Source organism: Capra hircus, chromosome 29 (genome assembly GCF_001704415.2).
Source record: "Capra hircus breed San Clemente chromosome 29, ASM170441v1, whole genome shotgun sequence".
Lineage (NCBI taxonomy): Eukaryota > Metazoa > Chordata > Mammalia > Artiodactyla > Bovidae > Capra > Capra hircus.
In genome coordinates this window covers 43,999,502-44,070,936 of record NC_030836.1, presented here as the reverse complement: position 1 = coordinate 44,070,936, position 71,435 = coordinate 43,999,502, and the positions used below count along the sequence as shown (strand labels likewise).

The following is a 71,435-nucleotide window of genomic DNA, read 5'->3' as shown; positions in this document are numbered from 1 at the left end:
TTTTCTCAGCAAGTGACAGGCGCCGCGCACACGCTTGGGTCCCCCGTCTAAGGGAGGTCTGAAAGTGAGGCTGAGAGTGGAGCTGGTGGTAGAGGCTCGCAGAGAAGGCAGTCGGGAGAGTGTGCTGCTCTGTAGCTGGGTGTAGGGCTGGCTCCAGCGTTCACCAAGGGGAGAAGAGGGGCTTGAGGGAGGGCAGTGCAGGTGCAAAGACACCAGGTTTCCCAGTCTCTAAGGCCCAGGCAGAGACCCTGGGCAGAGAAGGGGCCTGGGCTCCTCCCACCCCACCCAGCCTCGGGATCTCTGGGCGGGGAGAGACACACAGTCTGCAGGTAGGCCAGGCCCGGACCCCACCAGATCCTCCCGTGACTGTCCCAGTAAACATCCACTGGACGGCTTCTGGGAGTCCCTGGTGGTGGTGGTGGTGGTTTAGTCGCTAAATCGTGTCTGACTCTTTGCGATCCCTTGGACTGTAGCCTTCCAAGCTCCTGTCCCTGGGATTTCCCAGGCAAGAATATTGGAGTGGGTTGCCAGGGGATCTTCTCCAGGAGATCTTTCCCAGGGATGGAACCCACAGACCCACATCTCCTGCACTGCAGGCGGATTCTTTACCTCTGAGCCTCCAGAAAATCTATTTCATCGTGTCTAACCTGCCTGCATGCAAGCTGGGGCTGAGACAGGCACCAGTGGGGCAGGCCCCCTCTGAACTGCATGGTCCCCTCGCGTCTGTTCCCTGGTCTGCCACTTGCTGGTGGCCCCATGTCTGAAGCCTGGCCAGTGTCTGAGTTGGCTGGGAAGGAGGGACTTATGGGGAGGGAACTCCTGAGTCCTGATGGGCCTGGACCTTTGAGAACCGCTTTTCCTATCGGCTTGGCCCATCTTGGTGTCTGCACAGTGTCGGGCAGGTACTGTGGTCCTTGATCCAAAGGCGCAGTAACGTGATTGGGGCAGGAGCACAGGAGCCAAAGGGTTCTCGAAGAACCCTAGAGCTGGGCCTGGTTCTGGGCGGTGCAGGAAGGCCCCAGGGTGAGGCAGGGCTGCCTTCTGTCAGGCTGGGGCCGCCTGCTTCCTCACTTGAGCCTGACCTGCTGAGTCGGCCTCCTCCACAGTCCCCCTTCCCCATCCCAGGCCAGGGCCTCTCCCTTGTGCTGCACACCTCCTCCCCAGAGCCCCAGGCCATCTGCCTTCAGGAAACTTGATGAACCGGTCTTTGGTCCTGTCCCACCCCAGCCTTTGAGTAAACCTGGCTTCTCTGCGTTGATTCTCCTAGTGTTCCTGACTCACCCAGTTGCCCCCCGCCCCAGTCCTGGTGAATTCTAGTTTGTCCTTGAGTCTCAGCTCCGCCCTGCAGCCTCCTTGAAGACAGGAGTGTGAGTCCTGCTGCAGGGCTCCCTGACCTTAGGCAGAGGGCTGCCTGCTTCCTGCTCTCTCAAGACGGGAGCACCAGTGGCCCCAGAACTAGAGTAGCCTAGAGTGCTGCCACCAGGTGTGGACACTTCACTCTCCACCCAGCGCAGACCAGTAGCTCTGCGAAAACTTGGGATCCACAGAGGTTCGCAGCAACACTCTGCATTTAAGAAAAATGCAGAATTTGAAAAGGCAAAAGGATGACTGTCAGCTCCAACTAGGTGTGAAGCAGACTGCGAAGCTGTAAATCACTCTAGCAGGCAGAGAAGATGACCCCCAAGGTGACAGTGACCCCTGTGGGTCATTAGCCAGTTTGTGTGTAACCCAGCAGTCTTACTCCAGCACTTTCGCTTTTGGTGCCTCTCAATACTTCCGTCTCGCCAATTCTCTTTGAACTAGCTCTTCCACCATATGGGCACCTCCCTTAAGGCGTTTAGTAATCTTTGACACATACTCTATATTGAGAGTCATGCTTTTAACTTTGAAAATTATATACTGTGACTCTTCCAGAAACTGTCTAACCAAGACGTCCAACCGGACTCAGCTGCCAGGGCCAATTAAACTTTGTTGAAGTGTCTCATGGGTTCAGCTGAGACAATGCCTCTCCCACCTCAGGCTTCCTGATTGCATCCTGTGATGTATTTATATTATTATTTATTTAGAAATATCCACCACTTTACTGTTACAGAATTTAAACAGTGCGGTCAAAGCCCCTTGGACCATTGTGTCCCGCTCAACCTGTCATAAAGTTGACAACTGTTTATATATATGATATGTAGATATCATATATAACACAAATATGTCAGTGTGAAGAATATATATATACTCTAGTTTGGGTATATATACAGACATACATATATTAATGTACTATATATATATATATATACACCCACACACATATATATATGTATATATAGCTATAGAAATATATATATACCCTATTTGATACATGTGTATATCACATATGCATATATACAAATGTAATATCATTTTAGTGGCTGGAGATTTTCTTCTATAAAAGGTATTATTCTGAAGAAATTATTTTGCAGCCTGCTTTTTCTCAAAAATAGAATTGAAAATCTCTCTTGGCACATAAGACCTACCTTATTCTTTTTAAGTGCTAACATGGCAACACAAACCATAAAATACCTAGGAATACATTTAAGAAGTATGTGACATTTCATGTAGAATGTTATTAAAGATGTTTTCTAACAAATTAAAACAAAGAGTTGTAATATTTACAACCTTGTAATATTGATAATTTTATAAATGATGAAATGTATGAAGCAAAAAGTAGAAGTACACACACACCCCCTACCCAAGGCAACAACATTGTTTTTTCCCAGGTTTCTTCTCTACCTTCCTAAGCATATTTCTAGAACTTGCTTTTGGGGGTTGAGTGGGTTTCCTTCCAGGGAGCTGAAGACATCTATAAATAGTTGTGATGCGCGTGGGCCTGCCAACGCTGTAACCGAGGCACCCAGCGCACTGGGAACCTGCGTCAGGGAGACAGTCATGGTCACGAGCTTGGAAGAGGCTTCCGAGAGTGGGTGGCGCTTTAATTAGGCCAGGAAGGATGAGCTGGTGGCTAAGTTTGGCAGGGCACTGCAGGCAGGGAACTTGGTTTGGAGGTGGGAAAATCATTTCTAAATAGCAGATCCAAGGCCCATGGAGGCTGGGGGGAGGGGGGGGTGGGCGTGCGGGGAGCCATGGTCAGGACCACCAGGCTGTGGCTCAAGGTCTAGCCCCAAGGAACCAGCAAGGTCCAGTTTGTGAATCTCCCGTGCTCCTCAGAGTGGGGGGCCACGGAGGAGCCCCTCTTTGCTGCACAGAGGGAAAGTCTGAACCCTGAAGGGGCTTCCCAGTGTGCCGGCGCTGGGGACAGGCCGTCACAGAGATGAGTGGGAGCCAGTAGGCAAGGCAGCCTGGCCTCCCCTGCCTCTCCCATCTCATCAGTTGGCAATGGATGTATCTGTTCTGAGTCACGAGTCCGAATTCTGACCCCAAGAGTCCTCTGGGCGAGCGCACACTGCCCTCTGAGGAGCGGGTGGCTGTGGTGCAGCTGGCAACCTGGGCAGGGGGCATCGAGGCCGAGCCTTCACTCCCGCAGCCTCTCCACAGCATTGGGAAACACAGGCCCAGAGACAGCTCAGTGAGGAAGTAGCAGAAGCCAGTCTAGAGTTCACGTTTCCTGCCCCACAGCAGGCCAGGTCTGGGACTGGTCTTTTCTCTCCCCTCAGGACACATGCCCTCTCCCGTTGTTACTTGCCTGACGTCGCACGCCTGAGGCATGTCAGCACTAGTGCACTAGGTCCACGCCAAGGTCTCCCAGACCTCCTTGAGTTTCACCTGAAACTTCCACACCAGCTTAAGAGGCTAAGCAGAAAAGGGTATTTATCGAATTTCCTTATTGAAAAATGCACAGGTGGTCTCCGCCTGGGGCAGAGCTGGCCCCAGGGCTCTCCAAGGCTCCCCACTGTGAGGCCCTGCTGTCCTCCTGGAGACTTCCTTCTCAGACCAGCCTTCTCACATCACTTAGCAATGGTTTGTATTGTACAGAAGGACAGGAAACGCTTGTTTAACTGGCTGAAAAGGATGTTCACTGTGATTTCCTGCTGTGGAATGCTACACCTTGAAGCACGCTAAAGGAGGTGTTTCAAAGTTATCCAAATACTGGATTCATCAGACCCCAGGAGAGTGGAAGGCAGAAGCTGATGTTAGACTTTTTGGTGGTTGAGGGGTTAAGAATCTGCCTGCCAATGCAGAGAACATGGGTTTAATCCCTGGTCCAGGAAGATTCTCCATGCTTCAGGGCAACTAAGGCCGCTCCTGACAACTACTGAGCCTGAGCTCAGAGCGTCTGTGCTTGGCAAGGAGAGAAACCACCACCCCAAGAAGCTCGCACACTGCAACTAGAGAGTAGGCTCTGCTCACCACAACTAGAGAAAGCCCGTGAGTAGCAGCAAAGACCCAGAGCAGTCAGTAAATCGATAAATGAAAAGCTGGTATCAGGGTCAAAGCAAAACAGAGTCAGGCCAGAAGAAATGCAGAAGGGGATCAGAGGACAAGGGGAGAGGCCCCAGGAATCTGGGTGCTGAAGTTCAGTGTGCGTTTAGGAGATGAAGGCTGAAGTGGGAGGAAACAGCAAGCAACCTCTTGGCCTGGCCCAGCCCCCAGCCCTCACTAGAGATGGGGACAGAGTGACCTTGACTCATTTTCCAAGCTCTGTAACTGGAGGGCTGGCAGCACAGACCCAGTGTGTGGATAACAGGGGTCTTTTCAGCAGCTTGCTCTGTTCATTTGCCTCGTGTTTGTATAGTGCGTCTGGTTCTCATGTGTTCATTTTCCTGCTGAGCCCTGCTGAAATATAAATGTAGGGAGTTCCCTGGTGGTCCCGTGACTAACACTCCGTGCTCCTAATGCAGGGGGCCTGGATTTGATGCTTGGTCAGGGAACTAGATCTCACATGCCGTGATTAAGAGTTCCCATGCCACAACAAAAAGACGAAGATCAAAGATCTCGAGTGACAAAACTAAGAGCTGGTACAGCCAAATAAATAAATTAAATAAATATTTTAAAAAGAGAAATTTCTATTGTACCCTGGGGTTCCCTGTGTCCCCTTGCTGTGAATCTACCCACTACCACCCAGCCAGGCAACCACAGGTCTGATTTCTAGAATTTCTATAAATAAGATCATAAAAAGTAGGCAAGTCTTCTGTGTCTGGCTTGTTTTTCAATATTTTTGAGATTCATCTATGTTGTTACATGTGTGAATAGTTCTCTCCTTTTTGTTGCTGAGCAATATTCCATTGTATGGACATATGGAAATTTGTTTCTATATTCATCTGTGATGGATATTTCGGATGTCCATTTGGGGGTTTTTATGAATAAGACCACTCTGAACGTTCTTTGTGTGTAAGTCTTTGTGTGGATATGTGTTTTCATTGCTCAGTCATATGGTAATTGTATGTTTAACTATAAGAAACTGCAAAATCATTCTCAATCATTGTGTTATTTTATAGTCTCACCAGCAGAGCATGAGAATTTTTGTTGCTTCACATGTTTGCCTGTGCTTGGTATCGTTCCAACTTTTTTTTTTTTGGCTGCAAAATGCAGCTTGTGGGGTCTCATTTCCCCATCAGGGATTCTACCTGGGCCAAGGTAGTAAAAGCCTGGAATCTTAACCACTAGGCCCCCAGGGAACTCCTAACTTCTACTGATTCTGTCATTTGTTGCTAGATCCAGCTGAGCCTGAAGATGGAGGTTGCCTTTCGTCTTTTATGAAGACCTAGTTGCTGCCCTTTTCTGGCAGTGTGCTTTTGAAAAGCTAGTTATTTCCTCTGTATTCTTTTTTTTTAATTAATAAAACTATACCAACAATGAGATGGCTCTTTGCATCAGGTAGCCAAAGTATTGGAGCTTCAGCTCCAGTATCAGTCCTTCCAGTGAATATTCAGGGTTGATTTCCTTTAGGATTGACTGATTTGATCCCCTTGCTGTCCAGAGGACTCTCAAGAGCCGACTCATTGGAAAAGACCCTGGTGCTGCAAAGATTAGGGGCAGGAGGAGAAGGGGATGACAGAGGATGAGATGGTTGGATGGCATTATCGACTCAATGGACATGAGTTTGAGCAAGCTCTGGGTGATAGTGAAGGACAGGGAAGCCTGGTGTGCTGCAGTTCATAGGTTTGCAGAGTCAGACACGACTTAGTAACTGAACAACAACAATACCAATAATAGCTACACTAACGGGTTATTTTTTTTGGTGGGGTGAAAGCACAGAAACAAAGCATCAGTACTTGGCACATAGTAGGTGATCAATAAACATTAGGCTCTGTTTTCTCATGTACCTTGTCCAGTGTCTTATTTATGCTGCATAATAGCCCTGTATTTATGCTGCATTTTAACTGTATATATACAGTGAATTTTTTTCTAATTAATAGGCAGGACAAAGGTTAATATTTCTAATCAAAAACTAAAAGACTGAGGACAAGTTCAGTGACTCACTGAACGTCACACAGCGAGACTGTGATAGTAGACAGGCCAGGCCCTCCTGTGGTGGTTTGTGGATTCCCCAGACGTGACCTCATCAGCCTCTGGTGAAGTGTGCCAGGCTGCTTGTCCTACACTAAGTGGCCTCTGCAGTTGTACCTTTGGAATTCTGCTTTTTAATTTCTCCCTGTTTTGAGTCTGGCAGCCCATTGCCCACCTGCAGCAACCCTGCTTCTCGTGGTAATTCGTTGTTTCTTAGTGGCTCTGGCAGGCTTCCTGGTAGCTCTGCTGTTAAAGAATCTGCCTGCGAAATGCAGGAGACTCTGGTTCAGTTCCTGGGTTGGGAAGAACCCCTGGAGAAAGCATGGCAAGCCACTCCAGTATTCTTGCCTGGAGAATCCCCATGGACAGAGGTGCCTGGCAGGCTGCAGTCCATGGGGTCGCAAAAAGTCAGACACGACCGAGTGACTAAGCGCGCGCGCGCACACACACACACACACACACACACACACACACACACACACACAGTGGCTCTGGCTTTGGAGGAAATCAGACCCCACTTGATACAAATATATGTAAAACAGAAATCAGGAAGCTGTGAGGTGGGGATTCCAAGAGCTATGTTCTTGCTTATTTTATTTTTACTTTATTTGGCCACACCATGCAACTTGCAGGATCTTAGTTCCCCGGCCAGAGACTGAACCCAGGCTACAGCAATGAAAGCAGCGAGTCCTAACTTCTGGTTGTTGTTATTCTTCAGTCACTCAGTCATATCCAACTCTTTGCAACCCTATGGACCGCAGCATGCCAGGCTTCCCTGTCCTTCACTATCTGCTGGAGTTTGCTCAAACTCATGTCCATTAAGTCAGTAATGCCATCCAGCAATCTCATCCTTGTCATCCCCTTCTCCTCCTCCCCTCAATCTTTCCCAGCATCAGGGTCTTTTCCAATAAGTGGGCTCTTTGCATCAGGTGGCCAAAGGATTGGAGTTTCAGCATCAGCATCAGTCCTTCCAATGAATATTCAGGGTTGATTTCCTTTAGGATCAACTGGTTTGACCTCCTTGCTCTCCAAGGGACTCTCAAGAGTCTTCTTCAGCACTACAATTCAAAAGCATCAATTCTTTGACGTTCAGCCTTCTTTATGGTCCAACTCTCATATCCTTACGTGACTACTGGAAAAACCATAACTTTGACTATATGGTCCTTTGTTGGCAAAGTCATGTCTGCTTTTTAATATGCTAACTTCTGGACCACCAGGGAATTTCCCTATTAATTTTCACTCCTCAGAGGCCTTCAAGACTCCCTTTTGGGTATGTAGTACCCTACCCGCCTGCCTGATCCAAGCACAATCTTACCAACAGTAGTGGACCAGTCAATGCCTACTGAATAAACAGTCTAAAAGTTCTGAGACAGTGTCAGCTTTGATGTTGCCCCTAATAACACCACCGAAGGGCTCTCTCCAAGGTCACTAGGGATTCTAGTCTCTAAACCCAGTGGACAAGTTTCAATGGCTGTGGGCTATGGAGAAGAAAGGAACCAAGGAGAAGGCCAGGGTCTTTAGTCTGAGCAGTAGGAATACCAGAACCACCTTCAACCGCAGCAGGAGATTTTGAAGAGAAAAATCAGCAGCTCTGTTTTGGAGTTAGGAAAGAGAAGTCTAGCGGGAGGTACAACTTTGGGAGTTAGGAGCACATTAACACCCATTTAAAACCAGGAGACCAAGAGAAATGTGCATCAGGGGAGGGAGTGTAAATGAAAAAGAACAGAGCCTGAGGAGCTATATAACATTTAGAATTTGGGAAGTGACGAAGAATCAGAAAGGAGGCTGAAGAGTTGCCAATGTGGTGAAAGGGAAGCAAAGGACATGTTTTTGGAGGAGGGAGACATCAACTGTGTCAGATTCCATTATTAACCTCCCCAAGACTGCCATGCTGGAGAGCTCATGTATAGCCAACTGGAGCTCCCAGCTTAAACCAGGACCACAGCTGGTTTGCCATCATGAACATCCAGCCCAGCTAAGCCTTCAGACTGACTACAGCCCCAGCAGACAGCTGACTGCAACCACAAGAGACTCCAAGAGAGAGGAGTGTTGGCGAAAGCCTTCACTGCTGTTTCTGCAGGAAGGAATGGGCCAGGCAGAACGGCTGGGTTTAGGATTGGTTACTCTGAATAATTTCATCAGGCTCTGAGTCACAGGGCCTGTCTGACGCCTGGCCTTGAGGTGATTGGATATACGGACAGTGGCCTAGAGTGTGAGAGCCTGATAAAGAAAGTGGTTGTGGGTATAGGCTCTGATTGGTTAGTTTATATACCTTGGGATTGGCTAATCTTGGGAGGAGAATTCCTTTAGGGTCAGCACAGCCCCAGATGTTAGAGCATCAGAACACAGAAAATAAAATACATGATAAATACAGTGACCAACAGAATAAGACAGAAGCGATGGTGTGTCACTTTCAGGTTAAGATCAGGTTATAAAGATACTGTGTCTTTCTTCAGTGTGTTCTCTTTTTCTCTTTCACACCATTTGCTTCAGGAAAGTCAACTACCATGTTGTGAGCAGCCCTACAGATAGGCCCAGGTAGCCAAGGACTGAGGCCTCTTGCCAACAGCCATGTGTGTGTGCCATCTTGGATGCAGATCCTCTCATCCTGCTAAAGCCTTCAGAGAACTGCAGGCCCAGCTGACAATTTGATTGCAAACTCTTAAGACACCCTCAGCTGAAACCACCCTGCTAAACCACTCCCAGATTCCTGACATAGAAATACCAGTATAATATTTGTTGTTTTAAGCCATTTCACATTGATATAACTTGAATGCAGTAACAGAAGATTAATATGTGCAGTAATAGCCTCATTTTATGGATAAAGGTAAAGCTCAGAGGGACAAGGTAACCAGATCAAGGTCAAGGGATGAACAAAAGACAGAACTGACTTGAACTCAGAGTAGGGCCTTGCGTATAGTATATTGCCAACAAATATTTGTTGAATTGGCTCAATCATTTTTTTTTCCTGTTATCAAGTTAGCTTAGGGAATTCTCTGGCAGCCCAATGGTTAGGACTTCATGCTTTCACTGGCATGGCTTGGGTTCATTCCCTAACTGGAGAACTAGGATTCTAAAAGATATGTGGCATAGCCAAAAAAAAAAAAAAAAGCTTAAAGTTGAGGTACAATAGTTATCAGTTAAAACCAACTATTATAAACGTAATTAAAAGTCTGCCTAATTAAGTGTTACGGGTCTCAGGGACATCTGCTTTTCTTTAGGTGACTTGCTGACTCAAGTAAAGGCAAAGACACAGGCAAAGGCCTTTTTGTTGCCCAGAACCCAGTCTTATTTGGGGGGAATCCCAAGACAGATGAGAAAAAATAGGGTCTGAATTTGTCAGGGTACAATGAGGAGAAAGAAAACACACAGTAACTTGAACAGGGACAATTTCATATAAAGAATTAACTACAGTGGGCATAAGAAAAACTCTAAAGAAAGAGCAGGTACAAGAAGCAGCCACTGCCCCCAGGGCTGAAATAGGTGCCCAAGGAAGAAGTTTCCCACTGCAGGGCTAAAATTCACACCTGGTTGGATAGGGTATGGTTCAGGCTTATGGAATAACAGAGAAATAGCTTCTGTCACAGTGAAAGAATTTTCTGGAAATCTGCCCTCTAGGGTACTAGGGAAAGTTGTTCATGAGGAAGTGTCTCAGCAGAAGGATTCAATTATGTAACTGCTGGAAGCAGGGGAAGCTGCTGGTTCCTGGGGGCTGCTGACTGCTGGGCACTGCAGGAGCCTGGTACCTGCCATCCGTCACCCATACTGTATGAAACTGCCAAGTGAGCAGACCAGAAAGGAAAACTCCTTTCTCTGGCAATGTGTGTCCAGTGCCCTCTACCGACAAAGCTTAACATCAGACCAGGTGTCAAAGGAAAGATATTTAAAGGCCCAGATCGGTTTTTGGAGAGCAGACAATGAAGGATAAATTTGGGGCTGAGAGGCAAGAAATTGATAACAGCCACAATTTCATTCAAACAGCCACAGAAATTCTACAGCTCAGGTACATTTTGCTCAGGGTGTGAGACCAGTAGAAAAACACAAAAAATAACTGTGGTAACAATTTTTAAATTAAACACAGTATAAGCACATAACATACAAAATTTATAATACCAGATATTCCAAAGATAAAATTTAGAAATACACATTTAAAAATAAATATCTTTAATTATTAAACATTTCTTTTATTATCTGTTACTCCTTTGATTGGAACCAGAAACCTGACTTTTTTTCTGCACCAAGATATCAATGTCTGGTCTCATATTTTGAAGTTCAGTGTGTAGGACTGAATTCAATCTTGTATCCTTTAACTGGGAGCAAAATTTAGTTTTACTTAATTCCATGACAGAAAATAGCTGTTCACAGACATAGGTGCTTCCAAACATGGACAGAATCTTTGCACAATGGTTTCTATACGTAGGGGAACTCTTGCTAAGGTATCTGTAGAATTCTGGTATCCCAATCTCATCATATTTAGTCTTCAGTACTGTATCACACTGCAGTTCAATAACTTCCATTTGTAATTCTTTGTTAAAGCTCTCAATGTTAATTAAGAAAGGTGAGCTAAACAATGTGAGCTCATTTTTGTAATGTTTGAAATCAAAAGATCTTTTTGGGGATGCAATGTTCAACTCTACAATTTTGGGGATGTAGATTAAAACATAACTTTTATTTCTGTAAACGAATCTCAATGTGAGCCAGATTGTTTACTGCCAAATGAGTATCCCAAGTTTCAGTTTTACTAGGAAAGACCAAACTGTCATACATTTGTGTAACTACTTGGTGAACGTCTTTGCAGAAAAGTATTCAAAATGCTTAGCTGGTCTGTAACGTCACCCAAAAAGCCCAGACCTCTGATCCAATCTTCACTGGTAAGGAAGATTCAGCTGGGAAAGGGATTTGCCCTTGGATGACATGAACAAATCTATCTCCTTTATCAATTCAAAAAATCTCTTCAATACCATGCCAGACTAAGCCACCTTACCTTTGTATAGTAAAGGAGATTATCATATTGTATATCCAATTCCTCAAGCAAAACACTGAATTATCTATGACTGGAGCCATGAGAGTGTATCCGGTTCATTGTGTTAATGAACTACATCCATGACATGTTCTAGTTTTAACTTCTTAGTATAAAACAATTCCTGGGGAATAATGCAGTGAATGGATTTAAGTTCTGCATCCTTGCAAAAACATTTTGACCTTGCATTAAAGTTTTACAGCAAGTCCAGTGTTATCACAGACCATCACAGGGGCACCATTGTGATCACACTTACTAATTTTGACTAGTCAACATCAAATTTTTTGAGACTTTTCTAAACATGCAAAAATAAGTCATCTTCAGATGCTGAGTAAGTCATAAAGTACCATGTCCAAAAGTTCTTCAGTGATGTCAAAATTCTCAGCACTGCAGATAAATATAATTAACTGGCTCATATTATTTATGTATATGCTGTCATTAACTGCAATAGAAAATGTCACAAATGATTTATTTCACTTTTTCTCACAACTTATCCTGTAAGTTCTCAGCCATATCTTTTACTCCCTGAGCAACAGTGTCTCCATGTAGAACTTACCTTTGCAAATGCTTGTTTCTGTTCAGGTCACATGATTTCAGCTGCACTGGATAGACAATCTTTTATAAACTCACCATCTGTGAAAGGTTTTGATGCCTGGGCAATTTTTTCACTTATGTAAGTGTACTTCATAGCAGCATCACTTATTTTATTTGTATTTGATGATAAATGCTGTAGAAAGTTTAGCCTTTTTTTTGAGTTCATGAAGTTTTTCATCATGCATCTTTTCTGCATACCAGTCAAAATTCTTACCATGGTTTGTTTCATAATGGGTGTCTTAAGTTGTATTCTTTTGACACAAGGTTTGGTTGCATATTAAACACACAGGGCTATTCTTTACTTCCAAAAAAAAATAGGCTCCTTCCTACTTTTCTTGAAAGATGCAATACCCTGGATCTTTCATTTTCCCACTTTTGATAGAGATACAAAAAGAGAGTTCACTTTTCTTTTCTCTGAGAGAAGCAGCAGCACAAACCTGCTGGTAAATGGTAACTGACGCCGTTTTAAGGAGTAACAGGGAGGAGGAGGGACTATAGTAAACTGGAGAGCCTTCCAAAGGGAGCAGCCCTTGGTCAGGCAGGGCACACTGTTGGTATTTGATAACACAGGTTATTGTCACCAGATCTTCCCAATTTTTGAAGCCAGATATTGCATTTTATCTGGAGAAGGCAATGGCACCCGACTCCAGTACTCTTGCCTGGAAAATCCCATGGACAGAGGAGCCTGGTAGGCTGCAGTCCATGGGGTCACTAAGAGTAGGACACGACTGAGCGACTTCACTTTCACTTTTCACTTTCATGCATTGGAGAAGGAAATGGGGACCCACTCCAGTGTTCTTGCCTGGAGAATCCCAGGGACGGGGGAGCCTGGTGGGCTGCCATCTATGGGGTTGCACAGGGTCAGACACGACTGAAGGGACTTAGCAGCAGCAGCAGTGCATTTTATCACAAAATGAGCTGGCTCATTTAGCTATTGTAAATTAAAACAAAAAATGTTAGACGCTGTGCAGGGCAAACAAAATAACCCTAAGGGTCACAAACACCCTCTGGGCACCAGTCTGGGGCCTCTGTAGCTCCACTCACCTCCTAGCATGCGGCCCACCACTTCCAGGGTAGTCAGGGCTTCCACCCCACACTGGCCCAGGGCAGCTTCATCCTGAGGGGAAATCTGCCAGAAGCACACCCTTAGCCTCAGGAGTGAGGCCCTCCAGGGAGCTAGCTACATGGGACAAGGAAGGAAAGGCAGAGCCAAGAGTATTCTCTTGGGAAGCCACAGGATTGGCAAAGGGCGGATGGCTCAGTGATACTCTGTTATCTTTGCCTAGATCTGGACAACGGTTTCCAGGCCCGGTCACTTCAAGAGTGTGCAGCTCCCGGCCACAGACAAGCAGCTGCATCTTGGCGACTGGAGGACAGAGAATAATGAGGTCAGGAGCTGGGCGAGGTAGGGGGAGGAGTATGGGAATCCAGGACAGTTCGTGGCTCTTAAGGGTGTTTGTGGACCAGACAGCATCCTAGAGAGTCACAGAATGGGCACGTGCCCGGCAAGCCAGGCCTCCTGGGACCCACGGTAAGGCACTGCTTTCCCGTTCCTCGGAGCCCTGAAGACTTCAGTCTCTCAGGTTTCATGTTTCAGTTCTACCTAGATCTTACCTGGGACACTGTCTCACAAGGCCGCCGTAACCGTGGAAACGGAATCCAATGGCTGCAAAGCCGGAGCACGAATACACCCGCCACTAGGGGCGCATTGCATCACTGCCTCATGCCTTCCACTGAGGCCACACCCCCATCCTCTTCACCACGCCCCCTGCGATCCACGCAGGCGCAGGCATCGTCCTGGGCGCCCACAGCTTTTGGAGGGCGTGCCCAAGATGGCGTCCTCAGTTCTCGGTCCGGCCTTGAGGAGCTGGAAAAGTGGCACCCTGCCGGGCTGTGGAACTGTCGCAGATGATGGGATCTTAACCACTGGACCACCAGGGAAGTCCCCAAGTTAATGTATTTATAAAATATTCAGAACAGTGTTTGGCACAGAATAGATAAATAGCCTCTTGAATTAGACCTGTAATTCAAACGTTTGTCTCAGAATTCTTCAAATGCATCTCCTTACTCGAGTCCCACAGGTCAGAGGAGCAGACACATCAAAGCCCAACCCTTTTTCCAACCTAGTTTGTAGCCCACTAGTCTCTCAGACTCCCGGCAAATTGAACCCAGTGCTTTTCTACCTCCAGGCCCCTGCCGCCTTACTTCCTACTTGGAATGCTCTTCTTTCACCTGTTGAGTTTCTTCCCATCCTTGGAGGCCAGTGGCTGAGAGAAAGGTGGTTGTTTCTTTGCTTCAGACAGACCCAAGGCCTGCCTAATCATGCTGTCGTGGTGTGATCTGTGGTTGAGGGCCAGTTTGTGGCGCTCCTGCTGCCCCCAGCAGCCTCCCACAGCAGCTCTAGATGAGAGGGAGAGACATTCGGCCAGTGGGTGGGTCAGACTTCTTGGTCTCTGCCTTTTCAGGGATAGGGGATTAGGAACCTAGAAGGCTAGACTGCTCTCTAGAGGAGACCCCTGGAGAGGCCTGCCTGACCTTACCCCTGGCCCACAGCAGGACGTGGAGGGCTTCCCCTCAGCCCCGCTGGGTTTGATGCCCATCACCCACATCAGTGAGGTAATGGGGACCATGTTGGCCAAGGGTGGCTCCCTCCTGGCCCCTAGGGAAGGGCTTCTGAAGTTTGGCCAGGCAGCCAGCATGTCCCCTGTATTACAGACAAGCTCAAGGGGCGTCTGAGCTGGGGAGAGATGCTGGAATTGTGACTGAGGGAGCACAGTCACTGGATCCTCGGAACCAGGCTCTGCCCTGAAAGGGGTGGGGGTGGGAACCCACGGAGGGATCAGCAGGGGAAGACAGGCTCCGAGTACCTTCAGGGAGGGGTATTTATAGAGACCCACCAGGAGTAGCCAGGCAGTGTGTGGGAAAGGTGCTGGTGTCCACTTCCTTCCCACTTCACTAGTGGGGCCACTGGCTCTTCTGCTTGGTGGGAGCATGTATCCTAACCCAGCTCCCACAGGAGGCAACTTAAACTCTGGAAGTGGGTGTGGTACTTAAGACGGGGTGGGCTTTCCTCCTAGGCCAACTACCCCTACAGTCTCCTGAAGGAATGGCTGAGCCCCTGCCCTGTGCCCCGCCAGGTGGTGCTGGGCCCTGCAGAGCTGGCCCAGAGATGGGCCTGAAGGACAGTGCCCTTGTAGGGCTCTAGGGTGGTAGGCCAGCTGTGGTGCCCCCACCAGTCTCTTCCACTTCAGAGCCCTCTCTTCACCCAGACGTGGCAGCTTTGGGTTCTCACAGACCTGAGTTCAAATCCCACCATAGTTTCCCTGGTGCCTCAGTGGTAAATGTGCCATTGCAGGAGATGCTGGAGACATGGGTTCGGGAAGATCCCCTGGGTCAGGAAGATCCCCTGGAGAAGAGCATGGCAACCCACTCCAGTATTCTTGCCTGGAGAATTTCCTGGACAAAGGAGCTTGGAGGCCTACAGTCCATAGGGTCACAGAGGGTCGGACATGACTGACCGTGCATGCACACATGCAGATTAAGCAATGTTAGCCCTGATTTTCTCAACAACTCTGCAAAGCAGGTATCACTGACTGCATTTTGGAAATGGGGAAACTGACTCTCACAGGCTCGGTTGGACTCGGAGACCTAGTAGGTTCTTTTTGCCATGTGCTGGCTGCCCTCTGGCGTTAACTCTGGTGCCTCTGTGCCTTTGCTCATGCGTGTGCAGAAGCCTGTCAGCCCCCACCAGGCTGATAGTGTCCAAGCGCAGCAGGTCCCACAGCTGCTTTTTGCCCTTGCGCCTGCCAAGCTTCAGATAGATGGGCACCTTGGTGGACATGGCGATCTCACCACCCAGGCCTGGACAGTCTGCTCATTGAGACCATGGCCTCCTCTGTCTCCTCTCACCACCCTCAAGAAACACCACCTCCAAAGAGGGATTCTGTCACCAGAACTTGCCAAGGGGCTGAGGCACTGCAGGTGATGGCAAAGCAGCCACTGCTCTCATTCAGGAGGCCCAAGCCAAGGCCCCTTATTAAGGAACTCTTAACCAAGGCTGGCTGGCCCACACCCTTCTCTTTCCTAGTTCTGCCCTGCCCATCCCTCCCCCCACCCCACCCCAGCCTTGCAGCCTGTGTCTCCCTCAGGCTTGTCCAGGTATGGGAGCCCGGCTTCCTGGGAGAAACTGTCTCATCATGTGACTGGAGTTTGGGCTGAGAAGACCTACAGGGCCCTGGTGTTCAAACTGGGCTTCGAGAGCCCTGTGTCCCAGGCCAACTTGGCATACCTCCCCTCCTGCTTCCAGCTGTTCTCTATGGGATGCGTGTTGTTAAAGGGAGAGATTATTGCAGTGATGGGCAGGGGCTCCCTCGGGAATCGCCGGGTTTGACTGGAGCCCAGGCAGCCCTGTTCCAAGGTACAGACTGTCAGCATCAGGTCTAGCAAAATGGGTTGTGATCCTCTTGACCTCTTGGAAGGTGGGAATGAGGGAAGCTGGCCAATGTTAGGGGAGGGGCAGAGGGAAACTCTGAGGCTGAGAGATGAGGCACCCAATGTCAGCTTGTGTGGGGGCTTGCCTAGGATCACAGCTGCCCCTGGTGGGTCCTGAGCTGGGGTCTCCTGGGATCCTGCCTCCAGTCTCAGGTGCTGGGAGAGTGCAGGCTCAGGGCCACTCAGGCTCCTCTTGCGTTTTCTGCACTGAGGCCTACTTGTTGGCCTCTCTTTCTGCTGCCTAGGGCCACTCCACGACCTGCCCACTTCGGCCAGGCCTACCTTGTCCACCCAGCCCTTCCTGGCCCTCAGAGGCAGAGAGGAGGGCAGTGGTGAGTTGATCCCGGGAGCCCTGGGTGGATAAGGCCAGGTGGGGAGCACACCCTGGCTGTCCTCTCCTTCCCGTGTCCGCCCACCACACGTGGCCCCAGGGAGGGGGCTGCAACCCGTAGAGCTCTTGAGCTCCAGCCACCTTCCGTGTTTGCTCATCTCAGCCAGGCCCCTTCAGAGGGTGAGGGGCCGAGTGGGGCTGGAGGGCTCCTGGGAGAGGCCCTGGGTGCTCCACCCCAACACCTTTCTCCTTGGGGACCACGATGCCTGATGAGGCGGGAAGGGCCTGGAGTGGGGAGCCGGAAGGAAGCAGGGACGCTGCAGGGACTCGAACCCCAGCCCAGCAGTGCCAGGCGTGCCACCACCAGCGCCTTTTGCTTTTTCCTGCTCATTTTCTCACAGACTTAAAGGTGAAAAGCAAAACCTGGATGCGGCCATGAGCCGCATCCAGGAAAAGAAACACCTGCGGCGGCTCCGTGACCCCCTGACCCCCCAGGCTCACTCCTCCCCGGACACCCGTTTCACAGGCAGAGCCAGGGGACATGTGTCCCCTTGGCTTCACAGAGATGTGTCTCCTGTCGTGCTGCGCTGCACAGCATCCGGGAGCACGTGACATCCGACGGGCAGAACCACCCACGAGTCACAGTCCTGATGTTTCTAGGACAGGGCCAGCGGTGACAGGATGTGTATGGGTACAGAAACCTCCGAGACCCTGAGACACTTGAGAAGTCACCTCTGCGTAGTAAGGCTGGGATGGGTGAGGAGAAAGAATTTTACTTTTGTTTTCTAGCTTTTCCATGGCTTGATTTTTTAACTCTATGCAGATTACTTTTATAATAAAAGACAAAAATCTTAAATTTTTCATCACAACAGGAAATCTAAGAGCCAGGGGAAACTGAGCACTCTGGCCTAGCACCAATGCCAACGGTCCTGCAGGTCTGCTGTGCCCCAGCTGCCTGGGGTCAGAGACATGCCCACCTGCCTTGCCTGCTGTCCTCCGTCTCAGCCATCGTCAGCTGTGGAATCCCTCCTGGGAACTGCCTTGACTGGAAGATGAAGTCGGAAGCACAGGGTCCCCACCAGTCTCTCCTCTCACCGACTCAGCATGGCCTGCAGTCCGGGGCCCAGAGGTACAAGGGGCTCACTGTGGACCCTGGGCAGTACCTCCCCCAGCTCTCCCTCTCAGCCCCTTGCCCGCAGCACCCACTGCTCCCAGGCCAGGCTCTGCCTCCCCTGGGCCCACGACCGGTCCATTGGGTGCACCCCTCCCAGCTCCGTAATCTTCAGCCAGAAGTTCTAACCCGGCCTCTCACAGGGAGAGGGCTCCTGGCCCCCTGCTGTCAGCCCTGAGGAGCTCAGAAGCCCCTTCCTTTGCAAAGTCCAGATGAAAGGCTGAGAGGCTCAAAGAGGACCTAGACCTGCTCAGGGCCACAAACATCAGGCTAAGAGGTGTGAGCAGAGCTGACCCCGTTCACACACACACACCCCAAGGCCTGGGGCCCACCAGGTGAGCTCATAGCCAAACCTGTGGCCCAAGCCTCCATCCCCTCACCCACATTCCTCGTGTCCCTGTGCCTCTCTCTAGCCCATCTCCCCTCACAGCCTTCCTTCAACTCACCCCCCCAAACATGCAACAAAAGGCAGCACTTACTTATTGAAGCAGGAGAGAGAGACGTGCATGGCCATCTAAGTCCCAACCTGATGATGAAGCAACAAAGCTCTGACCTTAAAAGGCCCCAGAAATGGGGGTAGTAACACACTCTGCAAGATGAGCAAAGAGTTAATTTGACACGTTAGTGACAAGGCCCTCACTGTTTGTACTTCGGGAAACCCAGAGGGTGATCTACACAGGGAAACATGCCACCGGCTAAAGACGTGAACATTAAAGTGGCGTCAAGAAACCACCACACACTCATAGTGTGAGCAGATGTAAGCGCGTCACTGGCCACTGAGCCATCTGGGGGGCACAGGGCAGTGAGCAAGGAGGACAAGGCGACTGCTGCTTCCCTTTGGGGTTCCAGGGGGGAATGCAAGGCCATGAGGGATTTGCCCAAAGGCATCTGTGACAGTCATGTGTCATCACAAAATGCTGGACCCCAGCTGCTGTAGCCCACAAGGCAGCAGTGATAGTCTCCCACCTGGAATGCCCAGGGGCCTCAATCAGAACAGGTGCATGGTTTCAGAGGGTAACTGTGCCCACAACATAACCTGAAGTAGAAAGAACAAAATAGCTACCAATTTAACAATGTAAAATGAACACACATACATAGGCAGAAAGACGTAAAAATAGTCTCAAATTTCAGTTGAAAATAACTTTCCACAGGTACTTCAGTCAAGCGCAAATGAGACATGGCTAGGCCGGGGGTGCGGGAGGGTGAAGGTCTGCCCTGCCTACATCAGACAAAGCGAATTCCAAGCAGGCAGCAGTCAAACAGGCGGATCTTGGTCCAGTGCTGCTGCAGCAGAACACAGAGAACAGAGCTGCTGAGCCATCTTGGGGGAAGTGGGGAGAACCAGAAGAGGTGCTGAGAATGCAGCCACACTCCTCACATGCAAAACGACACAGTGGATTTGAACCAGATCAAAAAACACACAAAGGGACTAATCCAGAACGTGGAACGTATCAGAGAATACCTTGAGTGCCGTGGAACATTTATAAAAATAATACTTTAAGCAATGAACAAGGGGAACCATAGATTCAAACTACTTCTCATCAGTTCTTCAAGTAACCATTCGGTAAACCACAGCCTGATTACCATAGGTTAAAAAAAAATGTGTACCATGAAGGCAGGGCCAGTCGTCATGTTTACCTGTGTTCCTGGGGACCAGCTCAGGGTCTAGCCATGGAGATGAGCGTTAGAAGTCAAAAGTTGAAGGAGGCGACAGTGGTTCAGTGCTTCTCTTTGCTGAATTCCCTCTCCATGGGTCTGCCAGGCCCCAGCCACCAACTGGCATTGGTACATCCTCCTGGGTGGCATCAGTAGCCTCTCTCAGACAGGTCCCACACCTCAGTAGTGGAGGGCCCTGTCCATGGTCACAGGGATGACAGAACCGCGGGGCTGGAGCAGGACCTCAGGCCACAGCCACCCCATGCCATTCTCCACCTCTTTCCGTTGTTAAAAGTGTGTGAGTCTGAATATGAGTGAATGAGGTATGGAAGACTCTAGAAAGAGAGTAACAGAACAAAGTCCAAGGAAAGCCGGAGAGAAGAATGAAATAAAAGCAGAAACTTATGAATTACAAAATGAAAGCAGTAGAACTACCTATTTTATCTAAAGCTGCTTCTTTGAAAAGCTCAGTAAAATAGAGTTCTTAAAAGACTATTCAAGAAAAAAAAAAAAAAACAGCAATAAGAACATAGTGAAGGACTTCCCTGGTGGTCCAGTGGTTCGGAGTCCACCTGCAGGGGACACAGGTGTGATCCCTGGTCCAGGAAGATTCCACATGCCACAGGACAACTAAACCCGTGCTCCACAACTACTGAGCTCACCTGCCCTAGAGCTGGTGCTCCACAGCAGGAGAAACCACTGGCAGTGAGAATTCTGCGCGGGGCAACTAGAGACAGCCCTAGCTTACCGCAACTAGAGACAGCCGTGCTCAACAACAGAGACTCAGCACAGTCAACAATAAATGGATTTAAAACAACAAAGCGAAGAAAACTACTAAGGATATTAAAATGTAAATAAAATGAAATGTAAAAGGATACTGCACACTAATACAGATGAACAACATAATTTTCTTAGAAAATAAATCTGAAAAGTGTATGATCAGATAGAAATATTGACTAGTCCAGGACTCAGTTTTCAAAGAACCACTCAACCTCCAGAAAGGAGCAGCAGAACACCCCACACTGTGTGATCTGGGAACTTTCCATCGTTACATGTTTCTGTCATAACGGATGGGAAGGGTGGCGCTGCCACTCACCTCCCAGTGCACCCCTCACTTCAGCTTCACACTGTTGGGAGAGTGATGCATGTTTTTACCCCCATTCTCAGGAAACTGGCTTTAAGAATTTAAGGAATTTGGCCAAAAGCATGTGCCCATAAGCAGCAAAGCAGGGAACAGGGACCAGCTGTCAGAGCTGAGCTCAAACCAATAGCCTGCAGTTATGTCTGCCCTTCCTGAGATCCCCACACCTGCCTGCCTGGCAAGGCCCCAAGTCAAGTCGACCCTATGGTTCATTTCTGTCGACAAAATAGAGCTCCAGGCCTGGAAAAGTTTGTTTCAGAAGTCATAGGAGGGCTTACTATCCCATTAATTCTTTTTTTTTTTAGTTCTACCAGTTTATTGCTACCAACCTGTCACCCTCCACCCTCATGCACACATGCTCAGTCATGTGACCCCATGGACTGCAGCCTGCCAGGCTCCTCTGTCCATGGACTTTTCCAGGCAAGAATACTGGAGTCGGTTGCCATTTCCTTCTCCACCATTAATTCTTAATCATTAGAAAATGAAAGGAGAAAAACCTGATGCTCCATCTCAAAAGATGCAGAAAAGATATTAATAAATCCCTATCTATCACTGATTTAAAAAATAAAATAGAAGCTTCCTCATTATCTACTGCTACTGCCAAGTCACTTCAGTCGTGTCCGACTCTGTGATCCCATAGACGGCAGCCCACCAAGCTCCCCCGTCCCTGGGATTCTCCAGGCAAGAACACTGGAGTGGGTTGCCATTTCCTTCTCCAATGCATGAAAGTGAGAAGTGAAAGTGAAGTCACTCAGTCGTGTCTGACTCTCAGCGACCCCATGGACTGCAGCCTACCAGGCTCCTCCGTCCATGGGATTTTCCAGGCAAGAGTACTGAAGTGGGGTGCCATTGCCTTCTCATTATCTACTAACAAATGATCCCAGTGCATCTAGCAGTGAGCCCGCTGACATCACTATGGAGGGATAACGCTCCTCATTCACTTACTTCTCACTTAAGGTTCACACTTTTTTCCCCAAACACTTGTGGTTTCACAGAAGACACTTTCCCAAACGTTAATTCACACATCTTTCTGCCACATCTGAATACAGCAGTCCTATTCCCCCCCCCCTTAAATCAACTAACTTTTAAAATATAAATTAACTTATTTCAAAAGACAGTATCAAGAAAGTAGAGTTGCAACCCATAGAATGGGAGAAAACATGAGGAAATCATATCAGATAAGGGTATAGTGTCCAGAATATATAAAGAACTCACAGCTCAATGATGAGAAGACAAATACCCAATTAAAAAGATGGCAAAGGATCAGTATAGACACTTCCTTAAAGATACACATGACTAACAAACACGTTAAAAATGTGCTTGACATTATCAGTCATCACAGAAAGGCAAATCAAAATTATGAGATGCCACCATCATTTTCACTCAGATGGCTACAACCAAAAAGGTAAGAACAAGTGTTGGCAAGAATGTGAGAAAACTGGAACCCTCATAAATTACTGATGGGAACATAAAACAGCATAGCTCCACTGAGAAACACTTTGGTTAAAGTTAAACAATAAAATAAAAAATAAATGTTGGAATGATCTACAAAGACACAAAAATAAAAAAATAAATAAATAAAGTTAAACATAGAGTTGTTGTATGAACCAGCAGTTCCATGCCTAGGTATATACCAGAGAACTTAAAACTTGTGTTTTCACAAGAACGTGTACACAAATGTTCACAGAAGCATTACTTCTAATTGCAAAAATAGTGGGACAATTTAAATGTCCAACTGATGAATGGATAAACAAACATGGTATATCCATACCATGAAATATTACTCAGTCACAAAAAGAAATATTGCCTGCCACAACATGGATGAACCTTGAAAACACCATGCTAAATAAGACAGACACAAAAGGACAAACATATGATTCCACTTATACAAGGTATCAAGAAAAGGCAAATTCACAGAGCCAGAGAGTATAAAGGAACCAGGGATGGGGAGGGGCAGGGTTGAAGATGGGTAACTGCAGGGGTAGAGAGCTTCTGTTTGAGATAATGAAAAGTTCTGGAAATGGATAATGGAAATGGAACGTTAGTGTATGTGAACTAATGTGAACACACAAAACATTCACAACATACTGAACATACTAAAACCCACTTAATCATACACTTTGAAAGCATGAATTTTATGGTACTGTGAATATTTCAGTTAAAAAAGGAAAAATAAATCTAGCTAAAAGGAAACTTTGTATTACCACAAGTTGAAAACGAGAAATTTCAAAGTACATGTTAAAAAAAAAAAAACATAAATATTGAAATTTGAAATGTATATCAGCAGATTACCCCAACTCATCCTGAGGACCACCAGCAGAACAATCACTCCCTTGGGCAACTTGGTGTGGGCTGCCTGTGCGGCCGCCTCCATTTGCTAATGGGTGGCTCAGAAGGGAACAGGATCACAATGTAATTACAGCCAATGCAAACAAGACAGGAGAGAAGCATGAAAAGGAATAAATCATACGGATGATATGATTAAAGATGACATTAGTTACTTGGAAACCACTTTGAACAGTGCTCACTCCATGGCAGGCCAGCACCAAGCACAAAGCTTACATTGCTCCATTAGTCCTCATCCCACTTCAGATAATACGATTACCCTCCTCTCCCTGTACAGATGGGAAAACCGAGGCAGAGAGATGGTCACACAGAAATGAGGCAGGCCCAGCATGAAAGTAGGGTCACCTGACTCGAAAGTCCACACTTTCAGCCAAGATGCTATACTGCGTCTCAACTGGCTCTAGTAATGAAATTCAATGTGTTTATAAAATACATAAAACCAGTCTTACCATATGCTACCATAGTCAGAAATTTTAATAGAAAAATGTATCCAACCACAATACAGAATGCTTCTAGGAACATACTTCATAAACGTGCTTAATTTGAATGAAGTCTAAAATTCCCAAGAGATGTGAAAATCATCCTATCCTGAATTAACAGGGAGGCTAATTCCTAAACGGGAAGTTTCAGTAACATGTATATAAATGCAATTCAACTCCAATAAAATCCAAATACTTGAAAAAAGAATGGCGGGGGCCTGTATTACTTATATTAAAGCAAATATTATAAAGCCAAATACTTAAAACATTGGGTTGGCACAAGAAAAGACATCAGTGGAGCAGACTGAAGAGTTCATGAACAGATTCAGAGTATTTAGCCCATAATTAACAAATCAGTAGAGAGACCAATTATTTAGTGAAGGTGTGGGAAAATTTGTTAGCCATTTCAAAAGATCTAAATTAGATTCTTACCTCATACTGTACACCAAAACTTCTAGATGGAGTGAAACGTTAAATGTCAAAAATGAAACCACACAAGAACCAGAAAAAGGACTTCCCTGGCAGGTCAGTGGTTACAACCCTGCGTTTCCAAGGTCTGGATTTGAACTAAGATCCCACAGGCTGCGCAGCGACACTGAAGTACATAACCCTAATGATAAAATCAGATTTGGTTACAAAATTTAAAACCAACAGCAAGATCCAAGATGTAAACTTAAAAAGCAAATTACAAACTTGAAAAACATTTTGTAGTTATCTACAGTATGTGTTCTCAACGTGAAAGAGGATTCTCAGGAAGCGATGAAAATAAAGGTGAAGCACAAAGCAGCTGCAGAGATCAACTCACACCCACGGATAGTGTATATTCAGCCCGAGAGTCAAAATGTGCAAATTAACACACCAAAACACTGCTTAAACTGCCGATCAGTTTGGCTTAAACTGCCAAGGGCAGGGCCGGGCTGCAGTGTGCTGGCCTTTCAAGAAGGCACTCAGAAAGGTGAGACCAAAGCCTGCACACTGGCCATGCCCCCTGAGCCAGTAATGTCACCAGTAAGAAATTCCCCGAAGGAAACAATCAGATTTCTGCACAACGACATCTTCCAAGACAAAGAAAAGCATCCTGGTGTATTTCAACAGTAAATGAGAAAAAATCATAATCAGAAAACAGAATTGTGTTTGGTTGAAAAACAAACCCATACACATTACCCCTGAAGAGACGCAGGCCACTGCTGATGCACAGGTCAAACAGTAAAATAACTGAAGGGAAGGCCTGGCTGTCTCACCTCCAGTCACCTGCAGTTCGCCCCTAGTATAGACACCGCGAGTCTGGTACAGGAGGGGTGGGCCAACCCTGAGGAAGGGCTGGGCTGGGGATGGTCAGTGAGGGGACAAACAGGCCACTGAAGCAGACCCCAAATCAACTGCCGTGTGCCAGACAGGACAATGTGGATGTGGATGGTGGCCTTGAGACACTAAAGCAATGGTAGATTCTAGTTTGCACCACTCTGATAAGGCAGGAAAGCATGCAAGACATTTTGTCAACAGTCTGTCAGGCATGGACAGGAGAAAAAGGCAGTTCAGGGTCAGGCACTGCTTTCCAGGACAGGATTCTCCTTAGACATTCTGGGTACACAGATCATCCTAGCTGACAGGAGTCAGCCACACAGGGACAGAGGTTCAGAATGCAAACCCTCCAGCTGAACTCCCTTCCTAGGAGGTCACCTCCTAGAATATGCCCAATTCATTCTTCACGCTGGGTCTGCAGAAAGCTATTGGCATTGTTGGCAATATGTTTTGGAGCATTTCATCTGTAAAGTCCACTGAACAGGACATTGTCAGTTCAATAGTAACAAGTAACCATTAGGCTCAGTAGGAAAACATGAAGTGCTGTGATGGGGGCAGTCCTGAGGGTGGGTGCTGGGGGCTCTCTGGAAGCAGGTTAGGACGCCCAGACACACAGTAAGAAAACGGCTAAAATAGTCATACAAATGTGCGAGAGTAACCATTACAGAGTCATGAAAATATCAGTTACTGACAGATTAAGATGAGTCTAATGGGCCACAGCTTTCCACATCCTATGGACCCAAATCAAAATGACGGGAGTAAACGGGAGGACACGCCTTATCCTTGCACAGGGAGGCAACAGCATGAAGACATCATACGGAAGGAAAAGTAGACATGCACGAACCCCAGGAAAATCTGGGAGTGAAAGGAGGCAGGCCTATCCTCACCACATAGTGGGGCACAGAGCCACAGTGTGGAGAACTGGAGCTGCAACATGCGCAGACAAATGGTGAACAGGCACATAAACCAGTAAGGTGCAGGGATGATAGGCGGATTGCCAGTAACTCATTTTTATGACAAGATTAAGTCCAGATGGAGCTAAGATTCAAATAGAAATAAAACCGTAAAAGAACTGGGTAAAACACAAGGTTTAACAAAAAATAATCTTGAGCTGGATTAGTCTTTCTGAAAGAAAGACAAGAAAGAAAGTGAAGTCACTCAGTTGTGTCCAACTCTTTGCGACCCCATGGACTGTAGCCTACCAGGATCCTCTATCCATGAGATTTTTTCAGGCAAGAGTACTGGAGTGGGTTGCCATTTCCTCTCATAAAATCCAGTAGTCATAAAAGAAAACACTCATAAAAAAGCTTAAATATATTTAAAACTCTTGAACACCAAAAAATCTAGAAGCATAAAATTTAAAGGTAAATGACAAACAGTATTTGCAGCACAAATGACAAAGGGTTATTAACTAATATGTTAAGAGCTCTTCTTTACCAGCTGAGCCACAAGGGGAGCCCTAAGAGCTCTTAAAAATCCCTAAGTGCACACCCCAACAGAAATGCAAATCAAAGCTGCAATGACATAACTGTTTTTACTTTTCACATAGACAAGTAAGTTCAAGAACAGTGTCGGTAAAGGTGTAGGGAATGGTCAACCAGAACAGCCTTCCTGGAGTGTAAGCTGACGGCTCCCTCGTTTTGGAAAGGAACGAACTACGGGCCAGAATTTCCCTCAAAAGAAACGTACGGCGCAGATGCAGCTGCCGTGTACATTGAAACGCACAGAAACGGATACTTGGTATAGATTTACATACAGTAAAAGTTGCTGCAAACCACCTTAGTTGCTCCTCAAAAGGGGAATAGATAATTCAGACATGGACCTGCACAGATACTACACCAAGGCAGACAAGAATACAGGTACACAGTGAGCTCAATGCACCGTTATCTGAACCACCCAGTGTAACATAGGGCCTCACAGCAAAATACATACACGAGCTCTCCAGAAAGCTCCAGCAACTAACTGGCCACAATAGCAGTCTCTACGGGAAGGGAGGCCAGGGGTTAGAGGGAAAAACATCATGGTAACTCTTATGGGTTTGGATTTTAACATGTGCAGGTTTTACTCTGAACATTTTTTACACCTTTACGTTGAATTAGAGGAGTCTTTGCCCTTAGGGTCAGCTCAGGGCAGAGGCAGGGCCTGGATCTGACACCAAGAAGACGGGTCACACAGCTGTCACATTGACAGAAAAGTAACGGGGACACTGCAGCCATCACCCCAGAAGCTGCAGGGAGAGAACAAGGCTGGCGGGAATGACCCTAAGAGGAGAGAGAGAGACAGAGGGATTCACACCCGTGTTCCTGCCACTGGGTGGCCTCTCAGAGGAGAGCGAGCACATACTAAACCAGAAAGCAGCCAAGGCAGTGCTGAGAAGACAGGGGCCAAACTGTGCCTCACCTGCACACACCTCTTTCCCCCGAGGACAGAAATGCTGCAGACAGCCGCCAGTCAGGTTTCAACAGACCAAACCCATAAGGTAATTTTGCAAATGTCACAACTGCTTTTCTAGAAGAGTTTGTTTTTCAACCTGCTTAGGGGAAGAACACTGGAAAAGACTGAGATTTGTTAGGCCTGTCCTTGTTTTGTGCTAAAAAGTCGGACACCATTTTCAGTTAAAATCTGGTTATGAACAAGCAGTTTCAACTGAATTTCACAGCACATTAGGAGAAGACCAGCATTATTCTACTTGGGCAGCAGAAACTCTCAAGCCACCTCACAAGACTGTGAGCCCCAGACCTGGACAGCACCAGGGCAGGAGAGCTGGCTACAGGGCGTGTGGAGCAGGTGTGCCTGGAGCTCACGCTTCCTGCAGGCATCATGAGCTGAGGGCTGGCATAGCACATGCGCAAAGAGCTATCTACAAGATGCTCACTGCAGCACTATCTGTATGGCCAGAAAACCCTGGAAATCACCTTAGAAACTCAACAACAGGAAAACGGTTAAAATGACTATGCCAACACGCGCAAGATTAAATAAACATTATAGAATCATGAAAATAATAAAGATGTTTGCATGTTTGCAACTGAGCAGATAATAACAGGATAAAACTGTTGTATGTCCACGGAGGGGAAATGTCTGAAGGACAATAAATGAAGTTTCTATTAATAACTATTCTTGGGAGAAGAACTGCAGAGAAACATCTATGTTCTATGTTTTTCTACATACTGTTTAAAATTTAAATGCAAAACTAGTGATTTATAGATAATTTATATATAAATTCTGCCACAAACGTACATTCCACAGTCCCATCCATTACCACAGTACACAGTATAGTAACATTAGCCATGAACTTACCTAAATCTTCCAAGTTTTGGTCCCTTCGAGAGTTGCTGCAATGCAGAGACAAGTGCAGAACAAAGCCACAGGGGGACGTGGATGGAGAGTGTTTGGCTGGGTATTCTCAGTAGCCTTATGACATGAATAATTTAAAAAATTGTACCTCAAGAAGATTACAAATGATTATATGCCTTGCATTCTGGCACCTCCATCAGCTTCAAGTCCACAAATGTAAACCCACAGATGGCAAGAGTCCATTGTACCCATTAAAGTCTCAGTGGGTCACTGTGAATCCATGACAGATCAGAGACAGCAACTGGCAGGAATCTTAGAGCTTGCTTTTCAGACTGTCAGAGAGGATATGCACATACACACTCATCCCCTGGCAAGCAAATTTGTACACCCACTCTGGAGAACCGGGCAGAACTGAGTATACAATGTCTGACATTTTGGTACCTACTCCGAGAAACATTCATGTGTATGCACACAGGGTGTGTATGACAACGATCACACAGCATCCAAAGGGACTGGAAATAGTGTAAATATCCACCAGCAGCAGCAGGTCTAAATAACCCATGGAACATCTAAGTAAAGGACTAGTACCCAGCCGCTTAATACAAGGCTGGCAGTTCAACACGTACTCACGGGAATCTCCCTACTGCCAAATGAAAAAGGCAAGTCAGTAATGATATATGGTATAAAACGGTATTTTCCCACTTACATAGATTTTTTAATATTAAATGTGGATTAAAATGTATAGAAAAAGGTCTAGCAGGAAACAGCACTCAAGGTGGGGTTGGTTGGGGTCGGGGGGGTGGTGTGACAACCTAGTCAGTCAAGTTTTAATTCTGTATAAGAGAGCATCCACCTACCACTTATCCAATTACACTGACCAGAATAAAAAACAATGGGAAAAATGGAATCATTAACTATGTCCATACAGTCACATTAGAGACTCCAAAATTACACACAAGGTAAAGGATGAATCTTAATACCATTAAATGAGAAAAATTCCAGAAGCTTATACTTTTTCTATTAAGTTAAAAACTACTAAAATGAAAATTATAGTTCATTTAGGTAAGTTTTTTTTCTTTTTCCAAAGTTATATGAGAAAAGAAGAAGTAAAAGAGAAACTTAGTATTCAGGATCATAACTACTTTGGCTTAGAGGGAGGCAGGAAGGGAAACGAGTAGAACCCCATAGGTGGCCAAAGTCACTGTCTAAATGTCCTAGTTATATACTAGAAGATTCAAAACTGTTTGCCACAGCATTAAAACATCACGGAACCAAATATAAGACAGCCATGTTTTATGTCTTGAACCAAAGATTAACCCAGTTCTGTGTGCTCAAGTTCCAACAAAGAGAAGGAATATTCTTGCCTTAAGGAGTAGCATATCTTCCACTTACTAGATTTTATAATGAACACTTAGTCATTAAAATCCAAAGCATTTGATTAGAAACAGCAAAAACTAAAGACTAAAAATGTGAGAAGTAGATTCAGGCAGATAATTACAAGCAGCTAATACAGACAGACCTGCAACAAAAGCACGATGACAGTATTTGCTTGAAGTCTGAGAATTCAACTTTGTCAGTGTAATCAGTTTAGATACACCAAGCAGGCTGGATACATAACTCCTTAAATGGAGAAGAGTGTTTACTGTAAGGTGGGAGTACACACGTTCAGCTACTAAAGAAAAAGTAATCAGAAGTAAACGTATTAGTTGTTACTATTAGTCTTGTTACATCAATCTTTAAAATGTCTTTGTATAATACTTTCTAAGCACAACAGTAAAAGGAAAAAATGAGAGTAAGTTTGATAATCACTGGCAAAAGCTTCCCTTCCCAACTATACAAGGAATTCATGATCTTTATAAAATATAGAAATTTTATATGGTAAATGGTCAAAGAAAAAATACAAATGGTAAATCAAGTGGTAAAACAGACTAAACAGTAATTACAGAAATACAGGCTGACCACGTAAGTACTTTTTAAATAAAGCAACAATAAATACTTTATAACATTCAATGTGGCAACAGTTTCTTGGACATGACACCAAAAGCAGAGGAAACAAAAGTAAAAACAGATAAATTGAATTACATCAAAATTAGAAACTTCTGTGCATCAAAAGAAACAATCAACAGTGAAAAGGCAACCTATGGAATGGAAAAAATTTGTAAACCATGTATCTGATAAGGGGTAATATCCAGAATATGTAAATAACTTCCATAAATCAACAACAAAAAACAAACCATTTTTTTAACTGGGCAAAGGTGAAAAGACATTTCTCCAAAGATACAGAATTGGGCAGACAGCATATGAAAAGATACAACACCACTATTAGGGAAGTGTAAATCAAAATCACAATGAAATATCACTTCACACCCATTAAGATGGCTACACTAAAAAAACAAGTGTTGGTGAGGCTATGAAACCTTGTAAATTGTCCACAGGAGTATAAAATGGTGCAGCTGCTACAGAAGATAGTATGAAAGTTCTCCCCAAATTTAACATAACGATATCCTATGAGGCAACAATACCCCTTCTGGGTATATATCCAAAAGAATTGAAAGCAGTGTCTCAAAAAGGCATTTGTACACCCATGTTCATAACAGAATTATTCACAACTTAAAAGTAGAAGCAACCCAATGTTCAAGGATGAGATGTTCAATAGATATGTCCAATGGATAAACAAGTTGTGATGTATACATACAATGCAACATTCTTCTAAAAAGGAAAAAAATCTTGACACATGGTACAATATGGATGAACCTAGGGGACATTATGCTACATAAAATAAGCCAGTCACAAAACACAAATATTATATGATTCCACTTCATACGAGGTACCCAGAGTTCTCAAACTCATAGAAACAGAGAAGCAGAATGGTGGTTGCCCAGGGTTAGGGAGAAGAGGATGAGTTTAATGGGTACAGAGTTCCAATTTTGCCAGATGAGAAAATTCTGGAGATTATCTGAACACTACTGAACTGTATAGTAGAATGGTTAAGATGGTGATGCATGTTATGCATATTTTACCACTCGTTTCTTTAGAAAGTAGCAATAAATAAAACAAAAAACCCTGATGCTAGCAGTTATGAAAGGAAATAGATATTCTCACAAAAGGAAGTGTAAGGTATCTGGAAAGTATCTGAGAGTCTGCTCAGTGACCAGGCTGTGCCACCCTAGAGAACAGATATGGATATATATATATATATTTCTACCAATACATATTTACATATTTTCACAAAACTTGAGGTGCTCATACTAGCACAAATGAAAAGTTAAAACACTGTTTACAACTTAAGAAACCGGCTCAACGTCTTATAGCATATGCACAATAGGATAAAGTAACGCAACTGTTCATTCATGGTATTTTCTTGAGGTCATGAACCCCCTTCAGCAAGCTTATGGTTTCCGCGGAAAAACACAGTTTCAGAGCACTCACAGGCTTCTACAAGAGTCCTCCATGGGATTTCTGTGGGAGAATTAATATCCCTGAGAAAAAGCACTTCCAACACATTTGTGGACTCTGCTAATACAAAAAATCTGCATGGAAACAAACTTAAGGTGGAAAACCAGAACAGCCCAGAACATTTACACAGATTACACTACATGAAAGGCCCAGAGAAGCTGAGTGAGTAGTGGGAACCAGAAGGAAGAGGCTGGACCTAGGCTGGCCACGAAGGAGGCGAAGGAATCACCATCACCACTCAATGAGGAGCGGCCACGTGCCAAATACAGACATCCATTCATTCTCCCACCTCACACAGGAGGAAAACCAGCCCCAAGAGGCTCAGAAACTGCTCCCAGTCAGGAGTAGATCTGCACGTCTGTCTGCACCAGAACCGCCCCCAGTTGGGCTCAGTTAACACAACGGCCACCTGCCCGCAAGTCTTCAGTGAACCGTCCAGTTGTGACAAGTCTCCCAGCTGAAAGCACTCTCTGCCACTCCATCATCCAGCCACAGGGAAGGAGCAAGCCCAGGGGCTCTGAGGGGGTACCAGGCCTCCCCTTGTACACACATACAACCCCCAGTCCTGTCTGCTAATAAACTCCAGTTGGAGTGAATGTTTAAATGTAAAAAAATGAAATCATACAATTGTCACAAAATAACAGAGATTAATACTTACATGTTTTGGGATTGGGAGAGATCTAAACTAACACAAGTACAGAAACCACAGGAAAAATGATGGACTCAGAAAAACTGTGACTTTTGTATGACTGAAAAACAAATGAAAAGGCAATCTACAAACTGGAAAAATATTTGCATCAAAGAGAATGAAGCATTAGTAATACATAAGTGCTTTTACAAAATAGAAAAACGAGCCATTTCGAAGTACAAAGTCACACATGGATGCACACACAACACTGCAGATGTCAAAACACACAGATGTTCAGTACACTAGCAGGGCTCACACACACAAAAAGCTGCCTGGACCCAAAAGGGGAGCAAAGGTTTTTAGTGTGAAACTACCTCATTTGAGAAAAAGTAGGGACAAGGTTTACCTTAAGATTGAGGACACTATTTACAAACCCCTCCCAGGAGGGCAATTTAGCAATATGAACTTAGACGTAAGAAGTCTGACAAAGGCAATTCATGTGTTGAAATATATTCATGTATCCCCAAGAAATACTATCAGATATGATAAAGTCTGAGCTAGAAGGAGGGTTATCACAGCATTACTTACTAAGAAAAAGTGGAAAATAACTTACATGTTGTCTAAATGAAGATATTTTAAATTGATTGTCACACAATGAACATTATGTCACCACAAAGATGCCTAGGTGAAAAGAGCTGCACAACAGCATCTACAGTATAATTCCAATTTTGTGTAAAAAGGTATATATCCTATGCATAGGAAAAACAACAAACCTCTAGAAGCAAAGAGGCCAATAACAATTATCAATAAAATTACTGAGGAGTTTGTTTTTATCAATTTTCTTATTTGTAAACTTTACAATAAACCCATTTTACAACATGAGAACTAACAGTTACTTAAAATAAAAGAAAGGGACGTTGGTGCAATGCTGAGGGGCCCTGGAAAGTAGAGCCTTCAGCAGAAGGCGTCCTACTTGGGAGACCAGAGGGTGGGAGTGGCTGCCTTCACCCAGAGGACTGTCAAAGGCCACCCTCCCTAAACACAGCTTTCTTATTTTTGGTTATTTTGCTATCTTTCTCTTGTCATTTCCAGACTGCATCTGTGTATTTTTGCATGTTAAACATTTATATTTTTTTAATTTTTATTTTTACTTTATTTTCTTTAGAATACTGTATTGGTTTTGCCATACATTGACACGAATCCGCCACAGGTGTACATGAGTTCCCAATCCTGAACCCCTCCTCCCACCTCCCATAAACATTTAAAACTTACCACAAATATCCAAAGCATGTCTTGCCATTTCATGTAACATCAGCACTGCACAATAGCAAGTACTGCCCAAGGCCAGAGGTTAACATTTCCTCCAGAAACTTAAGTACACAAAGAGGTTAGCCCTGGCCACAGCCACAACCAGTAAGACAAACCAAGGGCAGCCAACAGAGTGAAGTGGGGGTGAGGAACCCCTTCTGCTAACCCAGGCCATTTACAAAGTTCTCAGGGTGTCCAGTCTGGGTCCACAAAGGAGCCTCAACCAACACTTCCTCTTCGGCTATTTCTTTTTGAAAGAACTTCCAAATTCACCTCTTGCTATTTTTATACCCCATTACATTTAGCTGCACCAGATCTCCACTTTCCACCTAAATGCTACAAGCCCACTCCCTGAATTTCATTGTACCATCCACTGCCTCTCAGAGTTCAGACGGAAGGCTGAATTCAGATCTATGTATGAGGATGCAAACCGATCAGCAGTGATCACCAACACCATCAACGATACCTTTGACCTATCCCACCTGACCTGTGAACAGAGGGTAAAGAACAGGCAGGGCCCTGGGACAAGGCAGAAGCCAGGAGGGCATGGGTACAGCCTCCAGCTGCCTGCTCTGCTCCTGTACCATCAGGCCCACTTCACAGTCACCCCCGTGGAGAAACCCTTCATCAGCCCACCAGTCGCTAGGTAACAGTACCCAGAGACACTCATAGCAGCTACCCTGAGTTTGGTAATCACTGTATAAAAACAAAAGGAAAAATAAGTTCCAAAAAAAGGCAAGGCAGGCAGAAAAGAACTGAGCAAAAACAAGAAGGGCAAGGTAGGAAAGGAAGCCTAGATTGTTCTGGGGAAATCAAGAACAGGGTGCCGAGCAGGGGAAAAATCCTTGAACCTGCACAGCTGTGAGCCTCAGGACAGGCGGGCACCTAATTCCAGTCTCTGCAGGGGCCACACCCAGCTGCTCTCCCAGCCCCTCACTGTGGTCACAGAACAGCCTGTCCCTGTCCCCTTCCCACTCCCTTGGACATAAAAGCCTTCTCAGCAGAGGCGGGTGGTGGTTTCTATTCCAAGTTCATCTCCTGTAAAGCAAAACCTTAGGGCCCCAATGAACACAGAACAGCAGCACAAAAGCGAGCTCCCAGCATCACCGCTGGGCTCTCCCCGCCCAGGACACAGGGGCAGCTTAGACGCAACACACACCCTGGACTCCAAATTGCTTAGCACAGCACTTATGCAATCAGTAAAATGAGAAGTATGTGCTTAAACCCAAATCCTAGACACATTCCAGCCTCCCAAAGACCACAAGTATGTCAAACGTATATTACATGTTCTTTCCATTTGTTAGGCTGCTCTCAGTCATCAAGAGAGATCCCCTTTTTAACAAACCATTTGGAAATATAATTGGATAAAATTCCAAGAAGTTAGGAAATAGTCTCCCCACCCTGACAATGACCTTCGTTGGCTTGTGGTTTGTCACCACATTTTGCACAACCATCACACACTCCCAGTCAGCAGAGTCCATCCCCAACTGCCACTGGGGACGCAGGCCATTCAGGACCTACCAGTTCTGTTGAGGTTACCACACTGAGCTCAACGGCCTCAGTCTGCAGTTACATTAGTCAATCTAAGCCTAAATCTACAGTATGAAGGTACATTTCGCTTCATGATATACAGACAAAATCAGAGTTGAAAAAATATAGCAATACAAGCAATTCTAATGAGTTTAGAACGCAAACCTTTATTCGTGCTGTAAAGGGGAAGAAAAGTGTTAGTAGTTACACACATGATGCAACAAGGACTGGTTCTTACCATACAGAGCAACATAAAAGATTCCTTTCCACCTGTTTTTACAGTTTCAATTTCACAACAGCTTACCGGAACATATTTCCCCATACACGCATGACTAATGCTCTTTAAATTCCAATGACAGTAACTGTTATCACATGCCCAAGTTACAGGTTAAGAACGCAACTATCAACATACTTGTAAACATTAAAAAGAACCCAGAAAAATTCCATGTCCTAAGTATTGAGGGTTTAAAATTCTCAAAACGAAATTCAATGGGAAAAATGGACAGGATAGAGTCACTGGTATTACTTTATCACAAAGGATTGATACTTCCCTAAATTTTTACAAACACCATAATCCAGGAAATTACTCCCCACCCCCAGTTTCACTCTTTATTTCCCTACCTGATTTTGGTTAAGTTTCCCCTCTAGCACTCTTTCACTTAACACAAACATTCAAACTGAAGATGGTGTGAACTATTAACTGGAACCTTAGCAAGGGTACATAGATTGTTTGCTACCAAATATTACAGTAATTAGAAAGTGATCACGATTTAAGTTCTCCTTGTTACAATGAGGATGAAAAGAAAAAGCTAAAAGAAAAGATGTTTATAGAGCAAGAAGTAACATACAAAATTCCTTTAGAAATCATTGTTTTCACTTTGCTCAAACTTTCAACTGCAAAATACCAAGTGAACAAAAATGTTACAAACCCAGAAGAGGGCATCTAAGTGCGTACCAAAATCTCAAAATATTTTAAAAGCCCACAATTTGGCTAAGTATTTTCTGAAACTAGTCCCTGAACATTGCACACCTTCAGATAAACCACTTAAGAAATTTGCAAAGGAGTGAAAGATGTTAATCTGCTGATGCAAGTCCCTGACACCCATCTTTCAAGAGACTGATACCCAGGTTTCAGTTACCTTTTCAGCCTTCCCCTTCTTATAGCAAAGCAAAACAATTTTGCTTTTTGCCTTCCCCACCCTTAGCAGTTTGAAGCACTGTAGAAACTTCAAGTAACAATTTAACTATCATTAACAATGTACTATTAACTAGCATTCTCTTTGCCTTTGAGCTCTATCCCCTAGAGTTCTGCCTACTGATCTTTTCTCCAGAGAATTCCCTTCCACCCACTTTCCCTACCCCTCCCACCCTCCGCCAGCCACACCTAATCACAGCCTTCTCTTCAGCTCACCCTCCCCAGCACCAGGCTGTTTCCCACCCCTCAACCCCTCACCTCAGGGCCCTCCCCTTTGAACACGAAGATTCCTCTGAAATCTAATCAACTAAAATAAGTTAAGAAGCATATAGAGCAAGATGAACAGATTACTATCGGTACCCTGACTATTCCCTTCTGGTAACAAAAGTGACCAAACTAAACCTGCCATTTTTATCACAATCTGGATATGACCATCTCGCGCCCTCCTACCTAGCACAGCACAATGACACCCCACCCCCACCCCCACTTCGCCAGTTGGCTTCATTTAAGTCAAGTTGGCTTCATTTAAGTATTTGCCTAATGCATTTCAATCTGGAACGCTTTCCCACACACATTATATATCACACTAAGAACTCCTCCGACAAAAGCACAGGCAGGCAGGTGGGTGGATGAGGGTCACTGGGATCCATGTGCAAGCTCCATCTACAAGGCATCATCTGAGTTGTGGCATCAGCGTTAAAATGTTCTACAGCTTAAGAGTCTTCTGGAAACAAAGTTCGTGGCACACTAGTATGACAGGAGACTCAATTTAGAAGATGGCAGCATCTGAAACCTCCAACCCAGGAAACGGCCTGCTGACATTCACGTGCCCAGAGATCGTTGCTCCCGGATCAAACACTCAAAGCAACACATCTGCTGATGGCCCCGGATCCATCTGCTTTGGCCTTTTAAAGACTGCCCCTCATAAGCTCATGAAAACCTTAAAGGATGGCCTCCTGAATACAGGGGTTCCTGAGCAAGGCCTGGAAACATGCCACTGGAGAACTTCCTCCTCCTAAGCCTCTGGAAATTCACTCTGCAGACAGCAATTTAGACGGGTTCTTTCCTCCAGGGTCTCCCCTCCTGCACCGCTACGACTCACACTGGCCAGGGGCTCCATTTCTCCTGGTGCCATCAGATCGCCATGATGAACACTACAGTAACAAACCACCGTCCATGAGGCATTTTCGTAGCTTTTAGATGGTACCGTCGCTGCGGGCCCACCCAAGGGTGCACATTCAATCCCCACCCTCTCCACTGGCAAGCAACACCACCCCGCCCACCCAGAGTCTCAGCAGGGGCTGCCTCTCCTCTTCACGGTTACCAAGATACCGACTCCAATGGCAACAACTTTCCCGGCTTACCAGATTACCAGAAGCAATGTTTTAAGTGAATGGGTAACCTCGAGATCGAGAGTGTGAAGGGGAGGAGAGGGGGCAGAGTGAGCTCACAGAACAGGTTAGCGAGGAACCTAGAGGAAAAGTCCAAAGGGGAGCACTGCCACCTGGAAAATAAAGTGAGGGTCAATTTTGTTCGCCTACAGCCCCCGCCTGCCAGACATACCAGTAACCGCTTGGACCGGCACCTTACCTCCTCACTCACTCCCTAGGACCACCCTCACACCCAGACCTGGGTTTCACCAGGCTGGGCCTGGCTGGACCCTGTCCCGGGCCGAGCCAGACTTACATACCGCCCTGGGCCAAAGCTGTCAGCCCCGCGAAGCTAAGTGCAGCTTCCACCACACGAGGCCTCATCCCCAGGCGGGCTCACAACCCTTTGTCTGGAAAAAAAGGGACTGCTGGTATTGACAAGTTCAAGTCCTCCCCTCCCTGCCCACCTGCCACCCTACACCCCACTGCCTGCCTTCCAGCTCCTTTTCAAAGCATCGACTGACCAACTCCGCCTCCAGCAAGGGAGGCAAGACCCTCCACCTCTCCGTCTCTGCTTTCCTCCTCCTACACAAACCCGGGCACCGGGGGCCCGCTCAGCCTACGCAGGAGCGGCGCCCACCCAAAGTTCAAGTTCCCCTTCTCCAGCAGACAGCTGCGACAGCCAGGCCTGGGGTGTCGTCTTCCCCTTGGGTTACTGCGGGCCCTTTCAACACAGCTCTCCCCAGCACAATTTCCCCAAGATCTAGTCCCCCCGTTAACCTTCCTTCTCTTGGCACCCCAAGTTTCCCAGCCTCATCTAACGCTGCCATATCTCTCATCTATCTCCTAACACCCTAAACTGGCCAACTCCGCCCTCCACAACTAAGCCCAAGCCCCCAGCCCTCCCTGTCGCTAACTCCTACTGGACAGGCCACAACTTTTGCTTTTATAGCCCTGGGCCGCGTCACTGGGGCACTGCTCAACGGGACGATTCCTCCACTGCCACTGGAAAAAAAGTCCCTCCCCAACCCTGGCCAAGGAGACGACTCCGGGCGGCTCCCAGTCTCCCGGGTGTCTAGGTCTCGAATTCCCCAGTTATCCCCACTCCTCTAAGCAAGGGCTTCCTGAGATCAACGACAGATCTCAAGGTCACCTTGGGGGGAGGCGGATTCCAACGGGGACGAGGGTGGGGAGAGAAATCCCCTTCTCAGCCTGTGATGGAGCCGAGGGTTTAGAGGCTTCCTGTTCCTCGAGGGGAGGTGTGGGTGGGGAGTGGATGAGGAGGATTGGGGCTGTTCTCTGGAAGCGAAGGGAACTGCTGGGGGTCGCCTCAGGTCACCCCCGCCCAGCAGAAGCCCAAAAGAAGCGCCGGCAGAGCGTCTGGAAAATTCCGGGCGGCGGACGCGGAGGGATCTCTGCAGAGGGCGCATCACTCCCTGGCGGCGGGGCTGGGGGTGGAGCGGCAGCGCGTGACTCCTCGGGCGTCGGCTGGGCCTCGTGAGCGCGGGTGATGTCAGCGCTGAGGCCTGCGGGTGGGAGCGGGGCGGGGGAGGGGCAGCCCGCGGCCCGCCGGGCTGGAGCCAGGGTTCCGCGTGTGGGTGTCGTGGATCGTGAGCACGTCTGCACCGGGGCCGCTTAGAGAACCGCACCCACAGCTGTGCTCAGTGTCTTTGACTAAGAAACATGGCTGTGATTTTTAAAAAGTTGGTTAAAAAGTTAAGCCCCCATGTTGCTGCTTGGTAGCTTGAGGGGCGTGTGTCATCGCTTTGTTATTCTGTTACCAGGGGCCTGGAGGCTTCAAGTATTTCATCAGAAAAGTTGGGCCTGTTGGGTTAGAGTACTTTATGATTATTCATTCTCTATTAACTGGGAAAAGGTAGTTGTGAGGTAAGGAAAAGCAAGATCTTGTTTGTGCAGAAAACAAAACGTGTAACTGGATGGCAACAAGACAAAGTATATAGATACTTAACCCTTTTTCCTTTGGGGTTGGGAGGTGAGGAAAAACATTTGGGGTGCGAAGGGACCTAGTTTGTCCAAGCTACTTTACAACCTGTGATGGGCCTCGGGGTCTGCCTGATGCTTGGGGGGGTGGAGGGGGCACGACCCGGTGACTGCCTACGGGGAGCAGGCTCTCAATGTGGCGCTCCCAAAGTGGAAGCAAAAGCAACCCCGTGAGCGCCTGTCCCCTCCACCGAGGCCTGGCAGCGCCTGCGGGACTGGTGAGAATTTGGAAAGGGTCGCTGGCATCTCCCTGGCCTGTGTAGGGGTCAGAGTAAGGAGGAGTCGCAGCTCCAGACCCCCACGGGGCGTCCTGTCAGCCCTGCCGCATGGGATGGAAGGACAGTGGTCAGGAGTAAGGAGAGCTGAGAAGGGCCTCTTGGACCAACTCCAGCCAGGAAGTCTTCTCCCAGGATAACCACCCACACCCTAAACAAACCCACCTGTGACAACAGGCTCCCTTGGCAACAAAGGGGAAACTGGGGAAGGAGGGTTTTTTCCCTCAGCGTCTGCAAGATGGCATCAGCAGCTGCTAGGCGGGGGCTGGGGCCAGCTGCTGCACCCTTTCTGGTTCTCGGAAAACTGCTTTTGCTCATGTGACCGTCGTCCCAGAAGGTTGAGTATGTGGCAAGCCCAGGCTTGTTCACAGGGCAGCTCAGCTGCTCTCTCCAGCCAGGGAAAGATTATGGAAGCTCACTTTTCCCCAAGGTCTGGCTCATCTGTCTTGTCCTGACATTTTCATAGGTGGGTTGGGGAGACTGGACCTGAAAGAACAGTGTGGAAAAAGGGAATTGCATGTCAGAATGTTCTAGAAAGGCTGAGAGATGTGTGTAATACCAAGCAAGTAACTTCTCTGCTGAGTCACAGTACCAGGCTGTGGGCTCAGCTCTATATTTATCTACAAGGTGCCTGAGAGGATGTAGTCACTGGTGTGTGTCTGCTTGATGTCTCAGCTTGCTGCTTTCTTTGTGTTAGTCTCTCGGTTGTGTCCGACTCTTTGTGACCCCATGGACTGTAGCCCGCCAGGCTTCTCTGTCCATGGAATTCTCCAGGCGAGAATACTGGAGTCGGTTGCCACACCCTTCTCCGGGTGCTGCTCTCTACGTGGTCTAATAACCTTTCTCATTCACACATATTCCCAAATTCCAGAACCACACTATCTTAGCTTTTCTTTTTCAGGAGAGCAGGAGTATGTGGAAGTAGCCACACAGAAAGCATTAGGATCCTACAGATCTGAGGACTCCCAGCACAAAAGGAACGGCTGACCTCCTCTGTGCCCTTATGTCTGGAGGAGCCCAGCTCCATTCGAGGACAAAATGACACAGTTGCAGTGGGTCCTGGTTTGTTTCTCCTGGCCATGGACTTTTCCACAGCTAGTTTTCTTTGGAAATGGGATATGTGACGTGTCTGAGCTCAGATGAGGGTAGAAAAACCACACAGGGACCGCTCTGTGCTGCCTTAAGGGGTCAAGGCAGTGCTCATGGTACGGTGGACAAATGTGGGACTTGGGATCTGCCTCTTTCTCTGCAAATAAGGCTAAAAATACTTCCATCCTGACAGAGGAGGAGGGGCAAGGCAGCCAGTGTGTCAGCAGATTTCTGTAGATCAAAACAAGCTGTTCCAGGAAACAGCCGGTAAACAAGATGACCTTGGATCTCTGGGTGGGGCTGGGTAGTGATGGGTCCGCCACACCCGGGTGGGTGGCTGAAGCCTGCTGCTTCTGGCCAGCCAGCCAACTTAGGAGCTCGAGTTGGAGGGGAAAGGAGGTTAGGAAGGTGTCGCCCAGGATTTCAGGGTCAAAGTCCAGGCTTCAAGTCTTTTTTTTCAAAGCCAGGGTTGCCTTCCTGACTTGTTCTACAGCCAGCTCAGCTGGATTGTTAACAAACATACACACCAGCCGGAGGAAGGACCCAGCAGACAGAAAATGAAGAGTGAGAGACATCCCTGGTGGTCCCGTGGTTAGAACTCCTCACTTCCACTGCAGGGGGAACGAGTGCCATCTCTGGTTAGGGAACCAAGATCCCGTAAGGGGTGAAGTGTGGCCCAAAAACGGAGAAGAGGGGTGAGAAAGGGGTGGTACTTCAGGTTCAAGATGGGACAGGATGATAGTATTGCTGCAGCCACTAGAGAATGTGCCAGAACCCTGCCCCCCACTCCCTCCCCCCCAGGTCCAGTTCCAGAGCCACGGCCTTCTGGGTCACCTTGGGCTCACCACTCACAGGAGACCCGCGGCCAGGAGCCCTGAGGCCCCTGGTCCCAGGGCCTGAGTGAGGAACTGCACAGTCACCGCGTGCTGGCCCAGAGCCCTTCCTGCCCTGGCCAGCCTCACTGCAGCCCAGCAGGAACCACAACCGGGAACTCTTGCCCAGCCCGCCCTGGCCTCTCCTGCCCTGGCAGGAAACGGGCCTCAGCCTGGGCTTCAGCCTGCTCCCCACACCCCCTTGCAGCCTGATCCTGGCAGGCCCTCACACGCTCACAGCGCGCCTTCCTGTTCTCACTTCATAATTCTGATGAATACTGTCCTGCCTAAAAGCACTTCACCCAGTGGTCGCCTGGTCCAGTCCACACTCAGCTCCTCCTGGCTTCTGCCGGGGTCACCTTCTCATTGAGTGCCCCCCACCCTACCCCTTCCCTTGTGGCTCAGATGGTAAAGAATCTGCCTGCAATGCAAAAGACCTGAATTCTGTCCCTGGGTGGGGAAGATCCCCTGGAGAAGACACTGGTAACCCGCTCTAGTATTCTTGCCTGGAGAATCCCACGGACAGAGGTACAGTCTATGGGGTAGCAAAGAGCTGGACAGGACTGAGCCACTAACAGCTTCATCCTACCCTACTCCACCCCCACTGGGACTCAGCTCCTCAAGAGAGGGGTTTCTATCCGTTTTGTCCTCCACTGGGCCCGGCAGTCTCTGAAAATGGCCCTGGCATGGAACAGACCTCCAGGCATGTGTTGACCAAACAATTTACGTTGGTTTTGTTTTGTTATTTGGTCACTCAGCATGCAGGATCTTACTTCCCTGACCAGGGATTGAACCTGTGTCCCCTGCAGTGAAAGCACAGAGTCTTAACCACTGGACTGACAGGGAAGTCCCTAACAATTATGTTTTGTAAAGGTCACTTTGCAAAAGGACGTTATGGTTGGATGGCATCACCCACTCAACGAACATGAATTTGAGCAAACTCCAGGAGATCGTGAAGGACAGCGAAGCCTGGCAGGCCGCAGACCATGAGGTTGCAAGGAGTCAAACACAACTTAGCAACTGAACAACAGAAAGTTTGCTGTCCACTGTGAGGCTCTCAGTAAATATTTGTGATGTTTCTGGACAGATGGAAGGAAGGAAATGAGTTCCCAGGTCAGCAGCAGGCCCACAAGCTCGATTACAGGTCCAGCTCTGGCGGCCTGTCCAGCCCTGGACTCCCAGGTCTTGAGAGGAGGAGAAGGGAGAGGGGGTGCTCCTTGTGGCCCCCCGCCCAGCAGTTCACATGAAGGGTGACCTTGGTCACTGCTGAGCAGCTCCAGCCGGGCCTTCCAGGTGGTGCTAGTGGTAAAGAACACGCCTGCTAATGCAGGAGACATAAGAGAGGCAGGTTCGATCCCTGGATCTGGAAGATCCCGTGGAGGCAATGGACAGGACTGAGGTGATTTAACAGCCAAGCTCTTTTCTATGGCTCGCCTGGTGGCTCAGCTGGTAAAGAATCTGCCTGCAATGTGGGAGACCTGGTTCAGTCCCTGGGTTGGGAAGATCCCCTGCAGAAGGGAACGGCTACCCACTCCAGTATTCTGGCCTGGAGAATTCCATGGACAGAGGAGCCTGGCAGACTATAGTCCATGGGGTCACTAAGAGTTGGACACGACTGAGCGACTTTCACTTTCACTTTTTGGGCTGCTAAGGGAACCAGGCAGAGAAGGCGATGGCACCCCACTCCAGTACTCTTGCCTAGAAAATCCCATGGACGGAGGAGCCTGGTGGGCTGCAGTCCATGGGGTCTCGAAGAGTCAGACATGACTGAGCGACTTCCCTTTCACTTTTCACTTTCATGCATTGGAGAAGGAAATGGCAACCCACTCCAGTGTTCTTGCCTGGAGAATCCCAGGGACGGGGGAGCCTGGTGGGCTGCCATCTATGGGGTGCACAGAGTTGGACACGACTAAAGTGACTTAGCAGCAGCAAGGGAACCGGGGGGGGCCTCTCTGGTAGGAGGCATTCCAGGGAGAGTGTGCCAGGGGTGGATACTCCCAGACCCTGGTGTATAAGACAGAGGAGGAGATGGGCCAGCCCACCTGCAGTTCACACTCCTTTACAGGTTCATAGTCCTTGTGCCCTGAAGCCCTGCCTCCAAGTGCTGACCAGATTCAGTTGTCCCCTCCACCCCACCCTGAGCGGTTGTGTCCTCAACCCCAGCCCCCAGCAGAGGGAAGGCCTGTGGAATGAGCGACTTGGTCCCACAAGCCTTGCCCTCCTTGACCATTGTTGCCCCACTAGTGGCTTCCAGATCTCCTTGCCAGCCCCGCTCTTGCAGACTCTCAACTACAAGTTGGTACTTGCCAAAAGCCTTGCCAAGGACTGAACAACAAGCGCACTTGCCATCTGCCTCTGTGGAGGCTGAAGCCTGTGCTGCTGCAGCTGGTGACCTTCAACCCCTGGAGGGAGTTCCGGGTGGAGTGAGGCACTCTGTACCCTGGTAGGGCAGGTCTTTAGATAATTGGATATTTTCAGGAACTGATTTCAAGGTCCCAGTCCTGCATCTCCTCATATCTAGAAAAGCACTAAATCCCTTCATGATGACATAAATCCTTTCATGATGACATCAGATGCTTGTGACTAGCAGAAAACCTCTTGTAAAGTAAGTGCTTGATTGCATGGAACTACCCCTTCATGGAATCTTACATATTGACCTTCTGCCACTGCCTCTCTTTTGGAGAAGGAAATGGCAACCCACTCCAGTATTCTTGCCTGGAGAATCCCATGGACAGAGGAGCCTGGAGGGTTATAGTCCATGGGGTTGCAAAGAGTCGGACATGACTGAGCGACTAACACGCACGCACGCACACACGCAGCACGCACACGTTGCCTCTTTGGAGCAGTCTCTCACAGCTGTCTGAGGTGCTGCCTCCCGGGCTGCAGTCCTCATTTTGCCCCAAATAAAACTGAACTCACAGCTCCCAAGTTGTGCATCATTTTTAGCTGACGAGACTAAGTCAGTCCCAGCTTTTGTAGCCTCCTTCCACCCTTTGGCCTGTGTCCACCGTGCCAGACTCACGCCAAGCCCCACCCACCAGGCGTCCACCTGTGGGCGAGGGGCTGGCACGGTGCCGACACCCACCACCTCCCATGTCTGGGTCTGCACAGCCCCCTCCGCCTCTCCCAGGCCCACCTGCAGCCCCCACTGCCAGAGCTCGCTTAGGCTGCGTCCCTGCGGATGGGACCGTCTTCGGGCCTGAGCCTGTCTCACCCCCTTAGTGACCCCGCTGGAGCACTGGTTGTTCAGACTCTCCTTGACCCTCTGAAGGAGGACGTTTCTGTTCCAACTGCCTTTGGCGCCTGAGTGGCATCGGAGAGAGAGGGAGAGACAGAGAAAGGCGTGTGTGGTGCAGGAGCTGCCTCTGGGCAGAGCTGCTGCTGCTGCTGCTAAGTTGCTTCAGTCGTGTCCGACTGTGCGACGCCATAGCAGCCTATCAGGCTCCCCATCCCTGGGATTCTCCAGGCAAGAACACTGGAGTGGGTTGCCATTTCCTTCTCCAATGCATGAAAGTGAAAAGAGAAAGTGAAGTTACTCAGTCTTGCCTGACTCTTAGAGACCCCATGGACTGCAGCCTACCAGGCTCCTCCCGACTCTTAGCGACCCCATGGACTGCAGCCTACCAGGCTCCTCTGTCCATGGGATTTTCCAGGCAAGAGTACTGGAGTGGGTTGCCAGAGGAACCTCTCCAAATGGTCCATCTGCCCCTGGAGGCTGCTGACCTTGATGCTGGGAGCGAAGCCTGTGCTTACTGACCCAGAGAGTCAGCTCTCACCACTTCCTCCTTCTCCCCAAATGCCAAGGTCAAAGGGGCAGGGGACACAGAGGTCCTGGGAAGAGCTGGAGCTATTATTATTCTCCGGCTTGCAAATTATACCTAAGACAAGTAGCTCAAAATAGCTGAGGGCAGAGTACGGGTGGGGGAAGGGAGGTGCTGAGAGATGGGCGGGACTGCCGGGAAGCGGCGAGGGGGGAGGGCTGGGGCCTGGGACAGTCCCCAGGCATGGGAGCAGGGCTGACGAGAGCAGGGCAGACGTGAGCAGACCCCGAGTGTGCCCACCCCACTTCCTGGATTCCATGGTTTTAAATATTTTGACTCTGTTTTCATTCCACACACACACACACACACACAATCCCAAAGCAGAATCTGTTTTCATCACACACACACACACACACACTCCCAAAGCAGAATCTGTTCTTGGGATGTAGATCCTGATCTTTGAAAAATGTGGTCCTTCACCAACCTAGACAGCATATTAAGAAGCAAGCAGAGACATTACTTTACCAACAAAGGTCCGTCTAGTCAAGGCTGTGGTTTTTCCAGTGGTCATGTATGGATGTGAGAGTGGGACCATACAGAAGGCTGAGTGCCGAAGAAGTGATGCTTTTGAACTGTGGTGTTGGGGAAGACTCTTGAGAGTCCCTCGGACTGTAAGGAGTCCAACCAGTCCATCCTTAAGAAGATCAGTCCTGAGTGTTCACTGGAAGGACTGATGTTGAAGCTGAAACTCCAATACTTTGGCCACCTGATCCGAAGAGCTGACTCATCTGAAAAGACCCTGATGCTGGGAAAGATTGAAGGCGGGAGAAGGGGACGACAGAGGATGAGATGGTTGGATGGCATCACTGACTCGATGGACGTGAGTCTGAGTGAACTCCAGGAGTTGGTGATGGACAGGCAGGCCTGGCGTGCTGCAGTCCATGGAGTCGCAGAGTGGGACACGACTGAGCGACTGAACTGAACACCAACTGGGGACCAGAGGGAGAAACCCTGTATCTGGTGCTCTTGAAGGCCCAGAACCCCTGATCGTGGACCAGAAGAAGGTGGCGGCGGTCAGAAGCCACGGGGTCCCCCTGAGAAGCAGCAGGCCGAGTTCCGGGCTGCGGGCTGCGTAGGATCCGGGCAGGAAGTGTGGGCTCCGCCTCTGCCGCTGAACTGGAGAGGAAAGGGCGGGCTCAACTGCCCCCTGCTGGCCACAGCAGGACCTGCAACCTACAGGCAGCCGCTCCAGCTCCCCTGGCGACCGCCTAAGGAGGTCTGGTCGGAGCCCGCTGAGAGGAGGTAAATCCATTGCCGCGTGCAGCACAAAGCAGTGAGTGAGGTTCTGTGGCAGGAAGGATGGCGTGGTAGACAGAATAAGGACCCCCAGGATGTCTGCATCCTAACCCCGGAGCCTGTGAATGTTAGGTTACATGGCGAAGGGAAATTCAAATTGCTAATCAGTAGACTTTAATAGACGGACTTCCCTGGTGGCTCAGACGGTAAAGCGTCTGCCTACAATGCGGGAGACTGGGGTTCGATCCCTGGGTCGGGAAGATTCCCTGGAGAAGGAAATGGCAACCCACTTCAGTACTTTTGCCTAGAAATCTCATGGATGGAGGAGCCTGGTGCAGGCTACTGTCCATGGGGTCGCAAAGAGTCGGACACGACTGAGCGACTTCACTTTCACTTTCAGACTTTAATAGGGAAATTATCCTAGATTATCCGCCTTAAGTTCAGTCGCTCAGTCGTGTCCGGCTCTTTTGCGACCCTATGGACCACAGCACGCCAGGCTTCCCTGTCCATCACCAACTCCTGGCGCTTGCTCAGACTCATGTCCATCCAGTTGGTGATGCCATCCAACCATCTCATCCTCTGTCGTCCTCTTCTCCCGCCTTCAATCTTTCCCAGCATCAGGGTCTTTTCCAGTGAATCAGTTCTTCCCATCAGGTGGTCAAAGTGTTCTAGTTTCAGCTTCAGCATCAGTCCTTCCAATGAATATTCAGGACTGATTATCAGCCTTGGCCCAGTGTAATCGTGAGGAAGAGGAAGGCAGAAGAGCCAGAGAGAAACATGGAGAGAAAAGGAAGAGAGCAGTGCTGTGAGGACCCCACTGGCCTTCACTGGCTTTAGGGATGGAGGAAGGGGCCACTGAGCCCAGGAAATAGATTTATTCTCCCTAAAGGAGTACATCAAGGCTGGATATTGTCACCCTGCTTATTTAACTTATATGCAGAGTACATCATGAGAAATGTTGGACTGGAAGAAACACAAGCTGGAATCGATTGCTGGGAGAAATATCAATAACCTCAGATATGCAGATGACACCACCCTTATGGCAGAAAGTGAAGAGGAACTAAAAAGCCTCTTGATGAAAGTGACAGTGGAGAGTGAAAAAGTTGGTTTAAAGCTCAACATTCAGAAAACGAAGATCATGGCATCTGGTCCCATCAGTTCATGGGAAATAGAGGAGAAACAGTGGAAACAGTGTCAGCCTTTATTTTTGGGGGCTCCAAAATCACTGCAGATGGTGACTGCAGCCATAAAACTAAAAGAGGCTTACTCCTTGGAAGAAAAGTTACGACCAACCTAGATAGCATATTCAAAAGCAGAGACATTACTTTGCCGACTAAGGTCCATCTAGTCAAGGCTATGGTTTTTCCTGTGGTCATATGTGGATGTGAGAGTTGGACTAAGAGGGCTGAGCGCTGAAGAATTGATGCTTTTGCACTGTGGTGTTGGAGAAGACTCTTGAGAGTCCCTTGGACTGCAAGGAGATCCAACCAGTCCATTCTGAAGGAGATCAACCCTGGGATTTCTTTGGAAGGAATGATGCTAAAGCTGAAACTCCAATACTTCAGCCACCTCATGCGAAGTTGACTCATTGGAAAAGACTCTGATGCTAGGAGGGATTGCAGGCAGGAGAAGGGGACGACAGAGGATGAGATGGCTGGATGACATCACTGACTTGATGGACGTGAATCTGAGTGAACTCCGGGAGTCAGTGATGGACAGGGAGGCCTGGCGTGCTGTGATTCACGGGGTCACAAAGAGTCGGACATGACTGAGCGACTGAACTGAACTGAACTGGAGCTTCCAGGAAAGCAATGTGGCCCTGCTGACATGGATCTCAGCTTGGTGAGAGTTCAGTTCAGACTGACCTCGAGAACTGTGAGATCATGAATGTGGGTTGTTTTATTTGTATTTATTTGGCCATGCCACATGGCTTGTGGTTTCTTCATTCCTCCACCAGGGATTGAACCCGGGGCCTCAGCAGCGATAGCAGTGAGTCCTAACCACTGGACCACCAGGCAATTCCTTGTGGGTTGTTTTATTTACTTTTCATCAAGTATTTTAATTGATTTTTTACTTTAAAAAATATTGATACGGCTGTGCCAGGAGTCAGTTGTAGCACATGGGATCTTTGATCTTCCTTGCCGCACTTGAGGTCTTAGTTCCCCAACTAGGGATTGAACCTGTGCCCCCTGAATTGGGAGCATGGAGTCTTAACCACTGGATTGCCAGGTAAGTCCTTCTTCATGCATATTTAATAGAAAGCAAATATGCAGCCTATAATCAACTCCCAGACTGTAATTAACACACTCTCATTATTTCATAACATAAACCACCCCACAATTTGCTGGAAATGGATTTTATTAATAATAAGTCACATGATGAGATGCTTGGATGGCATCACCGGCTCAATGGACATGAGTTTGAGCAAACTCTGGGAGATAGTGAAGGACCGGGAAGCCTGGAGTGCTGCAGTACACGACTTCGCAACAGAACAATAATAAAGTTTGCTGGAAATTGATTTTAATAAGTCACATGATACAAAAGGATAGGAATATTCAAAGGGCACTTAGTGAAACACTGCTTTTCCCCACAAGGGCAGACAGAAAAAGTTAAGGCACAATGGATGCTCAGAAAACAGGAAGAAGCTGAAGAGTCAAAACAAGTAATCTGTGTACACACACACCCATCATGTCCCTCAGGCCCCTCAATCTATCAGATAAGAATTCACCTGGCATCAAAACAGTGCGTGGGAGCAGATAACCGGACGGCTAGGAGCCGGAGGGGCTGGGAGCCAGTGAAGTCTCCAGGAGAGATGAGATGTCCTCTAGCTGGGACATTCGGAAAGGCTGGAGACACCTATTCATTATGACAGATAACAAAGGCCCTACTGCTGGAGGGCAAGCCCCCCTGGAAACATCTGGAGTGTTCAAGAGCCAACAAAGGGAGGAGGAGGTGAGTGGGCTCTGACATCCGGAGACAAGAGGTTCACATTCCCTTCCCCACATTCTCCACCGGGAAGGGAAGACAAAGCGAACCCTGTGTCGGGCTGGACCTGCCTCCTTCCTGTGGAAAGTCCCTGGAAGCGCCCCAGTGGTGGTGGTGGGGGGGTGACCCCTGAGAAAGAGCCCAAGGCTGAGAGGCCAGCTCTTCTGGGAGGAGGCAGGAGGCTGTGGGAAGAGCCCCACTCAGGCCATATCCACCTCCCTACAAGGTCCCCGAGAAAGAAGAGACCCCTCCCGGCCAGGGACTTCCCGTGCATGGGCCTAGGGCGGGATGAAGCCTCAGCACCATCCTGGAAGCAGCGCCCGCAGCTCCGAGACGGTGGGGGCACCCTCGTGAGTAGCCTGAGTTTGCAGGCTTCGTGGAACCAAAGCAGATCAAAAAAAGATCAAAACTGAAACTGGAAGCCCCAAGGGGCTTTGGGAGCTCCTCCGGGTGTGGAGTGTGGGCCCGTGGGCTGGTGGGTCCACAAGGCAGCCACCTCCCAGCAGTGACATCACCGAAGATCAGCAAGCACGCTTTCCTGCTGGTCAGGGTCTCCTGCTCACAAGGGAGACCACAGTGAGGGGCACAGGGTCCCTCCAGTTCCACCGAGCTGGAGAGGGCTCTGTGGGGGCCTCACTGTCTGTGGAGGCCCCCGACCCTCTCCTCGCAGGGCCACGTCCCAGCCTGGCCACATGAGCTGGAATGTGGGGATGTGGTCACCAACGTCCAGGGAAAAAACCAAAGACACACACGCTCCTCTGGAGTGTCCTGAGCCGTGCTTCAGGCAGCACGATGCCCCCATGCTCTCCCACCTGCACAGCGGCCCTCAGCCTTGCTCCAGGCTGTCGGAGGCCTGGACCACGGTGTAGCTACCCTGGCCCAGGGACAGCTGCCGGCTGAAGAAGGATGTGGTGCGTTTCGGTTTCACCCGCTTGATCGTCTCGCCTGTTTGGGGAACAAGAGGGACGCACTGAGGAGGGGGCCCCCCCCAGGGGAGGGCCCGGCTCCAGGGGAGCCCCTTCTGGAGCCTTCAGGCTGAGCTCCCCTCTTCACTCCCACCAGCTTCATGAGCCTCAGCCCCTCCCCAACCCTCCCATAGTGAGAGCATGGGGCGGGGCGGGGCGGGGCGGGGGGCGGCCAGTCTCCTAAATCAGGTCACCAGTGTTTCCATTTGATGGTGGGCCTGCTGTGGTGTCTAAACCTGTTCAAAAAGAGACTGGAGAGGGGTACAAATGTCCAGCTAAAAAAGAACTCACAGGGATGTCCTAGATAGCACAAGGAATATGGTCAGTAACACTATAATAACTCTGTATGGTGACAGATGATAACCAGACTTCGGAGGATCACTTTATAACATATAAAAATATTGAATCACTATGTCAAAATCACTATATATATGAATATATAATATGTCAACTGTAATTCAATTCTGGAGTAGGAAAGGGCAGCCCACTCCAGTATTCTTGCCTGGTGGAAAATTCCATGGTCAGAGGAGCCCAGCGGGGTATAGTCCATGGGGTCGCAAAGAGTCAGACATGACTGAGCACACACATAATTCAATTACAAAAAAGAAGAAGAAAGAACAGACCAAAGTCACAAAATACCTATAGTACATACTACTGCCTGAAAATGATCCTCGATGAGACAGACAGACTTTTTCTGGGGGAGGGGGGAGAGGGTGGTGCTTGTAGAATTTTAGTTCCCCAACCTGGGATCGAACTGGGCAGTTGAAGCCTGGAATCCTAACCAGCGGACCGCCAGGAAAGTCCCTAAAAAGACTTCTTAAAAGTTAAGAATTTCCAGCCAGGTGATCAAGGTCAACATCTAAAGTCACGAATCATGCTGATAACGAATATGATGTGGTAAAAACGGCTCATCACCTCTGTGATCTTCCTCCCCCAAACCCTCACTCTTGTCTAATAATGAGAAAACAAGAGAGATTCCAGTAAAGGGGCATCCTACACTACGCCTGACCAGTCCACCTCAAGACTTCAAGGTCCTCAAAACCAGGAAGGTCTGAGAAACTTGTCACAGCCAAGAGGAGCCCAAGGAGACACAGCAGCCACCTGAAGTGTGGTGTTCTGGACGGGACCTTGCATCTGAAAGAGGATGTTAGGGAAGGTGAAAACTAAGGACTTGAGTTAATTTACTGCATCGTGTCAGTTCATTAATTCTAACAAACATACCGTATTAACATAATACGTTAATTTTAAAAAGCAAGCGACAGAAGAAAAACAGGCAACAGAAATAAATGGTAACGCATGAAGAAACCGCACGGAAGAACGGCCCCGCTTCACCAGCATCCGAACACCAACTCTGACGAGCTCACTGCCCTCAGGGTGATAACACCTGCTGTGGGTGAGGATGGAGAGGCAGGTGCCTCCTTCTCTCCTGGAGTGGGTACAGTGGGTGCACACTTTGACCTGGAAACCCCATTTCCAGTAATTTCTCCTGAGGAAACAGTTATGGATTCCAGGTAAGGATTTGGCTACCAGGTAAGGTTTGCTGTTTATAGTAGCTGATGAACTATAAATACAGTTGGCCCTTAGATAACAGGCGGGTTGAGAGGCCAACCCTCTGTGCAGTCGAGAATCCGAGTATGACTTCCAGCTGGCCCTTCATAGACCCACGGTTCCGTCTCACCCACCAGTTCAATCAACTGCAGATCATGTGTGTGTGTGTGTTAGCCGCTCAGTCATGTCTGGACTCTTTGTGACCCTATGGATGGTAGCCCGCCAGGTTCCTCTGTCCACGGGATTCTCCAGGCAAGAATACTGAAGTGGGCTGTCATTCTCTTCTATAGGGGATCTTCCCGACCCAGGGATCAAAACTGTGTCTCCTGCATTACAGGCAGATTCCTTGCCACTGAGCCACCAGGCAAAGCGTGCGTTCGGGCACCCGTGTCATCTTTACCAGCTGCACTGATCCCACAGGGTGTGCACCCATCCTTCCTATACCCACAGCTTTAGTAACAGACACTAGTCGTTTCTAGCTTTTCATGTCTGGATATGCTTGTGGACACAGCAGTGAGGGGCTCTTACTGCTGGGGGCCCAGAGGGAAGCCTCCGACTCTCCATCAAACGATGGGGAGGCTCACACCCAGCCCTCGGCCCCCGCCAGGTCCTGCCGGCTGGAAGCTAACTCATTGCATCTGGAACTGCTCCCACTTCCAGAACTCCCCGAGGTGTGCATGTGCACACGTGTAGGTGTGTGTGCACAGCACGAGGCGGTCACTCACCCTCCTCCACGTAGTCGATGGTGGAGAGATGCTGGATGCGGCTGCACACCACGCTGCCCTGCCTCCGCAGCTGGGGGCGCTGGTGAGGGGGTGGTGAGGAGCCAGAGGCTGAGGCGGGGCCGGCCTCCTGGGAGGCGGCGGGCTCGGCAGCCTGGCTCAGCTCGATGCAGTACTCGATGAGGCTGCTCATCAGCTCGGCCTGGGGAGGAGAGGGGGCCGGCGTGAGGCCTGGGGGGCTCTCTATTACCTGCTGCAGAGCGAGATCCAGACCCACATGCCCTACCTGCCGGTGGGGGAGGCCAATGAGGAAACAAATACCTTTTATACAAAAGAAGGGGAGTCTGCTCTGTGGGCCAGGGGAGCCACCCCATTTGGGCTGACTTCAGCGGTCAGATTGTTGTTGTTTAATTGTGTAGTTGTGTCTGACTCTTGCGACCCCATGGACTGTAGCCCTCTAGGCTCCTCTGTCCATGGGATTTCTCAGGTAAGAATACTGGAGTGGGTTGCCATTTCCTCCTCCAGGGGATCTTCCCGAAAGAAAGAAAGGAGAGTGAAAAAGCTGGCTTGAAACTCATCATTAAAAAAATAAATTCATGGCATCCGGTCCCATCACTTCATGGCAAACAGATGGGGAAAAAGTGGAAGCAGTGACAGATTTTATTTTCTTGGGCTCCAAAATCACTACGGATGGTGATAGCAGCCACGAAATTAAGATGCTTGCTCCTTGGAAGGAAAGCTATGACAAACCCAGACAGTGTATTAAAAACCAGAGACATCACTTTGCTGACGAAAGTCTGTACAGTGAAAGCAATGGCTTTTCCAGTAGTCATGTATGGATGTGAGAGTCGGGTCATAAAGAAGGACCATAAAGAATTGATGCTTTCGAACTGTGGTGTTGGAAAAGACTCTTGAGAGTCCCTTGGACTGCAAGGAGATCAAACCAGTCCATCCTAAAGGAAATCAGTCCTGAATATTCATCGGAAGGACTGATGCTGAAGCTGAAGCTCCAATACTTTGGCCACCTGATATGAAGAACTGACTCACTGGAAAAGACCCTGATGCTGGGGAAGATTGAAGGCCAATGAGAAGGGGGTGGTAGAGGATTGGGGTGGTAGGATAGCATCACCGACTCAGTGGACATGAATCTCGGCAAACTCCAGGAGATAGTGAAGGACAGGGGAGCCTGGCTTGCTAAATAGTGAGGTCAGCTGGGTGGGGTAGGCAGTTCCCCTGAACACATTCCTCAAGCCTTCTCAACAGACTTGAAACATTACACACGTTGACATAAAAGGTAACGTGACCAGATGCTAGCGGGCAGGGTCTGGGCACCTTAGGGTGGGGACAGCCAGGGCTGGCAGAGCCACAGACAGAAAGTTGCCAACAGGTGGCGTTGCCTAGGCAGGGCGTGTTCAGGGAGCCGGATACAGCAAGGACTGGGGTAGACACAGGCTGGCCTTGGACCCCGAGATGAGAACCCACTGGAGAGCAGGGTCAAAGGCCAAGGGGGCAGTCGGTGACTGCCCGCCCGATGGGGTGACCCGAGGCTGCTCCAGGGCAACACACGCTGCCCTGAGGAGGGTAAGCAGGGCAGGAAACTGCACGGGAGGTCCAGGCCCCACACATCCTCTGCACCTCCCTGAGGGGGCTGCACAGAGCTGAGCACACCAGGCCGCCCTCTGAGATCCTCCAACACCGCCTGACGCTCCTGAGGTTGGGGGAGGCTGCCATTACAGCTCAGCCACCTCCAACAAAATGAAATATTCATCCAGGGTAAGACTCAGCAAGCTAGAAATGGAAGAGGACTTCCTTAACCTGATGAAAGGCCTCTATGAAGAACGCACAGCCAACACCACACTGACTTAGAGCAAGGCTGAAGGCTTTCCCCTCAGGCCCAGGATGCCTGCTCACCCGGACTCACCAGGTGAGACCAGCGCTGCAGGCAAGACCAGGGAGAGGCGTGCAGCCTGCCAAGTTAGAGGACAACTGCCCGCTTCACAGACAACGCCGAATGGTCCAGAGACAATCCCAAAGGAGCCTCAGAAGACCTGCTTTCTAGAGTGAGTTTCACAGGGTGATAAGATATGAGGAAAACAAAATCAACTGTGTTTCTGTACACCACAGCCAACAACTGGAAAGTGAAATTTAAAAACGGTGTACCATCTCTGGGAGCACCAAACAAATAGGGAGGGGGATAAATCTAATAAAAGATAGATATGATATGTATGCTGAAAACCACAGAATGTTAGTGAAAGGAATCAAAGACAAATAAATGGAGATGTGCCGGGAGCTTCCCTGGTGGGTGAGTGGTAAAGAATACACCTGCCAATGCAGGAGACGTGGGTTCAATCCCTGACCCCGGAAGATCTCACATGCCAAGGAGCAACTAAGCTGGTGTGCCACAACTACTGAAGCCCGCGCGCCTTAGAGCCTGTGCTCCACAGTGAGAGAAGCTGCTGCAATGAGAAGCTCTATACCAAAACTCTGAAGCAGCCACCGCTCGCCACGACTAGAGAAAGCCCCTGCAGCAACGAAGACCCAGCACGAAGTGAAAGTCGTGTGTCCGACTCTTTGCGACCCCGTGGACTGTAGCCTGCCAGCCTCCCCTGTCCATGGGATTCTCCAGGCAAGAATACTGCAGTGGGTTGCCATTGCCTTCGCCAGGGATATTCCTGACCCAGGGATCAAACCTGGGTCTCCTGCATTGCAGGCAAATTCTTTACTGTCTGAACCACCAGAAAAGCCAAAAGTAAATAAATAAAATAAATAAAATTATTTTTTAAATGTCATTTAAAATAAATGGACTGGAAGATTTAAAAATATCTCTTCAAAAGACATTGTTAAGAAAATAAAAAGTTGTAGACAAAGTTATGGGCTTCCCTGGTGGCTCAGAGGTTAAAGCGTCTGCCTGGAATGCAGGAGACCCTGGTTCGATTCCTGGGTCGGGAAGATCCCCTGGAGAAGGAAATGGCAACCCACTCCAGTACTCTTGCCAGCAGAATCCCATGGAGGGAGGAGCCTGGTAGGCTACAGTCCATGGGGTCGCAAAGAGTTGGACACGACTGAGCGACTTCACTCACTCAGACAAAGTTATAGACTTTGTCAAGTTATTAGACAAAACACTTGTAAAATATTTATCTGATAAGGGACTGGTATGCAGAACACATAATGAACTCCTATAGCTCACTAAGAAAACAAATAAGCCAGTTTAGGAACTTCCCTGGTGACACAAGGGATCAGAATCCACCTGCCAATGCAGGGGACACAGGTTCGATCCCTGGTCCAGAAAGATTCCACATGCTGCAGAGCAACTAAGCCCGTGTGCTGCAACGACGGAGCCTGCATGCCACAACCAACGCAGCCCTTAGCGCCTGGAGCCCTTGTCGCTCTGCAACGAGAGGCCATCGCGATAAGAAGCCAGGGCACCACAATGAAGAGTAGCCCCCGCCTGCTGCAACTAGAGAAAGCCTGCACAAAATGCAATAAATACCCAGCACGGTCAAAACTAAAACACACAAATCAAACTGTTTTACAAATTTCCCGATTTTAACCAAGTGGAGAAATGATCTGTACAGACATTCCATCAAAGACCTACAGATAACAAATAAACACAGAGAAGGATATCAACATCATAAGTCATAACGAAAATGCAAATGACAGCCACACTGACCTGTCACTACCACACAGTCATTATAATGGCAAACAAACAGACACTGACACCACCAAGTGCTGAGCGAGGAAGCGGAGCACCTGGGACTCTCGGACGCGGCTGGAGGGACTGCGGGATGGCACAGTCCCTTTGGAAGACAGTTAGGTAGCTTCTAGTAAGGCTGTTATGATACAATCCTGTAACCCCCAGTCCTAGGTATTTACACAAGAGAACTGAAGGCATACGCCCACCCAACAGCCTGTACACAAATGTCTAGAGCAGCTTTATTCACAAAAGTCCCAAACTGGAAATATCCTTCAGTGGGTAAAGAGCTAACCTGTAGTTATATCCACCCAATGGAATGCTACAGCAGTCAAAAGGAAAAAACCAGGACTTCGTGAAATGTGGACCATCTCAGGGGCGTGAATCTTAGTGAAAGTGGCCAGGCTCAAAAGGCTGCAGAGAGTGTGTACACTGCACGGTTGGATCGCTATTTGTTTCTCATCTACCAATTGACAGGCGTTCGTGTGGTGTTCAGTTCTTTGGTAACAACACACAAAGCTGTATGAACATCTTAGTGTAAATCTGTGTGCGGACATGTGTCTCTTTCTCCTGGGTAAATACAGTAAGTGTGTTTATATGACATTCTGAAGAAAGCAAAACTCTAGGTACAGCTAAGAGGAGGTATCAGATAGCAAGTGAAGAGATGAGTCTGAAATCATAAGAGATAAATATGAAACAATTAAAAAAAAAGAGAGAAAACTCCAAAAAAAATTGGCAGACTTCAACAAACAGGACATTCAGATGGTGGATATACATGTAAAAGGTGCTCAACCTCATTTGTGTGTGTGTGTGGAGGTGGGGAATGCCAACTAAAATCACATGGAGATTTGGGGGTGATGGAAATAACGCCAATAAAAAATGGGCAAGAGATGTGAAGAGACGTTTCACTTCTAGGAGGATACGTGGACAGCAAATAAGCAGCTCTGTAGCTGGCCTGTGGTGGCGGTGGTCATGTGGACATGTTAAAACTCACCTCTCAAAACGGGTGCATTTTATTGTAAATTATATCTCGATAAAGTTGACTAGCAAGTAAAGAAAAGAAGCATGAGGAGATATCCCTCCTCAACCACCAGAGTGGCTGAAGGGACCAGCCGGCTCCTGAGCCTGAAGCTGGGCGTGCGCAGAGGACGCAGGCAGCACCTTCTGCCACAGTCAGAACTGGACACCCAAGGCCTGTCGGCAATGGGACGGAAACGTCAAGGGGGGCAAATTCATACGCGGGACCGCCCAGTGCAAGCGGGAGACCACGGCACTGGCACCTACAGTGGGGACGAGGATGGAGCGCCCAGACACCGGGCTGAGCGCGAGACTGGGCAGAACAGAACGCTCCGTGGGGACCCTCTGCCGTAAAGTTCGAAGCCAGGCATAAAGACTCTGGGGTGGCACAAGTCAGGATGCGGGAGTCCCTTGGCGGGGGGCACGGCTGGGAGGCGGATCGAGGCGGGGTCTTTCTCAATCTGAAAGGTATTACGTGGGTTTCTTTTTTAAATATATAATTTATTTGTTTTTGGCTGCACTGGGTCTTCGCTGCTGCTTGGACTTTTCCCTAGCTGCGGTGAATGGGAGCTATTCTCCAGGCGCGGGCTTTTCACCGCGGCGGCTTCTCTTGTTGCGGAGCGTGGGCGCAGCAGCTGCGGCACACGGCCTTTTAGTTGCTCCTCGGCCTGTGGAATCTCCCTGGCCCAGGGACTGAACCTGTGTCCCCTGCATTGGCAGGCAGATTCCTACCCATTGTACCACCCGGGAAGTCTGTTATATGCGTTTCTTTTAGGAAATGTGTTGAGCTATATACGCTTAGGAGTTGGGCACCTTTCTGCATGTATATTGTAATTCAATAAAATGGAGACTTCTCTGGTGGTCCAGTGGTTAAGAATCTGTCTTGCAATGCAGGGGACACAGGTTCGATCCCTGGTCAGGAACTAAGATTTCACGTGCTGCGGAGCAACTAAGCCCGTGCACTGCAACTACTGAGGCCGTGTGCTCCAGAGTCCACACGCCACAACTAGGGAATTCATGGGCTGCGACGAAAGATCCCGCATGACGCGACAAAGATCACGCGTGCCGCAACTAAGACCCAGTGTGGCCGAATAAGCGTATTTTTTTAAAAGAACAGGACGTCTGAGATTTAAGAAACAAAAAACTGTGCTAAAGAAATAAAATAGGACATTTAGATTAAAAAAAAAAAAAGAGACCTGGGTAATTCTCTGGTGTTCCAATGGTTGGGACTTTGTGCTTTCACCACTCAGGGCCCAAGTCTGATCCCTGGTCAGGGAACTAGAATTCCACAAGCTCCAGTGTGACCAAAAAAAAAAGTCTAGGCCAGTGATAAGGGAGGGGCAGAGGGAGCAGAATGGCTGGGAGGGTTTAGAGGCTCAAGGTGGCGGCAGGAAGGGCCGTATGCTTTCATCGATGGGGAGTCCCTGGAGCACATCTCTGTGCTTGGGGAGAGGAGCACCGAGGCACACAGTCCTGGAAGGGCCCTCAGCCGTGACCAAGGTGGGAGGAGAAGGGGCAGGGGTGGAGATTGGGGCGGGAAGACAGGGTTCTGAGCGCACAAGAGTGAAACAAAGGCACACTGGGCACACAGCGCTGGGCAGCCCCCCACCAACCACTGCCCCACCACCTGGCCAGGCCTTCCCAACCCTCAAGGGTGGCTCCCAGTCGGCAGGAGTCAGCTCCGGGGTGTCCAGGCCCTCAGCAGCCCTCTCACCTCTTTGCTAGCCAGGCTGAGACCTCCAATAGCCTGGGGGCCCCTAAGTCCACCCTCTCCATGCCCACCCCCACTGGGATGCGGGCAGCACCCACCCCTACCTGCTTCGAGTAGATCTTGAGGAGTTTGTTGACCGGTGTGCCCTCATTGTCCCCGTCGAACTCCAGCCACAGCACAGACTCCTCCTCCTCGGGGGAGGTATGGTCCCAGGATAGTTCCTGGAAGCGCAGGCCCAGCAGGACGTGCTGGCCAGTGGGAGACAGAGCTTGGACTCCTCTGGGCTGAGGCCCGCTGCCCTGCCCCATCCCCGAGGGCGTCACCAGGAGGGGACACCCGGCCAGGCTATATTTACCTCCAAGGCTGAGCTGAAACTCATGTATGAGTTTCTCTTGGGAGAGGAATCCCTGCTTCCATCAGACCCTCAAGGAGGGCTGTGGTCCAGGAACTGAGACCCCCTAAGCCACAGTCCTTCTCACTAGTGGGACAAGCCCCTAAGAGCTGGGATGGGGGACAGGGGAGACCCTCCTTCCCCAGAGATCAGCTGGGTGGCATCTCGGCAGGAGGTGCAGCTGGGCCCGGCATGTCGGGGAGCAGGTGCCCAGGGAGGGCTGGGGTCCCTCTCTGGGGACCACCAGAAGTCTCCCCCAAACTTGTCTGCTGGCATGGGAGGGACTCCCGCCCAGGTGCATAGAAGCCCCTGGGGCGGGCTGCCAACACCACTTCTACACAGGCTGAGACAACCAGCGGAGACATCCGGTGCCAAAAGCAGGAGGCAGAGCCAGACTCCAACAGCCAGGAGGGCTCTCAGTCATGAGGTTTTTCCAGAAAACCACCAGTGTCCAGCCAGGCCCTGCCAGATGCTCTCCACCAGCTGCAGGCTGGGCAGGAAAGCTGACCCACAGCAGGCTCAACAAGGCCCCCAGAATGCCAGTGGAAGCCCCAGAGACATCTGAGAGAGGGAGGCCAGAAAGGCTGGCCACCCTGCCCGAGGCCAACCACAGGCCCAAGGGAACCAGGAAGGCCTGGGTAAGGACCCCACTGCCCTTCTCTCCACTGAGGCGCCCGCTCCAGGTCCCCCCTGGAGGAGCAGGACGTACCTTCTCCCTGCAGTCAATGACATGCACGCCATCCAGGCTGATGGCCACAGACACTGGCTTGCGCCCGCCCCGGTGCAAAAAGCCCTGGGCTGGCTTGTCAATCTCGCCGTGGAAGAAGGCACACCTGGGGAGGGAAACTGGGGTTATTTTGTCCCCTCCAGCACCAAGAACAAGGCCAGGGTCGGGGTTCACCCACCAGTGGGTGCACTGGCCAGGCCGTGTCCCAGGCACCTGAGATGCTTACGCTGTTTGGGTGACTAAAGGTTAAGTGGAAACCCATCCCAGGGAGGGAGAAACAGAGGAGGTGGGTGAGAGGGAGGCTTTGTGGAGGTGGTGGCCTCTGAGCTGATCAGGCAGGACAGGAAGGCTGGAATAGACAGAGGCCAGGAGGGGAACTGGGTGGCACAGAGTGAGCTGGGCACCATGGACAGAAGGCAGAGCATGAACACAGGCGTGAGACACAGTGAGTGACGTTCCCGGAATGGCCAGGAGCCTGAGAGCTCAGAAATGGGAGCTGAGGCTCTGGAGGCTGGGAGAGCCTGGAGGCTGAGGCTGCCCACCGTCCCCCCATGGGCTGCTCAGGCAGGGAGGCCACTTCAGGATTTGATGCTGACAAAGGGAAGGGGGCCAGGGGCCTTGGGACACCCAGGCACTGAGCTGCCACCCTCTCCCTCCTGCCCCATCGTGGCCTGTCACACTCCGGCTGCCCTGGGCCCTCACCCCTGGCTAAGCCAGTGAAAGCAAAAGTGTAGTCGCTCAGTCGTGTTCAACTCTTTGAGACCTTATGGACTGTAGCCTGCCTAACTCCTCTGTCCATGGGATTCTCCAGGCAAGAACACTGGAGTGGGTTGCCATGCCCTCCTCCGGGGGATCTTCCCAACCCAGGGATCAAAGCCGGGTTTCTGGCAAAGCCAGAGCCATAGTTAAACCCTGCAGCCCCAGGAGGGGACTGGAGACAAGCCGGCTCCGCCTGCAGTTCTGAGCTCGGCAGAGGGCTCCCCCTCCGGGCAGACTCCTGACTCCACTGAGGAAACTGAAGCGACAGGAAGAGCAGCCACTGGCCCGCCCTCACCTCAGCTCCTCACTCGATCGGGTCCTCTCTGTCCGCACATACGCCTCTCGCCCACCATGGCAGCGGAAGACCTCCTCCCGCACCCGCAGCGGAAGACCTCCTCCCGCACCCACAGCGGTTCCACCCCTGGGCTCCATCTCACAGGGAGGCTCCCGAGAGAGGTGGTTCCACGGACTGTCACCGATTCTTTTTCTCTCACTCCTCCACCCACTGCCACCTTCACGATGCGGGAGTCAAGGTCAACGATCAGCCACACGGGCCATGTTGAACTCGACCTTGCCGCAGCAGCACCTGAAACTTGGTCATTCTTCCTCCTCAACCCTTCCCTTCGCCGTGCTGGCTGGCGTCCCCTGCCTGGTCCACACTCACCTCTGTGGCCATTCCTTGGGACTCCTGGCTGATGACTCATCCACTACCTGACTCTCTTCCCAGAAACCCAAGGGCTTGCCCGGAAGCGCCACTTGAGGGTCTGGCAAGCATCTCAAAATCAACACATCCAAAGACAAGCCCCTGATCTGCCTTGACCTGCACCCCTCCCCACCCTGCCCGTCCTGTCTCAGCTGGTGACTCCACCTCCCAGCTGCTCAGGCAGAAATCTGGAGTCCCCTCGGCCTGCTCCCCTTCGCCTCCTCTCCTGCACACCTGGCGAGTTCCTTCAGCTCCGCCCGCAACACCTCTGGAACCCGACCACCTCTGGAATCCCCCTGCCTGCGGCACCACCACCAGCCTGAGCCTCAGCACTCTCTGGAGTGTGGCCACTGTCCTCACAGCTCATCCTGCCCACCCACAGTCTGTTCTCTGCTTCTATTGTTTGCTGTCTCTCTTGCCCCTAGAACAGCCTCTTCACGGGCAGGAACGGTGGTCACCAAGGGGTCTCTAGCACCTCAAGGGTGCTGGTGCCCAGTAGGTACCCAAGAGCTAAGGGCTAGAAGTGCCTGTGTGAACGAGAGCTGGCAGGTCCACAGGCCACGTGACTGTAGCAGGAGGGAGGAGAGGACCTGCCCGGTGTCCGAGCTCACGACAGGGGAGCGGGAGGAAGAGTGTCCAGCCTGGGACCCATGGAGCCTGAGGTGCTGGCATCTAGACGCACCTCGAGTGAGGACAGAGCTCAGTGGGATTGGAGATGGGTTCACGGGCCAGGGAGGGACACAGCACCCGGGGCTGTGGCCGCACTTGGGAGCTGCTCACCCGTAGAAGGGCAGCTCGTGGCACTTGAGGAGGTAGGCGCGGTAGTGGGGGCTCAAGGAAGCCTCGCGCTCGCCGTCGCTGCCGGCCACCTCCTGCACCCGGCGGTAGGCGTTCAGCAGACCCTGCTCGCCCGTCCCGGCCTTGGCGCCACGGCCCCGGAAAGCAGCGAAGAGCCCGTGGCTCCGCTTGCAGAGATGGGCAGGGAGGAAGGAGTCCAGCTTCTCCCTGTGGAGGAAGGGAGATGGGGCTGGGCTGAGGATGGCTCTGTGTCTGCAGGCTGGGAAGATACCGTGGTCCTGGGGTGCGGGGAGCACGGGGCGCGCCTGGACACGAGCCCCCAGAGAGCCCACTGCCCCCATCCCTGCAGCGCGCCTGGTTGGCGAGAGGCCAGAAGGCAAAGCCAGGAGACAAGATGAGAGCTGAAACCAGGCCCACCCCAGAAGCAGACCGTGACCAGAGGGTCTCGGGGCCAAGTCTGTGTCACCGAGTCAGGAAGCTTTGGATTCCTAAGCCAGCAATTTTACAATCAAAAGATAGTGCAAATGACCTAGCGCCATCAATGTTTTGTTCTGCTAAACAGAGATGTTAAAAAAATCACCACCAGCACAGGCTCATGAAGGAAAGGGCATTTTCAATCACACAGACTCAAGAATCCTGGTGTGACAGCGCCGTGTCTCCCCCTCAAGCAGCCCTCTGACTGTGGCTGGGCGCCGCCCCTTCCAGTGGACCGCAGCTGGGGCTCGGGGCATGAGAGCCGGTTCAAGCCCGTTTCAATGACAGGGATCCCTGCTCATACAGATGGGTGCTGACACGTGCTTGGCACATGGCAGGGGCCGAACAAACAGTTGCAGTTGTCATTTTCATTGAAGAGGGGAGGAGGCTTCTGGAGGAGCAAGGCTCCAGGCCACGGGGAAGGGTGGCCAGCCCTGCGGCCCTGACACAGGAAGGAACGTGATACGGGGAGAGGCCTGGTGGTAGAGCAGCAGGAGGAGGGGCGTCCAGGGGGCTGCCCCCCGACTTCTCTGCTTCCAGCCACAGCTCCCCCTTGTCGTTTGGAAATCTGGCCTCCTACCCTCAGTCCATGGGGTCTGTGCAGGCTCATGGAGGGTCCAAGGGAGGATCTGGACCTCAGCCAATCAGTGTCCCGGCCACTCTGCCTCCTCTGGGTGGACCTGGGCCCAGCCGTCATCATCAGATGAGTCTCAGGGCTCTGGTCACGTGAGGGATGAGGTCTCTTCTTGCCAACGTGCAACTACTGTGGCCACCTGGCCATTGTGTGGCAGGAGCTTGCCTGAGTGCAAGCTGGTCCGGAGGACAAAGGGCTGGGCAAGGAGAGCGAGGACCGGTCTGGTGGGTGGGAGGGCCTCAATCAGAGCCCCTGAACCTCAGTCACCCTCCATTGTCTCAGTTGCTCAGTGGTGTTCAACAGTTTGTGACCCTGTGGATTGTAACCCGCCAGGCTCCTCTGTCCATGGATTCTCCAGGCAAGAATACTGGAGTGGGTTGCCATTTCCTTCTCCAGGGCATCTTCCTGACTCAGGGATCGAACACGGGTCTCCTTCATCTCCTGCATTGCAGGTGGATTCTTTACCCATCGAGCTACCTAAGAAACCCTCAGTCACCCTGGACTCATCTATTTCCTGACAAAGTCCTTCAAGTCCAAACAGTCTGAGCTGGGTCTGCTGTCACCTGCAATAGGACCAGACATGCCATCACAAGAGCCGGGGTTTCTACGGCTGCCAGCCTCAAGCCAGCTCAGCTGGGAGCGTTCAGGCTCCGCTGAGCTTGGGTGGCCCTGCTAGGCCCCAGGTGTTAGTCACCGGGCACAGGGCCCGGTCTCGCCCAGACCCGGTCTCTGCACATCCTTCCCCCTGCAACACAGCTATACACCGAAGGGCTGGTGTGGGGGGGAACCCTGAGTCTAGAACAGGCTGTATTTCAAGTACATCCTCATTGCAATTATCACTAAACCTCAGGATTCATCCACGGAGGTCAGAGGCAGGCCTGGTCTACCTCCCGGGTAGACTCAACTGTCACAACCCCAGGCCCTGCAAATCAAAGAGCACAGTTTCTTGAGAGACAGCTAGGAAGCATGGAGACAGCAAGCTGGAGTGTCAGGAAATGGGGCCTCTTCCCTGGAGTTCAGGACTAAATCAGACAATCAGTGGCAACTGGGACTCAATGTGGTCAGTCCCCGGCGATGACTTCCAAGAGAACAAGCCCAACTCCCTCTGACCTCAGACGGGGGCTGGGCTCCACCCTTGTGCACAAGAAGGAGTCCTCTCACGGGTGTCACTTCACCTGTCTCCCACTGCCCAGGCCCCTCAGCCCAGAGCAGATGAGGAAGAGGAGGTCGAGAGAGGTGGGGTGACTCACTCAAGGTCACATAGCATCAGGGCCTCCTGACTCCAGGACCTGGCAAGACCACCTGCAACCAGGATTCCAAGACCAGGGGCTCCCCTCCATGGGCCCTCACCTCAGGGAGCAGGCGGTGGGCTGGCCAGGCTGGTAGGGCCCGAGCTGCACACGGCACACCAGGGCGCCCAGGGCCTCGCAGTCCTCCATGTCGCAAGGGTACCGGGCAGCCAGCACGTTGCCCTTGGCCTCCTCGTAGAGCAGCCGCAGGACCTCCTTGTCATGGATCTGCGAGCCGGTGCGGCAGAGAGGAATGGCTCAGTCCAGAGGGACACCCGTGTCCAGGGGCCAAGGGACCGCTGGACAACCTGGGGAGGTGGTACTGCCTGGGGCTCCCTGCCTCACCTGGAGCTCCCGCCGTTTGGGGAAAAACACGTTTCTCCGGAACTGTAGGGAAGGTTCATCTGGGGAGAGAGGAGGGGGTTGCTAGCCGCCCTGCACAGCCACCCTGCCTTCCCCGCTGAGTGACCCAGTCTCCTTAGTTCCCGAGTCTTCTCCACCACCGCTCAGGAAACCCCAGAGCCGTCCAGAGATGGGGGTGTGTGGCTTATCTCGAGGTGCTCACTGTTCCCCCCAGCCCACCCTATCCTGGGCTCCCCTCCCCTGAGGGAGATGCCAGCCCTGCCCTCAGTGAGCGTGGCTCCATCTGCCAGGGGCGGCCTGGCTGGGCCGGGAGGTCACACCCCAGACCCAGGTGGGCCCCCGAGCCAGGGACGCACAGGCTGAGCAGCACTGACCCATGGCCACGTCGTCATCCGGGGCGTCGGTGAATCGCAGCAGCAGCTCCTGCCACTGGCGGCCCAGCTTGTAGGGTTGGTGCTTGGGCTTCAGCTGCACCTCTGCGGGAGGAGAGGGAAAGCGGCCGTGAAGCCGTGAGCAGCGCAACTGCCCACACTCACAGCAGCGACGACGCACTCAGGGCCAACGTTCACCGAACCATTTCAAGTGCTTTACAGCAACTGCCCTGAAATAACTCTACTCTCACTTCATCCACAGGGAAAAATGAGGCTCAGAGAGGTTAAGGTGTTTGTCCAAACAGCAAGTGAGAGGGGGTCAGGTTCCAGGCAGCCAGTCCGACTATTCCCTACAGTACCCAGCGTGGGCTGTAGCCGAGAGGCTGAGGCAGCTGGAAGGTGCTGGGGGTGGCCGTCCTGCTGCCCCTGGCACTACCTGGAAAGCAAAGCCCAAAGCTGGTGATAGGGTCAAAGGCCCAGGGAGCTGTTCTCCCTGTTCCCCGCCCTGCCTGGGCCTCTCCCTTGCCAGCCCCCACCCAAGCATGTCCCCTGGGGGCTCTGGGCTCCAGATGGCCTTACCCCAAGCCCCGGCAGCTCAGAGGACTCCCGTTATCAGTATGGAACTGTGGTCCCACACTTCCAGATGAGGCCTTCCTGCCTAGAGGCTGTCCCCTCAGCAAGACAGACTGTCCCTGGAGAACTGTTCCATGCGGAGTGACAATGGCACTCAGAAGGTCAAACCCTCCCAAACATCCAGCTTGAAGGGTGGCTCCAGCAGGCGGCACCCCTCCCTGCCTCACGGCCCTGGGGCGTGGGTCACTGCCACACCCACTCTGGGGGCGGACTGGGGCCAAGAGTCCTGAGGGCCCACGTCAAAGCTGAAATGGCCTTTCAGCCTTCCTGAACCCAGCCTGGGAACAGAGTGGGCGCTGACCCCATGCTGGGGCCTCTTGGCTGGGGTGGTGCCCAGCATAACCCACTGGCCACACAGGCAGCCCATTCATGTTCTTGCGAGGGGGCAGACGGAATGCGACGAGGAGGGAGTGGGGGAGGAAGTCAGCTGGCTGACTGCAGAGACAGGAGCTGAAGGCCGGGCAGGGGCCACATGAAACCACCCCCCCACCAGTTTTCCAGAGACACAAGCAGAGGGGCCTGCAGTCCTGTCCAGTAGCCAGAGGGTGAAGGTGGGATGGCTGAGCTGGGTGGGGAGCGGCCGAGACAGACTGGTCAGCAGGAAGAGGGTGGGCGAGAGCAACAGCTGGGCAGGAAGCTCCCATCGGTGGGTGGGGGTGGGGAGACAGGCATTCCCCTTCCCACCAAGCCAGCATATCTTCCCTCCAGGGCAGAGGCACAAACTCCTAGGGGCCCAGGGACCAGGCACACCCTTCTGACCCTGCTTCTCTACAAGGGAGAGTATCTAATCCCAAAACAAGCCTGGCCCCGGCACCAGTTGGAGCATCCTCTCCCTGGCCCCTTTCCCAACCAAGTCAGCAGGCTAGTGGCCCTGTTCGGAGGCCCCAGGGGGCTCTCTGCAAGCCCGCCACACATCCCCCAGGCCTAAGGGCTGGAGAGCCCCCACTGCCCTCACTCTTGCTACACCCCCGCCTCGGGATCTCAGCCTGAAAAAGCAGGACAAAGTGATCAGAAACCGGGCAGGGCTGGAGGGTCCTTGCAGAGAAGCTGGGTTCCCACTCATCATCCCCGCCCTCAGGAAAAGTCTCACCCTTGGGGTGGCTGCGTCCTGGGCCAGGTCCCACCTTCCTCCCAGCCTCCAAAGAGCAGGGTACAGTTCAAAGAGGCTGGCTGGGGGCCCACCCAGGCTTCTGTTCCGATCTCTGTCCCACCACTCAATGCCCCCGCTGCTCCAAACCTCAATTTCCTCATCAGTATGACCAGGCTGGGCCATGAGGATAAGGTGAAATTCTACTTGCAAAATGCCAGCTCAGGCTGTGGCACGGACCACGTGCTCTGTGAACGTGCACGGCTCCCTCCCTGTCCCCCATCCCGCTCCTCCTGATGCTCAGGCTCCAGCAGCCCTGAGGTAAGGGGCAGGCACAGCCTCTCCTCTGCCACCAGCACCAAGAAGGGAGACGGGGGCAGAGGAGCCAGGCATCATTCCAGCGCTCTGGGTCCTGGAAGCCATGGGTGGCTCCAGGACACATGAGTCCCACCTTTCCCTGATGTATAGTGGCCAGAGGTTCTAGAAGCTGCCCCCTCCTCCCCTGCCAGTGCCCTTCCAGCCCCCCGACCTGGGCTTCTCAGTGTCAAGCCTTACCCAGCAGAGGGGAGACGAGCCAGAGTGCGAAGGCGTCCAGGGCGATGTCTGGAAGCTGTAGGACCTCGCGGATGGCCCGATGCAGCTCGTGGGCACTGAGTGAGGGCAGGTTCTCCACGGCCAGGGGCACCATCGAATCATCCGCCAGGTACACCAGCACGTCGGCTGCTGCAATGTGGGCCAGGCAAGGTCAGCTGGGCCAGCTGGGCCAGGCATGCCATCTAAGCATCTTCCATTCCCCTGCTGGGGTTGGACCCTGTAACCCTTGGGGTGACCAAGGCTACAATCTGGAGGCAAAGCCCCAGCATCCCCGAAGGACCCTGTGGAGAGTGCTTGTTAGCTCCATGCTGTCAACGCAGAGGCCCTGGGTTCGATCCCTGGTCAGGGAGCTAGATCCCATGTACCTCAACTAAGAGTTCACATGCCACAACTAAAGATCCTGCACATGGCAACTAAGCCACGGTGCAGCCGAAATATATGCACAATTTTTTTTTAAGTCTGTTAGGACTTACTGGAGACCCTCAAACCACCCAGAAAGCCAGCAACTCTGGCTCAGGAATCAGCCTTGTCCCACCCTAAGCCCCCAAAGTTTCAAACTGGGGCTGGCCACTTCACCCCCAACACACTCCCCCTGCAGCCTCAAGGACTCTGCTGTGCTTCTCCCCTGAAAGAGAACATTCCACAGGTGGGACTGAGGCAGAGAGAGACTGAACCCATCCTGAAGTTACAACAGTTAGTAAATCGAGCAAGGAGGGAGAGAGCTGGTGACATGCTATTACCTTAAACAAGCCACTATCTCTCTCTGGCCCAAGCTAACGTGGGGACAGAGGATTCCCAAGGCCACCCCGCAGTATAGCAAGTTTCAGGGTTCAGTCTGCTTAGGATTCTTCAAGCCTCAGGACTCAACACGATGGCCTTTCAAAAGGACTTAAGTCATAAACAGGCCAGCTGAGGTACAACCCTGAAAGTTGAGTGTTCCCTGGTGACAGCATTTGGATGCCTGTTTGGAGCCTGGAGCGCAAAGGAGACCCTTGGAAGGGCAGCTAGATTCAAATCTCTATCACTAGAACCATAGGCACCGTGAAGAAGCCCTGAGGGCTCCAATCCTGACTGGCCTCTGGCTGGCTGACTGACTTCAGCCAGTCAGTGTGTCACATGCCTCGGGTGCCAAGTAGGGCTAATTCCTATCCCCACTACCCCACCCAGAGCTTCTGTGAATCAAATGAGGTGAAGCCTGTGAAACACAAAGGTATAGTTTATTACTAACACAAATGAAGGTGCTTTTTGGATCCCCAGTCTGTTTGGTTCTAACAGTCACTTTCTTGAGAGATCATAAAATAATGTCCAGTTCAGCTCAGTCACTTAGTCGTATCCAACTCTTTGCGACACCATGGACTGCAGCACGCCAGGAGGCTGAAATTCAGAGGGACGTCTGGGGCAGTGAAGGCTCCAGTGTCCTGTACTTAACTTCTCTAGGGCCCAATTTCCTTCCTATAAAATGTAAATAATGATTCCTGTTTTCAAAGGACTATTTACCAAACAGAGAAAGTGAATATGTCACTTTTCATTCATGAGATTTCATGTGACTTTCACAGCTACCTAAGGTTTTACAAGTGGGGAAGATTTACAAGTGAGTACCCAACTTTGCAAGTAGCCTAGTGACAGAGCCCAGGTCCTCGGACTGACTTGTCACTTTTCCACATCCCCACTGACCTTATTTGTTAATTAATAAATAAAATTCTCTTCAATGACAGAGATGATGAGCCAGGGCCACTTCCTCGGGGCTGGAACCCTAAGAAGGTACGGTGGGGTGGGGACTAGGGTCAGGGACCCACCTCGGGCTCCCACGGAGGACACACTGCTTCGATGGGACCGATCAGCTGGGCCGGGCTGCCCGGTACTGCCTTCTGGCCCGTCCATCTGCAGAAGAAAAGAGAAAAAGTTGTTCCTGGAGGGTCCAAGGATGGGGGTGCTGGGAAGCCCTTCAAGCTGTCACTGAGGAAGGAAGGGGTTCAGAGCTGATCTACGAAGGTGAACACCAGGGCTGAAGGCACAGGTGTTCAGACTAGCGGGGTGAGGGGTTGGGGCGGGGGGGTTCGTCAGTCAACTTTAGATGGGGGCTGGTGGAAGGAATCGGGGCCGTAGTGGTCAGGAGAAGGGTCAAGCTCGGCTCGCCGAGATGCCCAGGCAGGACACAGCACACCCCTGTCCGGGGCGGAGGCCCATGCAGGGCGTCGCCACTCTCTCACCTCACAGGAACGCAGCGCCCGCTGCCTCAGTCCAGGTTCCTGCCCTGACCCGGGCCCCCAGGTGCCGCTGCGTGCTCGCTGCCCGCCGAGACACAGGATCCCGCCCGCGCTCTGGTTCCCGGGGCTGCGACGCGGAAGCCCGGGCGGAGGAAGCGCTGCCCGCACGGCCCCGCCTCTTCGGCCCGCGCGAGCCAATCGGAGCCCGGGCCCGCCGCGCACGCGCCCTGCCTCCCGCCCGCGCGCGCACGCCCCTCGCAGGCTCGCGCTTATCCCGGGCGCCCGCCTAAGGCTCCTGGTGGCCGACTGAAGAGCCTGACTCGCCACCTACCAGAGTGACGGGGGGGGGGGGGGGGGTGCCCGTGATCCCCCCACACAGGCCCCGTCTGTTGGCCTGTAACAGAACGTGGCGAAGGTTCAAGGAAATAGGGAATGGGGGTGCGAGCTCTGGCGCTCACACGCGAGTGACTTTGGGCTAGTCCCCTCACTTGTGAAAGGGGAGATGCTTCGTGGGGACGTGTCCCGGAGCCGTACTGTGCTGGCCGCGGGGTAAAGGTGATGCAGGCAGCCTGCTGTACCGCAGTGCCTCGAGGCCGGGAGAGGGGATGAGCTCCCCACGGTGGTCAGGAACTGGGGTGCCTGTCTTGACTATTCCAGATAAGTCCTTTCCCCTCGGGTCCTCAGTTACGCTCTCTGTCAGACGAAGACATTGAATTCGATGA

At 50.3% G+C, this 71,435-nt stretch overlaps 1 protein-coding gene and 1 non-coding gene across 2 annotated transcripts; one reads left to right on the top strand and one right to left on the bottom strand.

Moving 5' to 3' along the window:
- FRMD8 (FERM domain containing 8) lies at positions 49,543 to 70,871 on the bottom strand. Its single transcript, XM_018043448.1, has 11 exons — positions 70,717 to 70,871; positions 70,303 to 70,387; positions 68,468 to 68,635; positions 66,196 to 66,297; positions 65,804 to 65,862; positions 65,520 to 65,686; positions 63,044 to 63,268; positions 60,784 to 60,907; positions 59,788 to 59,931; positions 53,268 to 53,466; positions 49,543 to 50,974 (listed from the first exon to the last, which is right to left on the bottom strand). The coding sequence occupies exons 2-11, from the start codon at positions 70,385 to 70,387 to the stop codon at positions 50,856 to 50,858; spliced, it is 1,392 nt and encodes a 463-aa protein (XP_017898937.1). The 5' UTR covers positions 70,717 to 70,871; the 3' UTR covers positions 49,543 to 50,855.
- Positions 56,142 to 56,213, top strand: TRNAS-GGA. The gene has a single exon. It is a non-coding gene; the product is annotated as a tRNA-Ser (tRNA).

Coding starts and splice junctions, on each gene's coding strand:
- FRMD8 (XM_018043448.1), bottom strand. CDS start 70,387: ATGGACGGGCCAGAAGGCAGTACCGGGCAGCCCGGCCCAGCTGATCGG. Junction 60,908..63,043: donor CACGAGCTGCCCTTCTACGG/GTGAGCAGCTCC, acceptor TTCCCTCCCCAG/GTGTGCCTTCTTCCACGGCG. Junction 59,932..60,783: donor TCATTGACTGCAGGGAGAAG/GTACGTCCTGCT, acceptor CCCACTGGCCAG/CACGTCCTGCTGGGCCTGCG.